The 69,346-nt window shown below is 32.8% G+C and overlaps 9 protein-coding genes and 1 long non-coding RNA gene across 12 annotated transcripts; 4 read left to right on the top strand and 6 right to left on the bottom strand.

Annotated features, from left to right (window-relative positions):
• Positions 1 to 549: 549 nt before the first annotated feature.
• Positions 550 to 1,961, bottom strand: LOC112695212 (RING-H2 finger protein ATL3). Its single transcript, XM_025747467.3, has one exon. It carries the CDS (start codon positions 1,677 to 1,679, stop codon positions 855 to 857), a length of 825 nt encoding a protein of 274 aa, XP_025603252.1. The 5' UTR covers positions 1,680 to 1,961; the 3' UTR covers positions 550 to 854.
• Positions 1,962 to 17,818: 15,857 nt separating this feature from the next.
• Positions 17,819 to 21,841, top strand: LOC112695211 (pre-mRNA-splicing factor SLU7). The gene is made up of 10 exons (XM_025747466.3): positions 17,819 to 18,104; positions 18,501 to 18,664; positions 18,785 to 18,897; positions 19,093 to 19,503; positions 19,613 to 19,748; positions 19,846 to 20,145; positions 20,330 to 20,546; positions 20,706 to 20,809; positions 21,095 to 21,163; positions 21,258 to 21,841. The coding sequence occupies exons 1-10, from the start codon at positions 18,089 to 18,091 to the stop codon at positions 21,333 to 21,335; spliced, it is 1,608 nt and encodes a 535-aa protein (XP_025603251.1). The 5' UTR covers positions 17,819 to 18,088; the 3' UTR covers positions 21,336 to 21,841.
• Positions 21,842 to 22,055: 214 nt separating this feature from the next.
• On the bottom strand, positions 22,056 to 25,029 carry LOC112695210 (pentatricopeptide repeat-containing protein At4g01570). The gene has a single exon (XM_025747464.3). It carries the CDS (start codon positions 24,840 to 24,842, stop codon positions 22,455 to 22,457), a length of 2,388 nt encoding a protein of 795 aa, XP_025603249.1. The 5' UTR covers positions 24,843 to 25,029; the 3' UTR covers positions 22,056 to 22,454.
• A 1,330-nt stretch (positions 25,030 to 26,359) lies between these two features.
• Positions 26,360 to 32,139, bottom strand: LOC112695209 (mitochondrial import inner membrane translocase subunit TIM44-2). Its single transcript, XM_025747463.3, has 14 exons — positions 31,871 to 32,139; positions 31,609 to 31,715; positions 31,046 to 31,129; positions 30,831 to 30,906; positions 30,438 to 30,482; positions 29,955 to 30,356; positions 29,795 to 29,863; positions 29,491 to 29,555; positions 29,282 to 29,350; positions 29,111 to 29,183; positions 28,214 to 28,318; positions 27,354 to 27,425; positions 27,174 to 27,236; positions 26,360 to 26,680 (listed from the first exon to the last, which is right to left on the bottom strand). The coding sequence occupies exons 1-14, from the start codon at positions 31,943 to 31,945 to the stop codon at positions 26,549 to 26,551; spliced, it is 1,437 nt and encodes a 478-aa protein (XP_025603248.1). The 5' UTR covers positions 31,946 to 32,139; the 3' UTR covers positions 26,360 to 26,548.
• A 1,605-nt stretch (positions 32,140 to 33,744) lies between these two features.
• On the bottom strand, positions 33,745 to 34,691 carry LOC112695207 (uncharacterized). The gene is made up of 2 exons (XM_025747462.3): positions 34,411 to 34,691; positions 33,745 to 34,339 (listed from the first exon to the last, which is right to left on the bottom strand). The coding sequence occupies exons 1-2, from the start codon at positions 34,533 to 34,535 to the stop codon at positions 34,015 to 34,017; spliced, it is 450 nt and encodes a 149-aa protein (XP_025603247.1). The 5' UTR covers positions 34,536 to 34,691; the 3' UTR covers positions 33,745 to 34,014.
• A 2,927-nt stretch (positions 34,692 to 37,618) lies between these two features.
• LOC112695203 (11S globulin) lies at positions 37,619 to 40,435 on the top strand. The gene is made up of 4 exons (XM_025747459.2): positions 37,619 to 37,986; positions 38,457 to 38,698; positions 38,773 to 39,180; positions 39,790 to 40,435. The coding sequence occupies exons 1-4, from the start codon at positions 37,659 to 37,661 to the stop codon at positions 40,192 to 40,194; spliced, it is 1,383 nt and encodes a 460-aa protein (XP_025603244.1). The 5' UTR covers positions 37,619 to 37,658; the 3' UTR covers positions 40,195 to 40,435.
• A 1,826-nt stretch (positions 40,436 to 42,261) lies between these two features.
• On the top strand, positions 42,262 to 45,459 carry LOC112695206 (uncharacterized). Of its 3 annotated transcripts, XR_003150355.3 has the most exons (5): positions 42,262 to 42,816; positions 43,019 to 43,113; positions 43,262 to 43,327; positions 44,071 to 44,234; positions 45,098 to 45,459. It is a non-coding gene; the product is annotated as an uncharacterized lncRNA (long non-coding RNA). The 3 variants fall into 3 exon arrangements; XR_003150354.3 differs by lacking the exon at positions 42,262 to 42,816 and having other exon boundaries at positions 42,945 to 43,113; XR_003150356.2 differs by lacking the exon at positions 42,262 to 42,816 and having other exon boundaries at positions 42,945 to 43,113; positions 43,262 to 43,331.
• Positions 45,460 to 46,551: 1,092 nt separating this feature from the next.
• Positions 46,552 to 49,100, bottom strand: LOC112695202 (arachin Ahy-3-like). The gene is made up of 3 exons (XM_025747458.2): positions 48,771 to 49,100; positions 47,727 to 48,019; positions 46,552 to 47,642 (listed from the first exon to the last, which is right to left on the bottom strand). Exons 1-3 carry the CDS (start codon positions 49,057 to 49,059, stop codon positions 46,692 to 46,694), a joined length of 1,533 nt encoding a protein of 510 aa, XP_025603243.1. The 5' UTR covers positions 49,060 to 49,100; the 3' UTR covers positions 46,552 to 46,691.
• Positions 49,101 to 51,090: 1,990 nt separating this feature from the next.
• LOC112698009 (arachin Ahy-3-like) lies at positions 51,091 to 55,214 on the top strand. Its single transcript, XM_025751437.2, has 4 exons — positions 51,091 to 51,250; positions 52,045 to 52,298; positions 53,072 to 53,503; positions 54,398 to 55,214. Exons 1-4 carry the CDS (start codon positions 51,106 to 51,108, stop codon positions 54,788 to 54,790), a joined length of 1,224 nt encoding a protein of 407 aa, XP_025607222.1. The 5' UTR covers positions 51,091 to 51,105; the 3' UTR covers positions 54,791 to 55,214.
• A 1,674-nt stretch (positions 55,215 to 56,888) lies between these two features.
• LOC112695200 (arachin Ahy-3-like) lies at positions 56,889 to 59,692 on the bottom strand. Its single transcript, XM_025747455.2, has 4 exons — positions 59,363 to 59,692; positions 58,327 to 58,622; positions 57,608 to 58,219; positions 56,889 to 57,523 (listed from the first exon to the last, which is right to left on the bottom strand). Exons 1-4 carry the CDS (start codon positions 59,649 to 59,651, stop codon positions 57,134 to 57,136), a joined length of 1,587 nt encoding a protein of 528 aa, XP_025603240.1. The 5' UTR covers positions 59,652 to 59,692; the 3' UTR covers positions 56,889 to 57,133.
• Positions 59,693 to 69,346: the final 9,654 nt, after the last annotated feature.

Raw genomic sequence — 69,346 nt, 5'->3', positions numbered from 1 at the left:
TTCACATATCTAGTCTTTTTGTCGCCCAAAATAGTAGAATATAAAGAAGCCACTTTTTAATTTGAATATAAAAACAAAAGTAGTGTTGGACTCGATATGGAGAATACACGTGCTTCACAGCTATATAGTATCAGTAGAACAGAACTCGGATCATGCGAGTTCTCCATCAGTAAAAAAATTAAAAACAACAAACAACTCAGAGGGTCCGTTTTCTAGCTTCCGAATTTTATATTTGTCCAACTACAAATCGGACCATATGATTTCTTAAGCAAAATTTTAAAATCAAACAATTGGCATGGTCCGATTTGTGTACTTTGAGTTTTTTCAATTTTTTTAACACAAATCGGATCTTTCTATTTATGTACTCTGAATTATTTTAACTTTTTAAACACAAATTGGAGGATACTCCCACAATTTTAAAAAACACAAAATTACTATATTAAAGTATATCACTTATTTTGCTTCCATATCAAAACTTTTTAGCCTAAAGAAGCCGCCCTTTTGTAGCTTCCGTTTTTTCTTTTGATGCCACGAAGAATGAAATGTCTATTTTGTCATTAATTTGAATTTGTATTCGTATTCGTAGAAACATGTCATCAATCCAAATAACAGTCTTGCTCTGCAAAGAAGCTGTAAATGCTTCAGACAATTTTGATGGCTGAAAGGGGTTTCCTAAAGGCTAAAGAAATTGAAGATAGAAAAGAAATACAATTGAGTTCATGAAAGTAGGTCATTTATGAGCCTACTAATCTACTCTAATGTTACCTATAGTTTTTACAATATAAAAACAAATTTTTCCACCATGTACATAAAAATGAAAGAAAGAACGAACGAACATCCCTGAAAATTCCTAGCTAACTAGAGCTCTGCCCTGATCCCGTTGCATGTTCAAGGTCTATAGAACGTGGACTAGAAGGATTCATCCTCCTGTCCCTGCTTAACAGCCTCTTCAATGATTTCAGTCTCCCTGTAATGGGAGATTTCATCTCATCTTCTTCTGCAAACCTGCTTGCAGAAGATGAAGTGATCTCGCTTGGTATATCAATCACCAACGATCCACCGCCATGATGATGAACTCTGTCACTGCTGCTAGCTGAAGATGACGAGGAGGAAGAAGTAGTAGTTTCCTCCAAAGAAGAACTCACTTGGGTCTGGTTCCCCCAAACGAAGACATTTGTGGGGAAAGCTGCATCAGAAGAAGATTCGGTGGCAGAGGTCACAGGGTTTCTGCAGAGGGGGCAAGTGGAATGGGATTGGAACCACATATCAATGCAATCCACGTGGAAGCCATGATTGCACTTTGGTAACAGCCTCGCCTTTTCTCCCTCTTCAACCTCCGAAAGGCAAACCGCACATTCCATACCTTCCTTGAAATCTTGCGGCTGGAAAACCAACACCGGCAGGGATCTCAGCACAGAAGGCTCAAGGCCTCTTCGGACACCGCCGGAGCTGGCCGGGTCTTGACCAGGAGCAAACACAAAGCGCCGCCGCCGCCTTCTGGGTTGGGGAATGTTGCTCTCTCCAATGCTCCACCAGAACCATTTGGCGTAGAGATGGAGGAACAGCACGAACACAACCACCATGAACAACACTATTACGGCCACCACCATGATCTTGCCCGTTAACTCAACCGCCGGAGACTCACCCAACTTGTCACTTGGCACCGACGAGTCACCCATCGCGACTTGCTGAAAGAGAACACGGAAAGTAGAGGTTTAAATTTAGCAGCTAGTTGCAGAGTCGATGGGAATGAGGGAAGGTTAGTTTGTTTATAACTTTTAATTTATATATATATATGCAGAGAGTGCAAAGAGAAGAGGAAGTTGGGTTTGGTTTTTGAATGAGAAGGTTTAGAAGGTTGAAAATGAAGTTTAAGGAAGAAGCGTACACGAGAGCGATCAACGCAAGTTGGAGGAAGAAGAAACAACCCTCCACAATGGACTTTGGACTTTGGACTTTTAAAACTAACGAATTACGCCATTCAAAGCTTAATTAATAAAAAACTAAACATCCAACATAAACCTTGAAAGAATTTCACTTGGTATTTTGGTTAAGTTAAAAACTTAAGAGCCAATTATCTTAATTATAGACCAATATTTTTAGTTAACAATTCAACATTTTTAATTTAATAGTTTAATAATATATTTTTAAATATTATTAACTAATTATTTATTAAAAACAGTAAATTATGCTCATCTTATAATGTTGTTGGTTTGTTATTTTAAAAGAATGTCTTTAATAAAATTTATTAAAAAATTATTAATCTAAAATACATACTAAAAATTGGTTAAAAACTACAAAAGTCTAATGTATTTGACAAATATAATTCTCAAAAACTTTAAAGTAATAAAAATAAAGTGAAAATTTATATGTATCTTTATATAAAGTTATTTGTTGAAAATTGTTAGATAATTTAATATGTTTGACTAAATTATTATTTAACATCTCTTAATTATTAACTTAGCCGTAAGTATTCATTTAAAAATAATGATCAAATTATATAATTTAGGGGTGTGCATGGGTCGGGTGAAACCGGGTTTGATGTTATCCAAACCCGACCCGAAATATATATCGGGCCTATTTATTAGACCCGAACCCGGCCCTAAGACCCAATGAAACCTATACATTTTTTGCCACGATTATATCGGATAAAAACCGGGTTATCATTACATTATCTTGATACCTTCTTATAAGCTAGTATGTGAAAATATTCAAATTTCCAAGGCTCCAACTATTATTTGACATGATAAAATTCACTTAGAAAAATAAGAACCGACTCTTCTCGAAAATTAAAGCATAATCATAATCTATACTAATATTGTATAATAACACCAAATATTTAAATCAATACAAATAACACAATATTATGCATTAGTCTAAAATCTTATGCATTTGAAACATAAAACATGAACTTATAGTCTTATAATAACTAATAACACAAAATATTAAGGTTTACAATACTTAAATTCCACATAAGAATAATTATCATCCGTCACTAATAACACAAAATATTAATTGTTTATGATGACCGGACAACCGGGCCGACTTCGGGTGACCCGAGTCATGGCCCGGACCCGACCCAAAATAATGATCGGGTCTATTTTTTAGACCCTTATCCTACCCTAAATCCGATGAAATCACACCAAATTAGATCCTAATGTGCAGATCCTAAAGTGCTTGGAGTCGGACCGAATCGGACCATGCACACTCCTAATATAATCTCAAAATTAGGGATTAATTTGAATGGTTGTTCTAACAGTAAATAGTGCTAAACTGCTAGTTGTTATAATCCTTAATTACTTATGCTATGTGATGCTGACCAAAATACCATAATATTAGAAGACGCCTTTAAAAGTTGAAAGTGAAGCCACCACTCAAGTCCCTTTTCCTGCCATCCATGCCTCCAGGAACTTTCATCTACTTCCATCCAATTGCGGTGCTTTGTCTTGTGTCGTGTTGACCGTGAATGTGAAATTATATAATATTATATGACTCGCATATTTCTTTCTTCTAACGATTTTTCCCTAAAACGCTCCAATTCAGATCATTCAACGTATCAACCACGTAGAAAACGAAATACAGACTAAAATATCATCTCTGTTTCTTTCCAGAAAAGAAGAACCATATCTTGGCACTGCAAGTGTAACTGTAACACAACACTAATAAATTCGATTATATGCACGCCAAGTTGGATTAGGCTCATGATTAATTAAGAGTTATTAGAGAATTATTTACTGTACTTGATATATAAATAGGTCTTCTACATTGTCGATTAAATCTAAAATAATCCATTTGTGAATTTAAAATAATTTCTCTCTCATGCCAAATGCTATTATAATAAAATAAATTAATCCAAATCCACGCTCCTGCCACAAAAAGGTTGTTAGCCTGACAGTGAAGTGAGGCGCAAAAGGGTTAAAACATTAGAAAAAATTGTGGGATAACAATTTTTAGTATTTTTTATTAATATTTGATTAATATAAATATTAAATTAATTTTAAAAAATATAAATATTAATTATATTAATTTATATGTATAAAATTGTAGTAAATATATGTGTAAATTATATATTTTTATATATAAAATATTTATAAATATAAGTATAAATTATTATTGATAATAAAAAATAATAATATTTATTAATTATATAACTTTATTTTTATACGAAATTAATTTAGGCGTGTTTATGAATCGGATAAAATCGGATTTGTCCTAATCTAAATTTGATCCTAAATATACATCGGATCTATTTTTTAGATCTTAATCCGGTCTTAAACCTGATGAAACTTAAATATTTTTGGACTATAACTATATCGGGTTCAAACCAGGTCTTTAAAAAGCTTTAACAATAATTTATAAAAAGACTTATTTATAATACACTTATTTATAAAAAAGAAACTTGTTACCGAAAAGTTGATATCCATACTTAAACTTGAATTTGTTCATAAATTCTAATTTAATACTTCTTTGATCTATTTTATAATTCAACGAATGTGATTAAAAATAAAATAATAAACTTATAATTAATATAATATAATATTAAAATTAAATTAAAAAATATATTTTTTTTTAATTTTTTTAAAATACACATAAATCGAATAAAATTAAGTTCACCTTAATATGATAACCAATTTTATTTTTAAAAGTTAAAATCTTTATCTAATTTTAAATTCGATAAAATCATATCAAATTAACCTCTAAAATATTTAAAACCAAATCAAATCTTTAAATTTGTCCGAACCATATGCACGTCTATATTAATCTACCAGAACTTTCATATGAAAAAGCACCGAAAAAGCAGTAGTTTTTAATTGGCTAATTAATTTGGTTATAGAAGTAGTGGGTGTGTTGTCCTGGATTATGGGATGAGGAGGAACTAGACCAATATGTGGGACAGCTTTTTTGGTCAGAGTTGTTGATGAGAAATCGGACCCAACGATTTCCTCTTTCAGTTTTTTCTGAGCAAATCGGAGGGTCCGTTTTGCATGGAGAGGAAACAAGGAAATCGGACCCTGCGACTTGTACATGCGGATAGTTTATTTTTATAATCCTTGAAGGTAATCGCATGGTCCGTTTTGTTTGTGAAGGAAAATTTGGTCCGCATGGTTACTACAAGTCCCTCGGTCTGATTTGCTTCTGACAAGTCCCTCGGTCCGATTTACTTATGACAAGTTCCTGAGTCTGATTTGTTTGTGAACTGACACCATACGTATGTAAAGCTCTCCTCCCCTCTATAATGCCGTCCAGCACCAACAATCCCTCCATAACTAAATTAATTTCTGTTTTTAATTTGTTTGGTTTTTTTTTTTCTCAAGCTAAAAAGAAAAGACGCCGAAAGAGAATCCTTTCACAATGAGCCATCATTTTCCCCACTACAGGTCAAAGCCTAAAAGGTAACCACAAACTTACTTGCCTAATTACCTTCATTCGGCTCCCCTATCCAAACTTTTTATTTTTAATATTGGAGTGGTAGTGATATTTTTTTAAAATATAGATTGTTAGGGTGTTATTTTAAATATGAAATTGTTTAATTAGAAAAGTAAAAATTGGACCGTTCGATTTATTAGAGGTACATAAATCAAATTGTCCGATTTATAAAGATATAAAAATTGAACCGTTCGATTTGTGAGAGGTACACAAATCGAACCGTTCAATTTATGTTAAAAAAATAAAAATTTTGAAATACAGAAATCAGACTCTCTAATTTATATACTTTTCACAATTTTAAAAAATAAAAAAATTACAATATTAAAATATATCACCACTTTTACATCTATAACAAAAAAAAGTTAGTCCCACTATTCTCTCCCTTCCCCAACCAAAAGCTTGGAGTAAATTTTCTGTTTCGTTTTTAAAAATTTTCAACCAAACCCCAAAAAAACTAAAAATTTTCAGCTTCATTTTATAATTAAGTGATACCAAGGCGGGACGTGGGTTACAAGGAGAGAAAGAAAAAAAGCAGTGGCGGAGTTTAAAAAAAAAACTAATACAAAATATATAATAATAAAATTAAATTAAAATTTGGTTACAAATATTTGTTAATCTTTTCATTTAATGAATGAGCTATTTTTTATTAACAACGGGGCTAGACGCACAAAAAGGAGAAAACTAACCAGAAATTATTTTTGGAGTGAACCGTTCCTACAGTATCAGTAAAGAAATGCAAGGAAATACAAGGTGGCAATGGAAAAAAGAAATGACAATCATAGCTTAAACTATGACCAAAAGATGCCAATTTATCGGCACAAGAGTTTGCTTCCCTGAATTCATGGTGAAGAGTCCAGCTGCTGAGTCTGTTGCATCTGATCTTTATTGCTGATACAAGAGTTCCTATCGAATGTAGGTTACCCAAATCCTGAGAACATAGTTGCACTGCTACCGCTGAATTAACTTCAATTTCAACATGGGAATGTCCCAAGTTAATGATTAGTTCAAGACCGAAGAGTATGCCCCAAAGCTCAGCTGCAGTCACAGTGCATGCACCCAAATTCGCACTATAGCAAGCTAAGAACTGACCATTGCTGTCTCTAAGGATACCACCACAAGCTGCTCTGCCATCCTTACGAACTGAGTCATCCGAATTCAGCTTGATAAAAGGAGGAGGAGGTGGCTGCCACTTAATGAGCTTCTCTACAAAAGTCCCCACTCTTCTCCTAGAGCGCATAGACTCAGAATGCGCCCTGTGATAGTCCTGAGCCATATACCAGGCTATTTCATGAATCTTGCTTTCATCTGGGACTCTATCATTGTCAAAGACAAAAGTGTTCCTTCGAAATCACAGAAAGTTTAAGGTACTAGTAAAGAGGAGGGGCCACGGAACCCCTTTGAAAGGAGATTGGAAAGATAAGTTCTCCATCAACCAAGGGATAAGAGGTTTGGTGAAGAAATTCTCCGCATCCAACCTGTCATCAATGCTCTTCCATGTTCTATATGCGACTGGACAGTCCCGCAAGACATGGAGCAAAGATTCTGAGTTGCTGCCACAAACATCGCACAAAGCAGTCTGAGCTATATTTCTTCGAACACGCTCCTCATTCGTAAGAAGTGCATTATTGGCTACCAACCAGCAGAAACTGCGAAGCCTTTGAGGGGCTTCGAACTTCCATATCCGAGTAAAAAGGCTCGCATTCTCAGAACTAGCAGGGGAGGCAAGGGCAGAACAAGCTGATTTTATGGAGAACATCCCATTCGGTGTTAGCATCCAAGCAATCGAATCCTCACCTAACTCCGCTTCTAGTGGCTTAATAGAGGCAAAGATGGAGAGCCAATCATCCCCCAAATTGTAACTGATACGGTCATAATTCCAATTATTATTCACCACATAGTCACAGACTTTTTCATCTCTCATGTTCGATGTTACCTCTGTTTGGGCAAAGTCCACCAAGCAATGAACACCTGGGATCCAATGATGCTTTCAAAAATCCACGGTCTGACCTGAACCAATCCTCCAGATAAGGTTCCTCTCAAATTGTTTCCAAATGTGAGAGATACATTTTCAAGCGTTAGACATACATTGAAGAGGCTTCATCAAATGAATGGTATTATCACCACACCTATATTTACTGCGGAGGACCTGTACCCAGGAGAATCCCTATTATAAATTAACTTTCAGGCCAGTTTCATCAGATTTGCTTTGTTCATCACTCTGGCGAATCTAAACTCCAGGCTTCCAGATTTCTTCGAAGAGCATAGCTTTTTCCAGCTAAGTAAGTAGATTTTCTTACCAGAGTTATTACCTCCTCAAACGAAGCTCCTGCATATACTGGTTACTTAGTTCTTACTTCTTAACAAATTTTATTTATTAAATCAGTCTTTAAACTTTTGTTTCGCTATACAAATCCCTTTTTAAATTAAATTATTCGTCTATATGAAAGAATTAATATAAAAATGTTAAAAAAATTTAGAAATAATTATATTTTTATTAAATAATAACATAATTTAATTTATTTTTTACTAAAATTTAATGTGAGAATTGATGATATGTCCAACAAAATAAAAATTTATAGATTGATTTGGCAACTAAAATTTGTTATGAATTAAATTATCCAATTAAAAATTCTTTAAGACGATATTATTCTTTAATATATACGTTAACACTTATTTTCTAGTTATTTAATAAAAAGTTTTTATTCTTTAAAGATTTTTATAAATATGACACTTATTAGTCAAATTATCAAATTAGCTACATATTACAAGATAAAATTTAGAAAATAAACAATTATAAAAATTGTTGAGGATGAGATTTGATCCTACAAACTCATAAGAAAAAAAATACAATTCTAGTATGTTAACCAAGTCAACTATAAAAATTTATTCTATTAAACTTAATATATGCAACAATAATTATCTTATTAAATTTAATTTATAATCATAACTAAAAATAAGAAAATCAATTCAATAAATAAATCAACAATTGGTGATGATGATATACTTTGTGAAATTATTAGTATTTTTAAAAAAATTAGTTGAAATAAAAAGTTATTATCTATTTATTAATTAATATTTTTTATTTTAAATCCTAAATAGTTTTATCTACCGTCATTTTATTGATTAAAAAAGCTATTTTATGCAATAAATATCACAAGAAATGAACAGTCTAATTAACTGGGAGTTAATGAAGTTGGATAGTTGTAATAAATATATGAGATTTGCTATACATATATAAGTTTTTTTGGCGTACAAGTCTATATAAGTTAGCTCAAACTTAACAAAAACAACTCTTAATTTAGAGAGCGTATAAATACATGTTTTCTTAATTTTGAATAGTACGAAAAGAGAAATGGTTCTTTTTCAATACTTGTATTCCACATTCTTTCTTCTCTTTCTTCTCCTTCTTCTTTACATTTATCCTTCTTTTTTTTCACATTCATTCTTCTTCTTAACGTGTTTCATCCTTTTTGTGGTTCTTTTTATTATTGTTATTGTTATTATTTTTTTCTCCTCCTTTTTTTATTGATTTTGTAACATTATGTATTTTTTTTTCTTTATTTGATTTTTTCTCCCAAGAAGAATTATAAGAAAATAAAATAAGATGATGAGGAAGAAGAAGCAGTAGAAGATGCGGAGGAAGAGTTTTGAATTATGTAAAACTTATCAGAATAAAAATACACCCAAAATTCTTAAAATACATCCAAATATTTTTGTGTTACACCCAAATTTATTGCTAATACAGAAAAATATTTCTTCTAATGCTGCATTTTTTTCCTTCTTATTTTTTCTCTTATTTCTTTCTTTCTTTTACTTAAATGAATGTAAGTTCATCTTCTTTCAAGTAATTTTATAGCATTATGTATTTCTTCTTCTTCTTTGTTTGATTTTTTTGTTTTTATTCTTGTTAAGAGAGTAAAACAAGAAAAAACTTGAGAAGGTAAAACAAAAAAAAGATAAATAACAAAAGAAGAAGAAGAAGATGGTGATAAAAAAAAATAGTAGAAGATGAGGAAGAGGAAAAGGAAGAGTTTTGAATTATTCAAAACTTATCAGAATAAAAATACACCCAAAATTCTTAAAATACACCCAAATATCTTTGTGTTACACCCAAATTTGCTACAAATACAGAAAAATATTCCCTCTAATGCTCATTTTTTCTTCTGAATTGAACCGCACATCAGCCACTTGATTAGATTCAAAACAATAATCAATTTTTTTCTAGTTCACTTGACAATCTAAACCTGAATTATTCATTATCTTTAACAACGAGATAACTGATGATCGAGGAGAAAAAGAAAAAGAAAGAAGAAAAAAATTTCACTGAAAAAAGAAGGAGGAAGAGGTGATGTTGATAATGACGATAACGAAAAAAAAAGAAGAATGTGCAAGAAGAAGAAGAAAAAGAAGAAGAACGTGCAGTAACGATACAAAGTGCGTGAATATAGATGACTTGTAAAGATTTGTATGAAAATCCAACTTGGATTGGTCGAGTGGTCAGCTCACTCGTCCGCTTAAGCAAGTGTCGGTTCGAATCCCGCCTTGTGCTTGCAGCCAGCGGCAGACCCTTAAATGGAGCTCAGATTCGCAACGGATTAGTTCTTGACCTATCGAGTTGGAGGATACCGTGGACAACCAAAAAAAATTGTATGAAAAAAACGCTTGTATGTAGAGAATAATTCTAAATATATAATAGAATAATTATTAAGATATGTAGTTTAATTTTGATTTGTTAATAATATAAATTTTATATATTATTTAATTATATTTATTATTTTAGATGATTATTCACAGATAATTTTTTTATATGATAATATGTAATTAGAATGTAAAGAAGTTCTTTAAACTTTTATAATACCAAAATTAAATTAAAAAACATATAAAGAAAAACTTAATTATATTAAAAGTAAGGAAGAAAAAAACATTATAAACTAATCTTTGTTAGATTAATATACGTTTTACATATCAGTGTAGTTTTTTTTCTAATACTTATATGTATATAATTCTAATTTCTAACTATAAATATATTGATGCCCAAAATAATTTATTCTAATATATTTTTGTATCCGTACTAAAATTGTTGGTACGTCGCTATATAAGACATGAATGCGTACATATTGTACCATTTCAAACGCGTTTTCTGCCATATAATTTCCATCTTCAATTGGTGACTGAAATATTACCTATGTTATTTTTTATTTTTTTCCTTTCTTTTTCAATGAGAAAAAAGAATACTAAGTGAAAATATATCATTATTAAAGCTAACTATGCCCATGATGGCATCATTTTTAACTTCTTTTAGGTGGTGGCCTGGTGGGGGTAAGAGGGTTTTAAAAAGATGCTGTTAAGATATTTTTGCTTTAAATAAAATGTTAATGAAACCGAAAATTGCACATTTGATATTTAAGCTTTAACAATTAACTGAATTAAGTAGAGTATACTCACCATATATATAATTACTACAACAATATTTACAAGTCAAATTCCTCATCTATAATATCATTAGAAGATAAGGTTTGGAAAGAAAAAGAAACTGAAGATCCTACACACACACTTGGTTATTACGACGATTATTGATGGGATCGGATTAGAAGCTTGAAGAAACAAGGAAACTAAGGTGTGATTTAGTAAACTTTTCTGGAGAGTAAAAGCACAAATATTAAGTGAGTTCAATCAGTTTGAATACTTAAATACTCAATTGAAAATTAAATTTAAAAAAATTGAAAAGAAATAAGAATAATGAATTTTTTGTAAATTTAATTTGTAATAATAAAAAAAATAAAAAAGAGAGAATAGATAAATTTCAAACTACAAAATATTATCAATTTCATACTTAAACAAACATCATCTAATATCCATAATTTGACAGGCCTAAATGTATATTATATGTTATATTTTTTAATGTATTATATAAACTAATTTAGTAATTGAATTGGTTTAGCTTTCATAACTATGAATTCAATATTCAAACTAATTAATATTAGAGTCTAATAAGGTTTTATCTAATTATTTAACATGTACTTAAACCAATTAACTCGTGTCGGATAAGTTTGGGTTATCTTTTTCCATATGTACACTTCTACCAATTCTTAAAAAATATATTTTTTAAATTGATTTGTATTTATCAAAATTAAAAAATATAATATAATTTTATATTTTAATAAATATTCATATTTATTTTTAATTAAATTGTTAATGACTAAATATAATCTCATATTTGTACTTATTAAAATAATTTTAAATTATTTATTTTGAATTAATTTTTATTATCTTCTAAATATTTATATTTTTGTTAAAGATGCATTATTATTTTATTTAGAGACTTTTTTTAAAGTATTATTTGTACATCACAATCAATTATCATAAAATAAATATATGTGTTATTTTATTTACTTTTAATATATATTTTATATTTTAATATATATTTTATATTAGTATTGATTTTGATATATATTTAACATAATTAATTTTTTTTTAATAGCAGAACAAGGTTGATCATAACCGGTCGCAAATTATGGTTTATGTACTTATCTCTGTTGGTTATATATATTTTCAACAGAGGCGGAACATGGGGGCTAAGGGTAATACAGCTATATACATGGTCCCCATAAGATTTTTAATAAGTTTTTAGTAGTTATTAACTTATTATAATATTAGTGTTTTACTCAAATTTTTATTCTATGTTTATCAGAAAATGTATGTATTTTAATGTCTTAATTGTGGTGTCAACAAAATTAAATAGACGAAATTAGAAGATAAAAGAAAAAAAAATATAAAAAGTCAGAGATAAAACTAAACTACAAAAATTGAAAGAAATAGGAAATTAAAGAAAGGATAAAGAAAAAAAGACAAATATAAAAAAATTTCATATAAAAACAAAAGAATTTTATTAAAAAAATTAAAAAAATAGATTATAAGTGTTTGAATTCAAAAAAATATTTAAGTTTTTTAATTTTTATTCTATAATGCTAAAGAGATTGAAAGTGCTTTAAATTTTTAAGTATTTTCTAAAAAAGCTAGACTTCTTATATTATTTGCATAAACTCTTATTTATAGATCATCCTATACCAATTGATAATTACTTATTAATATTTCACTTTTGATAACCGTTCTCGCATGCTTTATTATTTATTGTTAATTAAAAATTTTAAAAATAATTAGACTGTCAAATGATTTAAATTAAACACTACAAGAAAAATATTAGATACTATCAAATTTATCGTTAGATTTAATGTCAGATGTTAGTGGTGATATTTCTATCGGATTTATCATCGGAATTAAATGGTCCCCTGGATACCCGGTAGCTCTGCCCTCCTCACATACTTCATCCGTACAAAAGATAAGCTCCATACTCACGTCAGATTTTCACAGACAACATCAATGTTCGATTGCTCACTGGAATGCGATGTCAGTCGGGTGTAAAGTATCTGGACCTGGACGCGAGCTTTGTGATGGGAAGTGCAGCCACGGTCGTCGGTGGGTCGACGGATAGGCCCACCTACAAGGACACTCTGATGCTAAAGTAAGTGTTCGTACGATGAGACAGTTAATTAGGGTAAAGAATGACATACCTTGAGGGAGGAGTAAGTTTCTCCCCTTTTATATTTTGTACTCAGGTGGACCTCTTGTCTGGGTCCATCTGCTTGAAAATTTTTGCTAACTATCCAAGTCGTTTCCAGGAATTGATGTGACCCGTGGGTCACTTTAGCTCGTATGGGTTAAGGACCCGTCGGATCAGTAGTCCACATAATAGATCTCCGACTTTTATTGGGTTGGGCCAGAACATAATTTAACATATAATTATTTAATAGATGAGATTTTGTTTTTATTTAGTTCACTCGAATGAAATTTCTAATTGTGTAACTTATATTCACACATCTTTAATTATATATATTTTTGAGGAATGTTATTTTCACCAATTTTATATAATTTTTTTGTATAACTTTTGTTGTTAGTATTAATTAAAGTGAATGACAAAAAAATTGAAAAAAAAAAGATAAAAATGATTTTTGTGTCATAAAAATGTATAAAATGCAAAAGAAAAATTGATGTAATAATTATTACGGTTTTGCTACGTTGTTACCAACAGCATATCTGCCAACTTCTGCCAACTCTTATTTATAATTGTGTTTCATGGGAGTGTATTTGTGGATGTGTCTAATAAAAATGTCTTTTTTATAACTGTGTTTAATAGAAGTGTCTTTATAAATATATTTTATGGATGTGTCTCTTTATATATGTATTTAAAATATATTAATTATTAGACACATCTACGAACACACTTCCATGAAACACAAATATAAATAAGAGTTGGCAGAAGTTGGCAGATAATATGTTGGTACCTATACTTTTCCTAATTATTATTTTTTATATGTTTAGGGTCAAGTTGTGTCAAAGTTTGTTAATTCTCTTTTCATTTAATTTTCTTAAACGTTCTCTCTTTGATAATTGATATTTTTATTATTAGTCAAAATAAACAATGAGTCAACGAGTTCTTAAATTCTTGAAAACGATAATTTGATTGACAATTAGGACTTCATATGAAGACTTGGTTTGAGGGTATAGGATGGGCATACCATTCAAATATCAAAGCATAGACTCTTCACATGCTTCATGTTGGGTTCGTTCCCTTGAGCCTCGAGCACAAGGCATCCAATTATTCCACACTTGCACCGTATCAATTCAATTCCACTAACACTACAAGAAACTTCAAAGAAATCAATCGTATTGCCTCACGTCAAATAAACCAGCAACGACATGTCGTGTTTTTTTTTTTTTTTAAGTAAAAAATATTTTTGTACTTATTACGTCTAACTGTAAGGTGTTTTATTTAGGGGTGAACACGCGTCGGTTTGATTTGGGATCAAGGTAAAATTAGAATAGAATCAATCAAAACGTAATTAGTTCGGTTTGGTTTGAATTTATATTTTTTTGTGTATGTATTCGAACCAAATCAAACCGATTAAGAACGGATTGATTCGGTTCGGATAATTGGGTATTCGATAACTTTAAAAGTCATTAAAAAAAACAAATTTTTTTTCTTAAAAATTCAACAAATACAATAAACATGTAACATTAATATAAATAATCTAAACATGTTAAATACTAAATACATTAAAAATTAAACTCATTAAAATTTAAACATATTAATACTGAATAATCTCACTAAAAGTCATATATATTTTTATTTTTTTATTTAATTAATATATGATCGGATTTTCGGGTTAGTTTGAATTCCGTACTCCCAGAATTGATGTCCGAACCAATCACTAATAAAGACCATTGGTTTGATTCGAGTTGGATCCAATTACTTGTTGATTCTAGAACCAATATAATTGATCGATTCGAGTTCATCCCTAGTTTTATCTCCTTGGTAATTATACTTGAGCAAAGCTAATATTAACCCAGAAAAAGAGAACATAATAAAGTAGCATTTGTGCTACATTGAATTAATTATTTTTGTTATTATATAATTAGCGTTAAATAAGAGATCTACGATGTAGTAATATAGGAATACAAACTAATATAACTGGACCCAATGTTTCTCAACTAGGCCTAACCCATTAGATATTTAATCATCCCTTTCAAGATATTTAATGTGGTTTCTGATTGTGATTAAAGTTGCTTTATTACTCATAGTATTATGAATAATAAGACTTTTGCCAAGAAAGAGTTATGGGAGTGAGAAAAGTGAGTCACGCGAATAGGCGTTAACTATCGAGAGTGGGAGGGAGGGTTATGGCTAAGGGTTCTATTGCCGAGGGAGAAGGGTTTATGTGTGTCTGTGCGTTTAATTTGTTTTTTCAAAATGTACGAGGTAAAAATTAGGGAGCACTATGTCACGGTAAATTTAAAAAGTTAGATTTAATAGTATTTGTATAATTTTTCGGAGTATTTTAGATGGTTCCGAAACGTTTTAGAATATCTTAGAAAATTCTAGAATACTCTAAAAAATTTTAGAAGACTCTGAAAAGTCATAGAATATTCTAAAAAAGTGTGGATGTATATAGAAATATGAAGAATAGTATGGAAGAATCTAGAAGCATTTAAAAAGTTGTTGAATGATGAATATTTATAATGAAAGTTCTAGATGATTAATATAGATCGTTGATTAGATTTAATCCTAACTATTTATTGAGGAGGTGGATGATTATAAATAGGAGGTGAGAGTTAATATGAGGGTATGTAAATTATTTGTAACAAACATTTGAGCAATAAAGTGTTCTTCCACCAAAACTTTATTTCTCTTGTGTTTTCCCGTATTCTTAGGTTTCTTGTTAAGTATTGAGGATTAGGCTAACTTGGTCTTAACTCAAGAGGTTGAGTAAGTTCGAGTGTCGGCACAATAGTGTTAAAGTGTGTCAAAAACCGTGACAATTTGACATCAGAATAAAGTTCGAGAAGGAGCACAAGTGATTTGTGGGTATGGCTTCTAGTGTAACCACAAACGAATCGTCAATTGGAGCTATGGTTTAAAAGTTATGAGCAAATGAATGTGATGATGAATAGTGACACTTAGGACATTGACTCTCTTCCTCTCTTCTCTCTTCTCTCTTCTCTCTTTCAGCTGCTTCCTCACTCTCATTAATACAAAAGAGCTGAAATATGCTAAGGATGAGGGATTTTTTTTTTTGTTTCCCATGGTATTCTCCAACTCAGCAGGCTAAGGATTAATCCGCCGCGGTACTGAGTTCCATTTAAGGATTTGCCGTTGGCCAATGGGTAACTGCATGCACAAGGCGGGATTCGAACCGGCACTTGCTTAAGCGGACTAGTGAGCTAACCACTAGACCAACCCAACTTGGTTAAGGATGAGGAATTTTGTGCCTTAAGTTTAGGTTTTGGGCCCAACATGTGCCGTTTTTGTAATTTTTGGTTCGTTGGCCCTATCTTGTACCAAAACCTTTAAGATAAGTGTTCGAATTTTCGTTTTAAATATTTTTATTGTCATTCATAAACAAAGTTCAAAGTCTCAAATAATTCATAGTTTAATTTAAAAAAAAAATCCGAAATATTACAACATCTATCCAAAGTGTCAGCAAAAACATCACCTCGCATCTCATTAAAAGTCTTTCCTCTGACTTCCCCGGGATGGAGTATTTCATTGAAACCTCCCACTACTATACACGGTAGAATAATGTTTGCAGCTAATCCAGTAAGGTGATGCTGCAATTCCTGACGGTGCGCCACATTAAGGTGTTTGATAGATTAATCTCAATTGTCACACACTAATTCATGACCTCTATGACCCTTCAATGGCTAGCAGATGGAGAAGAAAGAAATCAAAAACCACCGCTATGACCTTGGGCTTTAGTAATACTAATAGTAGAATAACCCAAATCATTTCAGAAAGTTTTAAGCCTATCAAACATCACATGAGTATCTAAGAGAATAAAAAAAGTAGGATGATTTTTTTGACAAACTCTTTACAATAAACATGAGCCATTTTATTAGAGACTCCTCGAATATTCCGAGCCAATAAATTAAATTTGCTATCATCCATAAAATAAATAGTAGAAAGAAAAGTTACCCCACGGCTTGGAGAGAGTCTAACCAAGTTAGTTTCCATTAGAATCTACCTCTTTGTGAGAAGGAGCTTCTTCCGCAATATCAACATCGCTAGCTTGAACATCACTAACTAGAGAATTCTGAAGAGAATTGGGTCTAAGCCTTTTACGATTAGATGTTCTAACTAGGGTCTTTTCATAATCACCGACATCTTGTTTTTTGAGAGGAGCATAGACCCACTTCATGCCATGATTCTTGTTTGACTTATTAGTTGCTTTCACCGTGACAGAAACAACACTAGGCTATTTTTGTTTTGATTTTTAAACACAAACCCAACTTTGACATTGAATTTCACTTGTTTAGTTCCTGATGGACTTACCTCATCGTTGCTTGGACCTACTTTCTTTTTTCCTTTCTTCCTTGAAGACACATTAATCCATCCTTTCTCTAATTGATTCACCACCGTATCATGCATATCTTTAATTGTTTTATTTCTGACTATTTCATCTATGAGTGGACTATTTTTCAAATTTAATTTTAATATATATAATTTATGTAGATCTAATAATTTATTATTAGTTGCATCCTATGGTGACTATGGTTATGAGGATTACGATGGTTATAAAACTTTAATAATATTTAAAAAAATTAAGGTAAATTTATTTGACAATTTTTAATATGAAATAATTAAAAATAAAAGTGTGATTAAATTAAAAAGTTTCGAAAATAAAAAATATTACCTAAATTTTATCTATACCTTTTAACTCTTTAACAAAGTTTTAAAACTACTATAACCACTGTAGAATTTACCTTATAAATTTTAGATAAAATTAAAAAAATAGATATGAAAAAATTAAACAAAAAAGGAAAACGGGCCGAAGTTGGGCCTGTTCTTTTATTAACATTTTTTCTAGCCCAAAAATCACGGGTTTTTATATTTTTAACCGCCATCAATACCAAAATCACAACAAACAGAACACCACCGCCATTATCTAAAAAATTGCAGGTTTTCACAATTATTATAATAAATCGAGATAAAGCTTGGAACACGTAAATCACACAACACCAAATCACAATCAGCGTCTCTCTTCTGCTTCTTTGTTCGTTTCGTTTCTCTCTCGTTCTTCCGACTGATTCTTCAGTTGTTCACAACATGGCCACCGCTTCAGGTACCTTTTTTCCTTTCGTTCAATTTCGATCCCTTTTCTCGTGAATTCTCGTACCCTAGGGTTTATGCTATCGGCTCTTAATAGTTTGAGCGTTTGCAGTATTTGTTTACTTTTCTGTAGCTAATTGTTTCGGAAAAAATAAAATTTCTTCAGTCCTATTGGGATTTTCCATTCGGTTTTTTTTTTTTGGGGGGGGGGGGGGGGGGAGATTGATTTTCTGTGGGGGTTTGAGAAGAGAGGGGGGAGGTGGCGTTGTAATGTTCTTTCATATCTGGGCAAGTATTGAGATTGAAAAATCAGAGATCCTCCAATTCAAAGCTTAATTTTTTGGCCGTTAGTGAATTTTCTTGCAATACTTATATAATTTATTTCTTTTTTGCGTGGGGCGGATTGCAGTGGCATTCAAGTCCAGGGAGGACCATCGCAAACAGATTGAGTTAGAGGAAGCACGTAAAGCTGGGCTTGCACCAGCTGAGGTGGATGAAGATGGTAAAGAAATTAACCCTCACATTCCCCAGTATATGTCATCTGCACCTTGGTATCTTAACGCTGAGAGACCTGTAAGTATTATTTTTTATTTATTTATTTTATTTTAAATCTGCAGGAAATTTTGGTATTTGAGACATTATTCATGTATAATGGACTTGTTATTCTGAATTGTACTTTTTTTGCCTTTGTAGAGTTTAAAACATCAAAGGAAGTGGAAATCCGATCCCAATTACACCAAATCATGGTATGATAGAGGTGCTAAAATTTTCCAGGCTGACAAGTACAGGAAAGGTGCATGTGAAAAGTAAGTAATCTATCTATCACTCTAGTGTGTTTTTGTTGTGTGTCTTGATGTAAATGTTCTCATTGACTATCTTCTCGGTGGGATCGTGAATTTTAGTACCCTTTGCATAAGCATTGGCTCTTCTTTTATTTACTTTTTCTGGTCATTTTCTTATAGTGGATTGACTTGGTGCTTTATATTGATTTTATTGTTTAGCTGTGGAGCTATGACACATGATGCTAAGTCATGCATGGAAAGACCAAGGAGAGTGGGAGCAAAATGGACAAACATGCACATAGCCCCTGATGAAAAGATAGAAACTTTTGAGCTTGACTATGATGGCAAACGGGACAGGTGGAATGGGTATGATGCTTCAACTTATGCTCGAGTCATTGAGAGGTATGAAGCTAGAGATGAAGCTCGAAAGAAGTACTTAAAGGAACAACAGCTTAAGAAGTTGGAGAAGAGCAACCAAAATGGGGAGGAGGATGCTGCAAGTGATGAGGATGAAGAGGAAGATGACCTAAGGGTAGATGAAGCAAAGGTTGATGAAAGCAAACAAATGGACTTTGCAAAGGTTGAGAAGCGTGTGCGTACAACAGGTGGTGGAAGTACAGGAACTGTGAGGTAATTTCTAGGGTTCCATCCTTTTCGATAATCTAGGGCCACAATAATTGGTCCTGCATTACTTTCATTGTTTATCCTAGATGAATTGGGGCTGAAATATATTTTTTAGGAACCTGCGTATTCGAGAGGATACTGCCAAATACCTTCTCAATCTTGAAGTCAATTCTGCACACTACGATCCCAAGACCAGGTCTATGCGTGAAGATCCTCTTCCGGATGCAGATCCAAATGAGAAGTTTTATGGGGTAAGAATCTAGAATCTGAATTTATAGAAACCTCTCTTGTTTTTATGTTGTATGTATGCTAATCTTGTATATGATTAAATCTACTATTTTTCTGTAGGGTGATAATCAATATAGAAATAGTGGTCAAGCTCTAGAATTTAAGGAATTAAACATCCATGCTTGGGAAGCATTTGACAAGGGGCAAGATGTTCACATGCAAGCAGCTCCATCCCAAGCTGAATTGCTCTATAAGAATTTTAAGGTCATGAAGGAGAAACTGAAATCTCAAACAAAGGACACCATTGTAGAGAAGTATGGCAATGCAGCTGATGAGGACAAACTTCCAAGAGAACTCCTCCTTGGTCAAAGTGAGAGGCAAGTCGAGTATGATCGAGCTGGTAGAATTATCAAGGGACAGGTAAATTTTGCATTATAAAGCATAAATTTTATTGCCAAACTTTAAAATTCTACTTCTAAACCTTTAAAAATAATGCTTGCTTTTGTATTGTTTTAAAATACACTCTCACGTATATATCGCTTCTTGTTTAGTGACGTCATGTCTTTTGATTATGTATTTATTTTATAATTGACGCTGTCAACAGGAGGCTGCACTTCCTAGAAGCAAGTATGAGGAGGATGTTTACATTAACAACCACACTACTGTTTGGGGCTCATGGTGGAGGGATCACCAATGGGGCTATAAGTGCTGCAAGCAGACCATACGTAATAGCTATTGCACTGGTGCTGCCGGTATAGAGGCTGCTGAGGCTGCAAGTGATCTTATGAAGGCTAATATTGCCCGTAAGGAGGCTGCTGCAGGTTTGTACACTGACTTACACCAGACCTAGATTTAATTTTGCATCTATCCTCCTCATTTTTCCTTTATTATTGCTATCTTTTTGTCTTTGTTTGATGCGTTTGTTCATATTTGACATTCTCTTAATTGAATTTGATCTTTTTTTTTGTATAACTGTGCAGAGGATCCTACACCTACAGAGGAGAAAAAGCTTGCTACATGGGGAACTGATGTTCCTGATGATCTAGTCCTGGATGACAAGTTGCTAGCTGAGGCCCTCAAAAAGGTAAATGCAAGTCTCTTGTTCATATTTCTAATTCTTCAATGTTTATGTTTTCTTCCTTCTGTAGAATGAGTTATTTGCGTTGTCCTGATAAGGTTATTGACCTAAACCATGAATGGAGTCACCCACTAGTTTAGACTCCTAATTTTCTTGCATCAAAGAAGGGGATCTGTTTGGCGTTTTTATTCTTCCCCTATTTGGGGATTTGGGTCTGTCCAGGTGAAAATTTTCAAAAATGTAGATTAGTGTTTTATCTTGGTGCCTGATTTGTTAAGTTTGGTTTTACAGGAGGATCAAAGGAAGAGAGAAGAGAAAGATGAGAGGAAGCGTAAATATAATGTCAGATGGAATGATGAGGTATGATTATTTTAAGATTCCATTGGATAAGAATTGTGTTTATAAAAGTACATTGCCCCCTTTTGCATATATATAAATATTCTTAATGTTATAGGTTACGGCTGAGGATATGGAGGCATACAGGATGAAGAGAGTACACCATGATGATCCAATGAAAGACTTCCTGAACTGAACTTGCAGAGGGAAAAAGAAATCTGTGCCTCCTTGCGATAAGTCTGCACAGGTCCTCACTGCATCATGGATTTGGCAGATGGGATTATCAAACGCTTTATAGACATCTTTCCGCCATCACTGGCTACTGGGAAAGAGGGGGCAAGAGAAGATATTTGGGTTCTGGGCATGCATATATTGAATTGGGTACTAGACTGTAATATTGTATTATGCTTGAATGTATATGTTTGTTGCTTTCCGAATCCCAAGCTCAATAAGTTTGGTTCAGAACTTGACATCTTTGACAACCAATTTTGCTATGATCGCCCTGACTTCATATGTTAGCAATCTTAGCATCGTCTTCATACCTTGATAGGCGCTGCAAAACTGTATATGTTCCCCCGGCCACTTGACAAAGGTTTTGTAAAGTGATGGAAACAGTTGTACTGTCCTGAATGTTTCATGTTTCAGAGAGATTTCCCAAACTTATTCTCAGATATTATAAAAATTGATATCCTTATGTTTCCAGTGAGTATAGGTTAGTTTCTATGCTCGTGTTCTTTTGTTATATTTTTCAGTGACCCAAAAGAAAAGAAGTTGCTTGAGTAATAACTGATATAGAATGAAGAGAAGTTATAATATTTGAGGTTACAGTTTACCAGGATCAAACAGATTCTTATTGATACAACGCAAATTTTTTTTCATAATATCAAATGACTATCCAATAATATGATGATGAAAGTTCGTAAAATGGTGGAAAGATTGAACACTGCTGCCCCGTTGATTCTTATAAAGAAAAATTCAATTGGAACAATATATTTAATTGTTTACCACTGATCCTAAGGTTTGAGAGGGCGTTCCAACTTCCTCTGTTACAAAAGGTCGGAGTTACTCCAGTGCTGAGCAATAGTTATTTACAACGAGAGTTGGAAAGTGAAGCGAACTAGTATTGGTGATATTCGAACTGAATGAAACAGGTGGTAAAATTACACCTTTCAAAGTTGTATTGAATCTGTAAGTCGATCGGATACCTGAATTTTTGTCTTCTGAGCTTCAATTATGATTGCTGTGATTTCACATCAACAAAGTCACTGCCTGTGATTCAAGAACGGGTGAAAAACACCAAAAACTAGAACTACGTTCAAGAAGTATCATCTCTTTCACTCAGAATTGATGCCCTTTGGTATCTCAGTTTATCGATTTCCTTGCCCAGATAATCCAATGTCGTGTCCGTAACATGGTTAGGAGGACATCCAGCATCCAACATCATTTTCAAGAACTTATATGCATCCTTCAACCGTCCTGCCTTGCTGTGAATTTCAATTAATGTATTATATGTGACAACATCGGGATTTATCCCACTACTCTTCATTTGCTCAAAGAACTTGTTCGCCTCATCAATCCGGCCTGCTTTTCCCAGAGCATTGATAAATGTGTTATACATAACAACGTCGAGATAGCCACCTTGCTTCAGCAGCCTATCAAGAACAGCACTGGCCAGATCTGCTCTTCCCATCTTTCCTAAGCTTTGAATTATCATATTATATGTTGCTATGTCAGTTGGGCAAAGATTTTCTCCCATTTGGTTCAGGATAGCCCAAGCTTCAGTGAAATAACCTCTTTTGACAAATGAGCTCATCATAGAATTAAAAGTGTAACTCACAGGATCCACACCTGCATCAGTGAAAATTTCAAATAACTTGCAAGCCAAGCTCAACTTTCCCTTGGCCAGGAATATAGACAAGAAAGTATTCACCATATCAATATCAAAAGAATCTAGCCCCTTTTCTTGAACTCTTTGTGCACGACAAGGAGTAAAAAACTGCGAAGTGCTGAGCGAGGACTCGGCCAATTTATCCATGTGTGGAGACGACGACCACTCATCAATTTTGTTACCGGAACTCTCCTTGTCTTGAAAACTCGAACCGTGCTGTGAATCAAGGGTGACGTCCTGAGCATTAGTTATGAAGCTCATGACATCAGTAAAGTCTCCTTTGGAAGGGAACATCGGTGAATAATCATCTCTCTTGCTCTTTGGGTTCTTCAAAGAAGCCTCCATTCCAGCTTTCCACTTGAGAACACTAAGCACCAGATCACTCTCCCTCACATGCCTCATAAGCCTGTCCGTCCAGTCCCAGCAACCATGTCTATGAATGCTAATCAAGAGCGATGTTATCGTAACCAGATCAACAACAAAACCTCTGCTTTCCATCTCTTCCACCAATTGTAGTGCCTCCTCAAGTTGACCCTCTCGACAAAATTGCAGCACAATGATACTGTAAGTAACACCATCAACGAACTGGCCTTTCTTCTTGAGGTCGCAGAAGAGAGTATACGCGGCTTCAGGTCTCCCATTTTTAAGCAATCCATCAACCAGAATATTATACGTCCAGCAAGATGCCTTCACGCCTTCTTCAATCATTTTCTCGAACAGTTGGCAGGCTTCTGTAAGCTTCCTGGCCTTGAAGAGTCCATCAAGCATAGAATTATAAACAACCGTATCGGGGCGAAATCCATTATTCTGCATCTCATTGAAAATCACGGTGGCATTATGTACTCTGTAAGTCTTGGAACAACCTTGAACAAGGATCCTATAAGTGAACTCATCAGGTTCATGGCCAGATCCTTCTTTGAGCTCTTGAAACACTTTAAGTGCATCATTGACTCTGCCAACCTTGCAAAGCACACTGATGAGACTGTTATAGGTGCACAAATCAGGTCCAATAGAAGAACAAGCATGGCCGCCGGAACCATAATTCAACGACTCCTTCTCCTTCTCCTTCAACTTCATCTCCTTGAAGAGGGTCAAAGAAGCACCAAGATCACCCCAACAACCAAATGCATAGATGCAAATGTTGTAGCCCCAAGTATCAAAAGCAAAACCTTTCTTCTCTCTAAGCCTATCAAAAACTTGTTTGAACTCCACCTTCATTCCTGCTTTCCTAAGAGAAACCAACAACTCATTGGCTGTATTGGAATCAAAACCATCATCAGTGGAATCAAGAAGCTTGAAGAAGATGGACAAAGCCAGCGGCACTTGGTTCTTCCTAACGAGAGCAACGAGAACAGAGTTGTAGATTTGAGGCTGGAGGTTGCCGCCAAGATCTTGCAAGTAATCCAAGAGTTGCAGAGCCAAATCGAATTTGGCGGAGAGGATGGAGGCGTCGAGGAGAAGCTTGAAGGAGCGGGAATCGAGAAGGAGGGAGTCTTGTTTGAGGGAGTGGAGGAGGGCGGGGACATGGTGGAGGTGGGCGGGGTGGGAGAGAGTGCGGAAGAGGGAGGAGTAGGCGGCGGCGGAGGGGGGAGGGGCGGAGGAATGGGAACGAGACCAGAGGAAGAAATGGAGCTTGTTGGAAGGGTGGAGGGAGGGGTTGGAGAGGACGTTGAGGACAATGGAATGAGTGAGTTTGAGAGAGGGAGGAAGGTTGCGTGTTCCTCCTGATTCCGAGAGAGCTTTGGTGATGGAGGCCACAATCAGAATGTCTCCCAGTTTTTTTGATGCACTGTTTCTTTGCCACAAATCCACCATGGTTGGTTTCTACTTTTTAATTTCTGCTCTAATAAAGGATTAAAGTCGTTTTTATTTTATTTGCATATATTATTTTTGGAGTGTTGAAGGATGAGCAAATATATGCTCAGAGATTCTCGTTTCATTTGAGTGTAAATTTGATATTATATAAAAGGGAGTGAATAATAAGTGATATTATTATTTTTAAATTTGATATGATGACTTTTTTTTGTGTGCTTTAAAAAAAAAAATCTTCATTCTCTTTTTTTGTTTTTCATGGTGATAAAATTAAATTTTTTTAATGGGAATAATTTGAGAATAACATACAATAAACGAATATTATTATCATGATTAAAATTGAATTGATTAATTTAAATGGATTAACTTGTCCAATTTAGACTAAAAATTGGTTATAAAACATCAGTTAGAAGTTAGAACTTAGAACAAGTAAAATTGATAAAAGGAAAATTAATAAACCTAACTAATTAAAAATTATTTTTGGAATATATATTATATAAGAATTTATTATTTTATATTCAGTTTAACTCTAATTAAACTTTTAAAACTTTTATTAATTGAGAGTGATAATATTTTTTCATATGTTCAATTCTGGACCTTTTTAAAAAAGAAAATTAAGATGTGGATAAGCTGACTTAACATAAACAGTGACTTTTTTTAATCACTTTACTACGTATTTTAACGTAGCAATTTAAAAATATAAGTAAAAAAATAATATTACTTAATTTACTAAGTAGACATTTATTTGTAAAAAAAAAAAAAATTGTTAACGAAAAATGTACTATATAAATATTATGACTTCTAAAATTTGTTATTTATGCTTATTTTCTTCTTAGGGTAAAATCTACTTGTTTCTAATATTTAAAAAAAAAAATACAACAATGTTTAATTTATTACAATTTTGACTCTAATATATTTCATAAATTTAAGAGAAAATTCATGTTAATTTTTTATAATCAATAGTTAATTTTTTATTTTGGACTTTAATTATCTCTAGTCCCAAAATTATAATCCTAGCAACTCCAAAACTCCTATTTGGATTCCAACCACTCTAACCCATCATCCTCCATCCCCTCAAGTTAAACACACAAACTCTTACACCATCACCACTACCTTTGCCTCGCCTTCACCTCCGCCTCGCCTTCCTCTCTCGACACCTCTACAGCTGTTATTGCTCCCTGCTCTTCAATCGGCTCTCCATGTCTCACATCTCATTTCTTTCTCTCCATCTCGAGATTTGTTGACATTTTATTAATTATAAAAGTTCTTTGCTGGTGAAGGCAAGTGGTGGTAGTGGAGTGGGGCAAAAGATGTGGTGTTGAGGGGCACGGCCGGACGGGGACATGATGGGTTAGGATAATCACTGGGGTTGGATTTTGAGATTGGAAATTTGAGTCTGAAATTAAGAGTTTTGAAACATTTGAGTGTATAAGATATTTTGAAAACTTATTAAATATATTAGAAATAAAATTGAAAGAAATTGAACATCAAAACTATTTTTTAGATTTTTAGAATGCATGAAGACAAAAAATAGACTTTACCTTTTTTTTTTCTTATTTTGTGAAAAGAATATATAATACTTGTTAACAATAGTAACATTTCAACGGATACAACCCGTGCGCACATGGGGTACTTTGCAAGTTGGCTCAACGCCTCAACCATACAAAAACTTTAAAAGGCAGCAAAAATGTGAAAAGCTACAGCTACCACTAAATGAGGGTTTGCATGCCTTGCTGTTGCATCTCTCTTAGTCTCCACATTAGGTAGATACCATCTTCTCCACCTTCATCTTGCTCCATTTGTTGCAAAGCCCAAGCATTTATTACAGTGTGGATCGTGTCCTATTAAACAGATGTAAAACATAGTTAACCACCTGACAAGCAATGTTTCATTCACTAGCAAAAGAGGAAAACTGTTATACATAAATGTCGCACATAATGTTAGCCTCATCAGGAAAACCAACAGAAAAGACCCTCAAAAATACCCTTGAAGTTTAATTGTATTCAATGTTGTCCCTAACATTTTCGATTTGTATCCAAATTACCCTTGGATGTTAGCTCCATTTGAAATGTTGGGGATAAAATTGAAAATGTTTAGGGATATTTTTGAAACAAATCGAAAATGTAAGGACAAAATTGAATAAAATTAAACGTTAAGAGTATTTTTTAAAAAAAATACAAACCTTAGGAACAAAAAGTATACTATCCTATTTCTTTTTACTGATTTTGATATCATCAGTGTTGATATATTTAAGAAGACCAGCAGCATCTCCACATTGTAGCTACTGAAATATAATTAATTTTTGTTTATAAAAGGAAAAAAGAACACATTCACCTTGCCTCCCTCTGTAATTGCTCCATTCCTGTCTCGTACACAATAGATTTGCTGTGTTTGAAACTGAAAAACATTGAACAAATAATCAGAATAACATCATCTCTGCAGAATAAGAATAAATTGACAAAAAAAAACTTATAAGATATGATGATTACATGCAGAAAAGGATCAGTTACATACCGTCACAATGATTACTGGAGATGATCCCATCATCTTTGTCTCTCTATACTCTACATCAGATACATGCAGGATCTGCAGGGAGAGTTAAATTTAAAATAAAATACCACACCCTAATAGCGACAAGCACCTTAAACAAGCCCAGGCTGTGGAATAACTATCAAAAGATCACACAAAATAAAATACATAACTATAATCTTAATGTGATTTGTAAAGATGCGTCGCCGGAAAATTTTGAGATAACAGGAGTGTTGTAAATGCTTAACTTAGACAACCTAATCAATGAGAAATATTTAACACAATTGCACCATTTGAGTAATACTATAATGTGACCAGAGATAACCCAGTAATCACATTTCATTTTTATCATTGAAGTGAAGATGTGATAAAATAGAAATAACTAAGAACTTATTAAGGGATGGAAAAATAGAAACTGTCCGATAAGACAAGACGGACACAACTTTACATAGATCTAAGGAAAGTCCTGCTTCTTTAAACTTTACTCCCAACACATTCAGCTGTACCTATTAGTTACTCATATATGAAGGAAGCAACGCAACCTATGTCAAAGACACATAATTTACCTAGTTCATCAGAATCGTTGCTCAAGCAAATTTTGTTTAAAGTAATTTCAACAGAGGAACTTTATTATTCACTTAACCTTACAAAATAATTTGTAAGACTTTAACCCTACCAAATTTAACACAACATTGAAGAAAAAAAATGAAAGGCAAAGACCTTTCTTATTAGGAAAAAAGAGACAAACACTTTAGCAAACCCCAACATGGTACAATTTCATATTGAATAAGAAATGCAATTGAAAAGAAAACAATAAGAAATTTTCAAGAAATCTGCAAACTTACCTTGTTATCAAAGAAGATACCATGGCTTTGGTAGGCAGTGTGCTCTGCTTTGCAACGTTCAATTAGCTCAGGGCTACAGTACTTCTTCAGGGTTTCAACATCTCCCTATACCATAGCATATATAATTAAAATCTGACTTGGAAACCATTAATGCTTCCACCTTCTTCCCCTTCTTTAGCCAAATTCTCCAGCATAAATAATTGCTTAGAACTTTACTTTCTAAATCAGTGAGATTCAAATCCTCAAATTGGATACAACAATTGTTTTTTCTTTTTCAAGATATTCTTTGAACATATCAAGATTTAACAAAGGTTTACGTTCTTGAAACCCACTACATAAAAGACCATCAATAAACCACATGTCACACCACAGGAAACATTTTTCTTTTCAGAAAATTACTAATAGAGAGGGCTCGTAACGAATGGTTGAAGATTACTACTAAGGTAACACAAAAAATAATTAAGAAATTTATACACTGTCCAATTATCTATAACCTACGACTCAAATCTCGAACTCCAACGCAGAATTGTTTCTCTGACCATCATGTCCAATACAATGAATTCTCATCTTCATCATGTATTCCCTTTCTTACGATTGATGCGAAGGAAGCAATTGAGCACATGGCTTGGAACAAAGAATATTCATTTAAGTTACAAAGAGGATACTGAAGATTGGTTTTAAAAGAAAATTGCATGATAAGTGATGAGCTGAAAAAGTGACAGCTGTTGCTTATTAGAATGTGATAGCAAATAGGCAAAGCACCATTCCAAGTCTTAAGCATAGAATCTTAAACATAGATTTATCTTGTGCAAAATAAGGAACCATTGACATGTGCATTACACATAAAATATAATACATTTCCAACATTCTGGCTCAACCTTAGCAGTTAGCACTAACCTTGATATAAGCATTGAGAACCGGTTTTATTGCTTCCTGCACTTCCTCCATAAATTCGGGTAAGGAAAAATACCTAACTCAGGTAATCAAAATAAAAGAAAGAGATGTCAAGGAATATAAAAATCAAATTTAAGCCTAAGAGAAAAAAAAACAAATGGCATGAGGGCCTACGGATCCCGTTGACGTATTTCCTTGTTTGAAAGCGCAACATCTGACTCTTGAAACAAACCATCATTGATACTGTAAAATGAGAGTGGAAAATTATGGCAATATACTAAAACTAGATACTTACTATAACCAGACAAATGCACAATGCATTACTATTTACAGAAAAATGTCACTTGGTAATAAAAAGAAAATGTAGAGGAACTAAGATATACTCCTGTATTTTATGAATAATGCGGCTGTCGCTGGTTTCATATCGTTCCCGCAAGTCCTCTACTATCTGTCAATTAGACATGTGAAATATGAACCCTATATAAGATGAGTTTTAAGTCAAATGAAAGAATAATGCATTATTTTGCAGGACACCAGCAATTATGGGTGCAATCATAGCCAAATGCATAACTCATTATAAAACAAAGTGACAGGTTAAAAAATTAGCTGGTAGAATAAAGAAACTTACTTCTTGAGAGAGAGAGAGAGAGAGAGAGAGAGAGAGAGAGAGAGAGAAACAAAACATACCTCTTGGCCTTTTGTCTTCACTGGGTCACTATATTTAATGAATCGCTTGGATACAGGATGGGCTTTAACCTAAAGGAATATGTAGAAAAAATAACTTAATAATGGAGAAGTTTCGAAGACTATCCAAATATCAAATCACAAGAATTTTTAACTGAGTTACCTTGTCCTTGAACTCATCAAACTTCTTACTCCACCAAGATTGCTTAGAAGGCACAACAACAAGTTCTGTTCTTTCACTTCTTTCCCCAGGCGATGCAAAAGGAACACGCCTTCTCTTGGTTGAATTACTACTCAGCTCTTCTCTTACAACGTCATAACCTTTCTTGGCTATGTCTACGAACTTTGCTTCCTTTAATTTTTGGAAAGCAGCAGAAACATTTGGGGGGATGGTTGACTTAAATTTGCCAAAAGTAGAATCTGAAGAATTACTTGACTCAAAGGTTTTGCTTTGCTCTTCCTTAGGTGATGCTTTTGAACCTTGATTTGCATTATCATTTTGCTCCGCTGAAGAACTAGTTGATCCAGAAGAATCCTGCTTTCCAATCCCAAAAGTCTCTTTCACCTAATGTACACATAAATAAGATCAATAATCCCTCAATTGTAAATCACATGTACGAGTGTATTTGTAAATCATGAAACAAACCTCCTCAGTTGCCACTGAAATCTTCTCTTTTACATTGGAAGAAACCTGAACAAGTATAATTATTAATCAAATTCCAGGTAATATATCAGGTTATTCAGAGCACATCAAGGGGATCATCAGTTCCCAACCAGATGTGTAAAATAATTGATTTGGAAGAATCAAAAGTTTTTGCAGCACAAGATACCAGCAAAGAATTTGGGCAACGACAGCAGTACTATGCCCAATAACAGCACCATTTTGAACCATTAAATACTTCAATTTGCATCCAGATCAGTGTAGGGTCATTTAAAAGCTTTTCTATATTACACGCTACAGTGCATTTTTGTTCTATAGTAGGGTTAGCCTGGCATTTTTCCAATATTTCCAATAATGAAAGACGACCATAAACTGTACCTTCTTTGCAGCAGCTTCAGCTTCAGTCCACACTCCATCCACCTTTTTGTACAGCTGCTCAGTTTTCTGCTTTGTTCTGCGTTCACCATTTCATCATCTCAGGCCCTCCATTGAAGTTCCGAGCAAGCCTTGACATACAAGGGTATGTCTCAACCTATTAATAACTAAATTCGAAGCTTATTATTACATTATGGCGACCACAATGCTAAACTTACCTTTCTTTCAACTCTTCTTTTACCCCTTTCAGCTCGCCCGCTTTTTGCTTCAACTCCTTAACAGACTGCTGGAATTCTGGGTTTCTAGAATTGTCAAGCAAACAAAACATATGCAGCAGGTAGTAAGACTCATGAGTGCAATGAAAGGCAATCTCAGAAAAATCAAGAGAACATGATATACAAGCACGGCAATGAGCCCATGAAATGCAGAAACAGGCATTTCAAACTCAACCTATGTTGTCTCCAACTATGAACAATCTTGCTATTCTTTCCGTTTGTTTCAGGAAGATTATTTATATGCCTAATCTAATAGTCTTCATATTCACACCATATGCATATCAGCAGCAGCAACTAGTAAAAGTAATAACACTCAAGAGTTAACTTAATCATAAACTCAACTTGTTAAACTCGCTTTAAGAACCTAAACTCGCAAGGAATTGATAACCTAGAATAGATTTTCATTTCGGGAACTATCAAGAATCAATCTCCCAAGGTTCCAATTTGATTACAAGAGGAAAATGCAGAAAGCAAGTAGATGGAGTGTGGTGGGAAAAGAGCAATACCTCTCAGCTTCACCTTTAATTTTCTTAGAGAACTCATCGAAGACACTGTACCTACGAACATTCTCACCCCTCTCCGCCAGAAGCAGACGCAACCTCGCACTCGAACCCTGTCGTGCCCCCAAAAAATAAATAAATAAATACACAAATAAATAAAAATAAACAAATTACAGCTAAAACCCTCAGTAACAAAAAGAAAAAGAAGAAACGAAACGAATTTTGGATTAAAAAGAAGGAAAAAGAAGAATGAAAGGGAATAAAGAACCTGGTTTGGTGTGAATGGAAGAAAAAGTGATCGCTTGGAGAGTAACAAATCACGTAGCAGCTTTCTGCTTGCCATTGGACTTGGTAATTTTATTTAGATTTCTGGTTGTTTGGAGTGTTGTTCGGAGCTGCAGTTGCGTATTGTAGAATGAATGAAGGAATGAAGTTCTTGGGGAAAAAGAAAAGAAAATTGGGGAGATTGGAGGCGAAAGAAACACGTAAGATTCTCTCTCTTCTTGTTATGGGCTTAGGGTTAGAGCGTTTAATTTCATCCTAGTTTGGACAGGCCCAATTGTCCTTAGTATACCAAAAAAAAATTATCTTGTCCTAATTATTAATGAATTAGACCATGAATTATGCCCATGGAGATTGTAAAATGTTCGGTTGGAATGGGATGGTACATATTTCTTTATCTTCTTCAATGGTTTCCAATTTAATCTTTCATATTAAATAACTGATAATTAGATTCATATCTTTAAAAAATTCTAGAATAAATAAACAAAAATATAAAAAATACAAAAAAGACAAAAATATATTCAAAATATTAGAAAATAATATGATAAATTCTATAGATTATTTTCACAAGTTAAAATTGCTCTAATTGTAGACGCAATAAAAGATTAAGAGACAAAAATAAATTGGAAATAATCTTTTGAATTGTTGTATAGCAAACTATTTTATAATAATTTGATGAATTGTATTGCATAAATTCACACAGTATGAATCATACATATCTTGCATAATTTTACAAGTCGTAATAGATACAAAAAGATTTTAATAAAAACTCAGAAGTTAACAATATATGTGTATACCGTGGTATTTAGTATTTAACTGATTATTTTAGTTAAAGACAAGTTAAAAGAGAATCCGCCCCAGCATTCAAGAAAATACTTTATTTTCAAAGCCATAACTCATTAAGAAAATAACACACTTTACAGAATTGCTTTCGTAGCAGATAAATTTGTTATCTATAAAATGAGAAAATAAATTAGGAGTTTATGAAAATAAGAAAATAAGTTATCTATAAATTTGTAAGAGCAACGTTTATGAGCAACCTATCTAGTACCTTTGCTAAATGAAATTAGGAGTTAGAACAAAGCCAATGAACAAAAAGTTTGATGCTAAACAGTTTGTAAGAGTATATAAAACCAATCATTTCTCATCGAAGCCACTTTCAAGAACATCCGTTCAATCTCAGACGATTTGGTTACGGTATCCAAATCTTTTCGACATGATGATCAATTAGCGCTATGGCAGTGGCTGACTACGAGAGCATCCCAATCGTTGCGACAGAAACAGGGTGGAGGAATTATAAATAATTCTTAAGAATTTTAAACTGAAAATATCATATTTTTATATTTAGTTCAAAATTTAAAATTTAATTTTAAAAAATTAAAATACCATATTTTAATTTCCAGCTTTCTTTGAGTATATTTAATTTTCATGAGAATAGAATCTAAATAATAAAATAATATTTAAACTACGCACATCCTAAAAAGTTTAGAGAAGCATTTGAGATTGGAAATTGGGACGCTATTGTTGAAGGATGGTGTGAAGGAAGTTTATGTCTACAAGATATTTGATAAAAAGGAGGGAACCACTGAACACCACAACTTCTTCACGTTCTTGGGGTGATCTCTGTCAATTAAACGTGCCATAGCTATCGGGCAATGAAAATTGATAAAAGGACCAATTAGAGTCACCCCTTAAAATTTCAAGATACAATTTAGATCATATAAAAATTAAAGGGCTAAATTAAATTGAAGATCCAATTTCAAAGTCATCTTGAGTATTAACTCTTAACTCTAATTTGTATGGTAGGCAAGTAAAAATGGTCTACTTAATGCGTTGCAAGCCAATTACTATTGAGCAAAATAAAGGAAGCCACATTCAAATCCAAATAAAGATCAGTCCAAGAGTGCAGTAAATATAATACAATCAGCACTAAGTGCAGTCACATATATAGCATATCAATATCAATTACATACATGTTTCCCCCCATTTTATCTTCCAAAATCACACGAGACAGAAGTGATTTCAGGTCAATTAACGGAATCCAAGCAAAACGAGTAAGGTAAATTGGTAGTGTAATAATCAGGCATTACACCTAATATAAGTCAAATTAATAAGGCTATGTATAATTAATTAGGAGCAAGCGTGGTTAGCGAGGGAGAATTGGTTGGCTTGGGAAGAAGCTGCGGCTTCAGATACCAAAGCTTGAATGAGAAGAGTCTTGACCTGCCAAGGACGGTAAGGAAAACCTTCCCTGGCGTAAGAGTTCAAAAGTGCCGCAGTACCTTCCTTCAATAACCCTCCGAAGGGGTTATCCTCCTCGTCGTTCCTCATCGTCGCTTCCACCAGCGTCAGATCCGATCTGTACCGTTCGTACACCCTCGACCCGAACACCTTTCTCACCGTTGATGTCTCCGGGACCATCCGAGGCCACGCCTCTCTCTTCCCACTCCAATACCTACAACACGCGGTACAAAAACATCTAACTATTCATATAACTCATTCAAGTCCAATTGTTAATTATCTTACCGTGCAGTGCATCTTCCGGTGGTGCGGGTGTACAGAAAGCCAGGGACGCGGGAAGAAGTAGTAGGCAATGAAAGGAGACAAATGAGAAGAGGGACTGTGAGGAAGGCCATTATTCTTGTCTTCATCTTCGTTGCACTTGCAAGTGCTGATTTTGAGTGCAGAGTTGAGTGCTAGAGATTTCTTGTTGATTTGGTTTTTACTGGTTTGAACTTTGAACGTTGCTCCTGCACTGCACTCTTCTGTTGTCTCTTGTCTGTCTCTTCTTTATGTGGGACTCACGTGATTTTATTTTATTTTTCTTTCATTTTTGGACTAATAATTGGAGAATCTTTGGACCAAGGCCCAATTTTGTGTAACTCATGATCCAAAGAAGTAGCCCAATTTAGGGGTTTTGGACTTCTATTCGATTGGATCTGTATTTCTTTTCTTAATAGTCAAATTGGTAACCAACTTGGGTTGGTCGAGTGGTCAGCTCACTCTTCCGCTTAAGCAAGTGTTGGGTTTTGAATCCCGCTTTGTGCATGCAGCAACTCATTAGCCAGCGGTAGCAGACTCTTAAAATTAAAAAAATCAAATTAGTGTCCCAAAGATTAGTCTATTGTCATTTTTAACAATTTCTAGATTAAGAATTTCTATTAATGATTATCTACATGAACATCAACGGACACATTAATTGACAGTTATATGTCCAAATGAAAATTAATAAGATATGTTTATTATCTAAGGTTAAAATAGTTTCTCTCTCCATTTGTATAAATCCTAGCTCCAAAAATACACAGATATTTATCCATCTTGTTGAGTGTTGTTGTAGTGATGCACTGTCATTACCAGGTTTAGGGGCCATGAGGCCTAGTAGAAATCGAAGTGGTCGGTTATCGTCGCAATCGCTGGGTAGCTTTGGATTTAGTTCATTCAAGCGAGGAAGGAGAATGAGCATAGATAGACCTATTTTGTTGGCTGAAAACTATAATTAAGAAATTTGATACCTAAAAAATATGACCAGGTTGTTTCATATTTGTCAAAGATACCGAATGAGTTTAAATTGATATGAACAATTATTTCTTCAACTCCTTCACCATTCATATGGAATTCACTTTTGTTGTTTAACATATGCAGAAAAGCAGCCACTACAACTACTTTAACGGGATTGATAATGAATATAAAGTAGTTGAAGTTGTAAATAATGGGACAGAAACATATCTTAAAGTTGAAAGTGACTATGAAAATTAAAAAGTAAACTTAAGATGGAGAATAGGTACTTTGGATGCTGAAGTCAAAATACTTAAAATGTTGATTATTTTTATATTTGCTGGAGTAATAGTGGTCATTTTAGTAGTTGAGATACTTTGTACTTCATGTTTGGTAAACTAGGAAATTTATTTGTATGAGAAGTGTTAGGTAAATAATGATTATCTTAAATAACATAAACAATCATCAATTAAATACAAGCACACTACACCCTAATTTAATGCTACTCATTAAATATTTTTTTAACTCTATTAATTCACATTGTTCACACATTGTTCAAAAATATTATTGGTTATCTATACTTTTCCTATTTGTATTGATGGTTTAAAATTGTGAGGTTCTTATTTTGAGTGATCCAGCTTAAAGTATTATTAACATTTAATAAATGTGTTTAGAAATCTTTTCTTGTTTATTATCAGACTAATTTATCAATCATGACAACCTAGTTTTTGACCCTTTAAGCAAATGATGCACAACCTGTAGCTATTGGCATGATAAATAAATGTAGACAAGTAAATGAAATTGGACACTTAAATATTTTAAGAATAAATTTAATTAAAAAATTATTTGAAAAAAAATGACAATTGGCTAATTTTTTATAGATGAATTTGACCATTAATTTATATATGTTTTTTAATATATTGTCAAAAACTGAAATCGACGGAAAGAGATTATAAATTTCTTTAACAAGCACAATTGTTAGGTAGATTAGGTGATCAGCATTCTTTTTTATATTTATCTTGAAATGGAGTTATTATAACTATTTTTTTATTTTGTTTTTACTATATTATTGATTTCTTTGCATTTTCTATGAGTTAGTATAAATTACTATACTAAATTTAAGATAAGAAAATGTCGTGTGATCTAGTGTTGCTGCTGGGCGGTGGCATCTGCCACAAATAATGGACTGCATTTTAAATCAAGATGCCGATCAATTTTTTTTAAAATGTTAAAACGTTATTAAAATTTATTATTTTTAATTATTATTAACTCAATTTTTTAGTTTAGTAATTTAATCATATATTGTTAGTTTATATTTTTAAATATTAATAATTAATTAATAATAATAAATAATAAATTTTAATGATCATTTAATATTTTTTTTTTTCAAAAAGAAGGATTTTACTAATTAAAATTTCTAAAGTAAAAGAATTAATAAAATAATAAACTAAAAAATTAATTATTTTTAAATTAAAATAATAAAACTTAAATATAATAAAAATTATAAAATAAATAATGATTAATATATTATTTTATTAATTTCCTCATTTTAAAAGAACTAAATTCGAATACTCTTTATTACTGTGAAAAAAATTTTCTACAACGTGTAGTCGACTTCACGTGAAGTTGATACCTGAAAATCGTTAAATGATTTAACTGATTTGACTAAATTTTTATCTAATGGCTTTCAGATATCAACTTCATGTAAAGCTTCACTGTACGTGCAATTCAACAATTGCATTATTACTGTTGTTTCGTCTTCAAGTGCTGCGTTTGATTCCCAGGATGGAATAATCTTTTCACGCTTTCTTATACCACTTTCACTCATACTGGACACTACTTTACTTAATTCAATATCACATTATTCCACCAATTCATATGCTTATTTATATTATTATTATTATTATTATTCATCATTTTAATAGAGTCTAAGCTATAAATTAATTAGATTCATTTACTATATATCTAACAAACTACTCATTAATTATTTATTCCTTACAGTGTGATAACAAACACAAAGGTGTGGTGTATGGAGTTAATGGTCTCAGAGATGACACAGGAATCTGAAACAATTATTACTGATCCCTTCCTTCATCATATCATTCTCTCAAACCATCTTAAATCACAATATGAGGTGTTGTTCTTCCGCCATGCAATTCCTGCACATGTCTTCCAATTCCTCATCCAGAATTTCTACGTGTCTCATTCCCAAATCTCTATAAATTAAACCCCTTCGTAATGCGAATTCTCTACAACTACACATCACCTACACCTTCAAAATGGGCAAGCCAGTTATTAAGCCTTTGGTGGTGCTCTTGCTTTCACTTATCTTGGTGAGCGAGTGCGCGGCGATTCGTAGTCAGAAAAGGCGAATGGGGCAACGAGTGCAGTTAAGTTTGGAAGAATGTGGTTACCTGGAAAAGCTGGAAGCCATTGAACCGGATTATTACCGCATTGAAGCAGAAGGTGGTGTGACAGAGTCGTGGAACCACACCAACAAGATGCTCCGCTGCGCCGGCGTCGCACTCGTTCGCCGTACCGTTAAACCCGGTGGCCTCGTCTTGCCATCCTACACTAATGCTCCACAGCTTATGTACTATGTCCAAGGTAATTAATACTTACTCGGAGGAAAAAGTTTAAGTACGACCACAACAGTTAAAAGTATATTTTTTGTTCTTAAAGTTTTATACAAATTTTAAAAATATCTCTAAGTTTTATTTTGTTTTAATTTTATTCTAAAAATTTTTAATTTGTATCAAATATATTTTTGGAGGCTAAATTTTTAAAAAATTTAAAACCAATATAACAATAATATCTGAAAATTATACTTGATTTATTTGTATTGAGGGGTTGTTCTTAAAAATTTGTTGTTAATCTTAAATTTTTTAAAAAATTTAATAAAAAATTAGCCAAATATATTTAATGCAAATCAAAAATTTTTAGAACAAAATTGAAACAAAATAAAACTTAAGGATATTTTTAAAATTTTTGTCAAACTTTAAAAAAAAAATATACTTTACCTTGTTCTTATTTGTATATCAATTGTTTATATAATGACAAAAATTTGATGCATGAAGGAAGTGGCATTCAGGGGATGACGATATTTCCTTCATGTCCCGAGTCATTTGAAGAACCCGAAGAAGAGGGTCAAGAATACAGAGAGCAGCATCAGAAGGTGCATGAAATCAGAGGAGGCGATATCATAGCCATACCTCCAGGAATAGGTTACTGGTTCTACAACAACGGTGATGTTCCCCTTGTTGTCGTTATCCTCCTTCACACTAATAACGTCGCTAATCAGCTAGGCACACTCCCAAGAGTACAACTCAATTACTATATCATTTTCCCTTTCTGCTAAATTAATTATGATAATACTAATGAAGAATACTGTAGAGATTTTACATTGCTGGGAATACGGAAGATGAACATGGAGAGGGCGGAAGAGAGAAAAGCATTAGCGGAAGGAACGTGTTCAGCGGAATCAACGTGAACTTGTTGGCCCAGGTGTTTGGTGTGAGGGTAGAGACGGCGAGGAAGATACAAGGCCCTGATGATAAGAGAAAGAACATAGTCATGGTGGAGGGAGGTCTTGATGTTGTTAGGCCCGAGCCAGGCTCACGGGCCAACGCTAACGGCCTTGAGGAGACTATATGTACCCTCAGGGTCCGAGAGGCTGTCGGCAGTGCTGCACGTGCAGATATCTATGTGCCGCATGCCGGTCGGATCGCCACTCTTAACAGCATCAAGCTCCCTATTCTCGCTGATCTCCAACTCAGTGCTGAGAGAGGCGTTCTTTACAAGGTAAGAAATTCAATTCGACGGATGAATTTCATATTGGTTGACAATGGAGGGGTGATTTTTTAAGAAACTATATTGTTATCGAGATTATTTTTCTGTTAGTTTAATTTTGATGATAATTAATTATAATAGAAATATACAAAAGGGCATATAAAGTATCCATAATTTTTTTTTATTTTATGTACTTTTTATGTATTTTATTATAATTAACAAAAATATTTGATAAAAAAAATTAACAAAAAATAATCATAATTTGTTTTATTTAGTATTTATTAATTGTTTCGATAATTAATAAATGTTAAATTAAATAATGACTTTTTTTTGTTTCTCTAACATTGTCAATTAATTAATTACTATTAATATTAAACTAATAAAAAAATAATTTAAATAATATATATTATATTTTGAGTAACGCTAATAACTAATATTAAAACAATAAATTTCAGTTAATATTATATTAAGTTATCATATAAATTCTGTATAAAATTTACTAAATATGACTTCTTATTAAGTTTGAACTTCAAATGTATCTTCTAATTGAATTTTAATTTATTTTGTTTTCAAGAGTTTTGAGATTTTTTTTTCTTATGTTTTGTATATGTATGCATGCAGTATGGTGTTTATGTTCCACATTGGAACCTGAACGCGCACAGCGTAATGTACGTGACGGGAGGGCGTGGTCGAGTTCAGGTGGGGGATAACAAAGGGAAGAATGTTTTCGACAACGTGATGGAAGAGGGTCAAGTTGTAGTCATCCCCCAGAACTTTGTGGCGGTGATGCATGCTGGGGAAGAAGGGTTCGAGTGGATAGCATTCAAAACAGGTGAGAACGCCATGATCAATACCTTGATCGGAGAATCATCGGCCATCAGGGTGCTGCCAGTCGACGTGGTTGCAAACATGTATCAAGTGAGCAGAGAAGACGCTCAGAGGATCAAAGAGGCAAGAGATCAGGCAATCTTGTTTACCTTGCCTCCTCTTGAGGAGGAGGAGACAGATGGAATGGCTAAGGCTTAGTTATGTTTTGAAGGAGAAAAGAATGGTGCTTGCATGGTATGAATTATAATAAAGTAATTTCTCTTTCTCTAATGATGTATCAAGAGGTTTAACATGCCTTAAGTAGTTTTTAGTTTGGTATATGCATGTATGCAGGGAAGAATAAGAAAATGCCTTATGGCTATATGTTATATATGATGTGATGTGGCCATCATCACTATGTTTACTAATAATAACTTTTTACCTACTGTTTTTTCTTTAACTTAGTATTTTTATTTTTTTTATACCCATAATAATAAAACATGGATTCTAATATTTATACTAAAATGATTATACATGTGTTGTTAAAATTAAAGTAATACATTTTTTTCACATTTTTCTAATTTTTTTACAATGTTATTTTCTAGATTTAGCAAATTTGTTGAGGGATTAATAAATACGCTATCTTCTAATCGATTTTTTTTGTCAATAATTAGTCAACAATATTTAAAAATATAGATTAAAAATATATTATTAAATTATTAAATTAAAAAATTGAACTGATGATTAAAAGTATTAAATTGTTGCATTGGCTAAAAATAATAATTTTTGCTAATTCTTAAATTTATTTTCATATTTAAATTTCAGTTAGAAAATTCATATAATATGAAATCTTTTTATTTTATTTATTAGGTAAAAAAATCTAATAATATTTCACTTTAAAAAAGAAAACTAAAAGGTTATATAGCCCTTATAATGAAAAGGTAAAAATGCCTTCATTTTAAACTACACTAAACAAATATGTAAATCTAAAGGAACCAAAATACTATTCAAAAAGCTATAACAAAACTAAAAAAGTATTTGATAGCCATGACGAGTAAAAGTATAAATTGCAAAAATGTGATATAAGTCTCGTAATATTGAAATTGATACTTTAGTCTACCATAATAAATTTATTGATCGATATTATAAAAATATAGATAAAATAAAAATATGATATACGAATTATATTATCCAACAAATTATATAATATTATTTTATTATACCAAAATATTTTTATAATTAATTTTAAAAAGACAAAAATATTTACTTATTTATTTAAAAAGTTTAAACATCTCTATTTTTATTTTTGACGCACACTGTTCTTTTAGATTCATCAAATATAAAAATTCAATTATTTTTTAGTTTCAAATAATCATATATGAGAAAGTAGAAACTCAAGTGCAATCTACTTCACGTGAAGTTGATAGTTAATGGCTGTTAGAGAGCCGTTAAATAAAAATTTAGTCAAATCAGTCAAATTATTTAACAATTCTCAGTTATTAATTTTATGTGAAGTAGACTGCACTTGAATTTTTACCCTATTAGAACAAAAATCTTTCCCTTTCCCACCGGGCACAGGGCACCGGGGATGCAATGCAACCACGAATTTTCACCCTATTAGAACAAAAATCTTTCCCTTTCCCACCGGGCACCGGGGATGCAATGCAACCACGACGGTGTTGGCGATGGCAAGAGGACAATAGATACAACATTGCTTACCCTAACTCCCACTCGTGCTTCTGCTTGGCCTTTCTTCTTTTTCTTTCTGTCATTTATTAACAAACAAAACCATCTCTACTCGTGCTTCTGCTTGGCCTTTCTTCTTTTTCTTTCCATCATTTATTAACAAACAAAACCATGCAGCGACAGAGGCATTCACCTGATGACCGCCCACCTTTAGAAGTTCATGGTTTAGGTTTAGTGCCATCAAAATGCCGCAGAAGAAGAACCTCAAGCCAACTAGCATTTCCACCGAAAAGGTCTAAATCTCGATGCTTTTCCTCTCGCCACCGCCATTACCTCGTGTTTGCGTCCTTCGGGTGAGAAAGGGGAAGAAGATAAAGAATAGGTTCCTTTTTTCCCAGGTCTAGTTTCTATTTCTTTTTAATTATTTAAAATTTAAAATAAATAAAAGGATATTTTTATTTTTAATTAATTATAAAATAATTTGGTATAAACAATAATATAATATATTTTTAAAAACATAAATACTAATTTAAATAATATAATTCACATATTATATTTTTATTCACTACAACAGAAGCGGGAGTTAGCGGCCATAAATTTGGGGCAATTTGAAAAAATGCCGCTATCTGATAATTTTAGGGCAGTTACTGCAGCGGTTTAATTTCCTAGCCACCATATCGTTCGATTTATGGCAGATTTAGCACAAACCGCCGAACTTATCATCTATTCTATTCTATTATCTATTATATTAGATAAAGAGAAAAAAAAGCCCCAATCTTCGTTTTCATTTTTCTTGTTACATCTAGCGAAAAATTCCATTCTTCTTCTTCTCCATCTCAGTTGAGAGATACCGTCTTCGCGAGTGCCACCCACCCCATCTTTGCAAGAGCCACCCACCCCATCAAGCTTCGCGTTGCAGATGCAGCGGATATCTCCACTCGATTCGTGTTCTCTCTCTATTCGACATCAGTTCTCAACTACTCCGCCTCCTCGTTGAGATTCGCTGTCGATTCCTCTCCAACGACGCCGACACTAATCTCAGGGAAGTTTAAACTTCTTTTAATATTATTATTTAATTGATTTATCATTTATTACATCTTTGTTTTTTTCTATGTAGTTTAATCTTGGAAGATATTTCCAGTAAACTATTAAGAGGTGCATTTGTTTTCTTGATATTCAGATATGGTTGCAAAATTTGAGTAGATTCTCTGTAAAATTCATGTGTGTTAGGACTTAGGGTTATCTATTAGGAATTAGGTTGAATTTTTGGATCTGTTTTAATTGATGAGTTTTCAAATTATCAAATTGTCTTTCACTTGCTTCTTGACCTAAATTTCCAAATTGTGTTTCTCTGCAGCATTGTGATTGGCTATGATGAAGGGACTATTATGGTTAAACGTGGTCGAGAAGTACCTGTTGCTAACATGGACAACAGTGGAAAAATTTTTTAGGGTAAGCATAATGAAATTCAAACTATCAATATAAAAAATGTAGCAGCAGATGTGGAGGTATGGGATCAATTTTTACCCGTATTTCTGTAGAATGCAATAATCTGTAAGTATTTGATTTTATTAACACATGCAAATACTATGCTTCTTAGGTTGCTAATGGAGAAGGGTTACCCTTGGCTGTTAAGGAGTTGGGCATTTGTGATCTCTACCCACAAGTTAGTTAATATTCTTCTTTCTCACATGATGTTCCATTTTATTGTTCTGTTTCTTCTGATTTTAAAGAGTTTCTACTGTTAAGGAGTTGATGGAGAGTGTAAGAATTGTGGAAAAATGTGGTAGAGTTTTATTTTGTGCAGGATCTGCACATATGTTCTGGTTATTTTAATCTATTTGGGAGACTAGTATTATGATTGGTTCAAAATAAATTTGACTCTAGTACTAAGGCAATTACTGTGATAAATATTACATAGCACAATTATAAACTCATGAATTCAGAACTTTGAAAATAAATTTGATTCTAGTACTAAGGCAATTATTATGATAAATATTACATAGCATTATTATAAACACATGAATTCAGAACTTTGAAGTCCTCATAAGTTATATCATATACCCCATTACAGAGGAAAGAATAAAATTATGATGCTTCAGTTTGAGTATTCTACTATAGGAAAATTATCCATGAGCCATTGTGGCAATAACTTTTGTCATTGATCTAATTCTCTTTGGCTTTTCCACTTACTTGTATCCCAAAAAAATAGAATATGAGTTCATTCTTTGATGAACAGCACCATGTTATGGAACTCATTATTATTATTATTATTATTATTATTATTATTATTATTATTATTATTATTATTATTATAAGGGCTTGATTGGGTGAGCTATGTGAAGTTGTTTCTGTAAATTATAAATGTGGTTTTTTTCAAATCCTAGCTATGTTAAGTTGTTTATGTAGGATCTGTTGGGAGAAATTAAGGATTTTGTTGTATGTTTTGATGGTTTCGGAGAGATTTTATAGAAGATGAGGGTCCTATACTTGTAAAAGGAGGGAAAGAAATTATCCCAAATGTGATCAAAACTGTGCAAGTTGCCAGGCAACGTGGAATTCTCATAGTTTGGGTAATAATTTATTTCATGAGTTTATTGTCATTGCCTTTTTCAGTATCTGATCTATTTGTGTGAGAGATGTATGTGATGGATAGTTTTAACTTAATTTTGAAATAATTGGATATTAGAAAAATCTTTTGAAAGTCCCTAATAACATTATTGTATTAATATTATTTTTTTAGTCACCATATTTTTATTTATAATCACAAACCCGTGCCTTTTTTATTTGGCTTGAGGAGTTATGATACAACTCTCCTTTAGCATTTCTATTAGAGTTATTGAGATTAGGAAATGAGATAAGAAAGATGTGTGTGTGTGAAAACTTATCATCAAATGTTGTTTTTTTTTTGAGTTATATCCCCTATATTATTATGCCGTTCAACAATTTAGGATACTAATTAATTTTGTTTGTAGGGGTTCAAATTCCAAGTTGTATTAGGCAAACTCTATGATACCGTAGCATTAGATTATCAACCTATAATTTGACCATATACTTTTGTTGCTTAGTTATCTAACTCTGCAGATGCTTAATTTAGTTAGCAGCACCTTTGTTAGAGTATGTGTTTATCTGATATGAAATCTATAACTTTAGAAATTCTTCATGCTAGTTTCAGACATAAATTATTTTTTGGGATATATATATATATATCCTTGACATCGAGGGACATTGGAGCATACAATTTGTTGTGCCTTGATGTTATTCAATTTAAGGCTCAAAAAAGTTGCTTATGTCTCTGTCAAGGTAAAATGTAAAGTGAAAAAATGTTGCAGTAACCTGGTATATCATTTGTAACACAATAATATTATTTATCTTGTATTGAGTCTCATTAAATCAGTTTCAAATGTCCAAAATTAATGTACTTATATACTTGTAGTGGTTGAATATTATTAGAGAAGACCAAGAGGAAGCTGCTTGAACTACAGGAAGAGTTGGAAGCTGAGAAATTGAAAAGGAAGGTGATCGAGGATGAAGCAATAGCAGAGAAAAAAAAGAGACAAAAAAGAGACAGACAATGGAAAGTGCTCTGAGATATCTATTTCAACGGGAGGGTGAGGAGCTACCACCAGTCATTGCTGCAGGGATGAGTTCCGTGGAATAATAGAGTGACAAATAGTATATTAGGATAGGAATTATTTTGGTTTGAAGTCAACATTTAGTTGAATTTGACTATGCAACTCTTTACAAGAGATTTGTTTTATTGATATTTTTATAAATATATTATTGTCTTGCATATAATTTTTTTCGTTTTTGCCACAGGTTTAGATTCTAGGCCTGAAAATAGAGACTTAAAATATTAAAAAATCTAAAAAGCACAAAAAATATGTGTATAATATTTTTAAAAAAACTGCGATTTTTATAGAAAAACGAAATTTTTTTTAAAACTATTTTAACATTAGCGGCGGTTAAAGCGGCGGTTTTAACCGCCGCAAAACAGTCGCAAACTTAATGGTAACCGTGTTAAATAGCGGCGGTTCGTGACCGCTGGTAAACATGCGCGAAATCGTGGCACTCGTATTTAGCGGCGGTTTTTTCACTGGATGCCACAAAATACTAATTTAGCGTCGGTTATGCCAGCGGTTGCTGGAAACCGCCGCCAAACCTAATCCCGGCGCCCATAACTAGGGCGGTTTGGTGAGCCGCCGGCTTTTGATTTTGCGGCGGTTTAAAACCGCCGCTAATCATAAAAAAAACCGCGGGTAAGTAGCGCCTTTCTTGTAGTGATTTATTTGTTTGTTTATATTTTTATCGTTCTAGTATATATAAGTTGACAACTTACCAACACAAACACTTTTGGTCTTTCATGGCAAAGAGATTGATGTTTTGATTGGGTTTTCTTTTTTTTTTCCCTGGTACTTCTGATCCATATGTGCTCTTACTTTTTAATGAGAAATATTTGGCCAATATTTTTTTTATAGTATTAAAATTTTCTAGAATAATGCTGTGGTAGGTACCTATGACTTAATTAGCTCATCAATTTTAGTCCTAGCTAAGCTAGCTCATCATCAAGTTTTAAGCTTCTTGTGATCATGTATATCTAGATTCGAAGTTCAATTCGATTGAAAGTTAGGTTGAATATATTAAGAAAACTATAGTACACAATAAAAAATATTAAATAATATAAATAATAAATATATCAAATACAAATGGTTATTTTAATATTAAGATTTAAGTGAATAATTTGAGGTATAATATATTTTATTTTATTAGACCAATTTTAAAGTTAATTTTTCATATTGTTTATAAAAGTTGTTCTCAATATTCTTTTCACTTAGTATAGCAGAAGAGGCCAAAACAAAAGCAAAATAAAGACAGAAAGAGAAGTAGAAGTTACGGTGTAATGAAATTGGCCTTTCTTATTCAAGGTTTTCCCGCGCAAAAGGTATTCAAACCCTTTGTTCTCTTATTCATTAAGTACACCATTATTGTTATTGATTATTGACTACATAGTGTGTCTAAAAGTAGCGGTCTTAAGCCACCTCCCTCATAGACTGATGATCGAAAGGTGGAACGAAGAACTTGAAGGGGTTGTTGTTCTTAAGTTGCCTCGCCTGCTCCCTTGGGAGGCGGTAAGAATTTGCAACCACCTCCTCCGGCAAGTTATCTATGATGGAGTTTTCGCCGGCCAGGTTGGCTATGCTGGGCCTTGAGTCTGTCTTGAAGGCCAAGTATTCGTAGTTCTCGCTCTGGGCCTTTGCTGCGACGGCGAAGTTCTGTGGCACAACAAGCACGTGACCCTCTTGAAGCTCCTCGTCGTACACTCTGTTACCGTCGCTGTCAACCACTTGCACATGTGCCCGTCCGTTCAATGCCACAACGATGGTGTGTGCGTTGAGGGTGTAGTGAGGCACAAACATTGCATTCCTATAGAGTGTTCCATGTTGAGCACTGAGACCGAGCCAGCCGAGAATTGGGAGGTCGAGTTCGTTGACGCTTCTGAGGCTGCCAGCTTGAGGGTTGTAGATGTCAGGGTTTGAGGATCTGCCAAGGTTCTTCTTAACACTGGCAGAGCAGATGGTTTCCTCAATACCATTTTTGTAGCGTCTGCGGTTCTCATCGTATTTACCACGTTGTTGTCTCTCATATCGATCCTCATCGAATTCCTCTCGTCTGCTGGGAGGCGACCTCGAGCTCTCATCTTCTTCATCTGGGTTTAAGATTCTGAGGCCTCCCCTGACTGTAACAATGGCTCCTTCTTCCTCGCGCTCGTTCTCTCCTCTTAGATTTTGTACGGTTTCTCTATCAACCTGGAAGGCGTGTTGAAGGAACTCCTGTGCAAAGCCGCTGAAGATATTATTACCTTCGTTTTCTTGTTCCTCACCTCGTACCCTTGGGCTAATTTGTCGATAATGTGGACGACTGCCTTGCTGCTGCTGGTACCTTAAGAACTCTTGCTCTTGGTTTCCAGCCAGATGGAATCTCTGTTAATTAAATAATAACAAATGAGGTTTCGACTTTGGAGTGTAATTAATATTTCAATTTGGGAATAACAATAATAATGTTACCCTGGGAAATTGGTCGAGCTGGTTGTGGATACTGCTAGTGTCACTAAGAGTAACGGTAACAACATCAGTGTCTTGGTCGTTGTACATCCAGAAAGCAACACCGGTGGGAACTGCAATGAGATCACCCTCATCGAAGCGGTGCACCTTCTGGTGACTATCCTGTTGCTGTTGGCTTGGGTCCTGCTCTTGAAAACGTCTTGATGGCTTTTGGGACTGATATCGCCGTCCTTCTTGTGCAGGCTCTTCATATGTACTAGGACAACCAGGGAATATCAACCCAAAGTATCCGCTTCCTGTGTTCATTATTATCAACACAAAAGTAGAGATTCTTAAAGTAAAGGAATAAGTAAACAATGATAATATTAAACAATAAATATATGGAGAATGTTAAGAGAACAATAATTATTTTGAATAATATAAATAACTACTAATTAAATATAAGTACACTATACTCTAATTTAATGTTACTTATTAAATTTACTCTTTTAACTCTATTAATTTAGATTGTTTACACATTATTCAAAAATGTTATTAGTTACCTATACTTTTTTTAAATATATTCCATGTTAATTTCACTAGGGTAGAGACCTAACACTCCTCTTTTTAAAACAAGGGGACATAAGTGGCACTTGAACTTTACAGCTCATTGCCCAAAATGCACGTTTTATATGCATAATACAGTCAGTGGTGCATAAACAGGGCCAATTAAATTGAGAAAGTTAAAGCGGCCAAATATTTTTTTTTTAAATTAACATGTAGTTAATAAATTTATTTTAGTCAATATTTAGAATATTTTTTATTATGTATATTTATACAAAATATATTTTGTTATTTATAAAATTTGAATTCAAAATCTCATAATTATAATATAAGGTGTTTATTATCTTAATTAATTTACATATTTACTAAACAAATAGGTGGATTAAATAAATAATGTGAAGTGGTTTGAATATCATGTCTAATTTAGTAAACAGAGAGAAAAATAAATAATAATATTTTAATATAAAAAATAAATTTAACAAGATATATAGAGAGAGTATTGACCTTGCTGAACGTAGATCTCGAGGGGAGCATTGGAGTAGAAAGGCCTGCGAAGGGCATTGCGGCGGAGGACGGTGCGAGAGAGGGCGACGCCGGCGCACTGGAACTCCTGGTTGTTGGGGTTCCAAGTCTCAATGTAACCGCCTTCAGACTCAATGCGGTTGTCGGGTCTCTGGGCATTGAGGCGCTGGAACTGGCACTCATTCTCCTCTCCCCCCTGCCTGAAGGTGACGCTACTGGCACCCAGAACCAGTACGCAAAAGCAAAGCGAAAGCGCAAGAAGCTTAGCCATGTTTATTAATTATTATTGTTATTGTTGTGGTTGTGAAGTGGAGAATGGCAAGCGCGGTGATTTATAGGGGCGAGAGGAGGGTGAAGGAGGACACACGTAAGTGCGTGCTGAGTATTTGGGACACTCTTCAGCGTGCATGGCTATGGAAGGGTTTGTGCGTTACACCTAATGGAGTATCATACTGCAAGGTGGCTTCAGCCGTCAGCATCTCCATAACCATACAAAAAATAAAAAAAAAAGATTGTCTTCATCTAAAGAAGGCAAGAACGCATGCATTTGCCGTTTCTGCAGATATTGAAAAGGCAGAAAACGGTGGTGCACAGGGTGGGGACCACGCATGCACTCACATAGTCACATGTACAGTAATTCTCGTTCTTTTCTTGCTCATGGCTTCTTTACCGGTTAAATGCCTTGATACTATCGACTTCACTGAATGTAAATTTGCTTAAGCATATTCATATTCCGAAATATCTGATAAATAAAAAAAATTAATATTTAATCCGTAAAAAAAATAATGATATATTATTAGATGTAATCTCACACTATTAAAAATACTAATAATAATTAATTGATAGTTACAAATCACAAAATTTATTAGTTTTTAATATTTTTTATAAAAGAATATTAATAAAAAATATCAAAATTTATTATTTTTAATTTTATTTAATATATATTATAATAAATAAATATTAAATAAATTAAATTTAAGTTGTTTTGATGGATTGTTTTTGTTTTTCTAATGTTGTTACTCACTTAAATAATTACATAGTTGAATTTGAGAAGCAATTATTGCTAAATCTATTTTTATACGGAAACTTCACCATTAAATACGTGATTTTTTTTATAAATTTTTTAGTTTGTTCCAAAAATTAAAGACTTAATTACGGAAAATAAAAATTAGAATCAGAATTTAATTTAAGAATTATTTTTTAAGATGTTGGAGACAAGATTTTGTCATTTAAAATTCATTAGAATAGAGACAAATTACAATGGAATTTAAACAAATTCAAGTACTATAATTCAGTTTCAAATTACAGAATTGACTATTTATTTTACTATCTGTCTTTAAAACTTTGTCCTAATTATATGCAGCAGAAAATGTCGTGAATTGATTTATAAAAGTTGAATTTGCCTCACAAAATTAAGCTATTTATCTGAAAAGTTCTTCATGGCCGACTTCTGGTGCTGGCATCCCATCTATATTACCAATATGCTTTTGCTGTCATGAAGCAACAGAAACAATTACTTATTGTTTGATCGATTATTGCTCTAAAATTAAAGAAGTATATATGGTCTCATATAGTTATCTTTGTGACTGTCTTCCCCCTCATAATCCTAACAATTTTTGGACATAGTGGACCACATTAACAGAGATGTTTAACCCGTTGAAGAATGTTGACCGTAATCCTCAATTGTTGGAACTGTTAGAAAGTTCGTAACCAGTTAATTTTTGAAAGTTCTACTTCAATGTTAGCAAGTTCTATCAAGTTGTTCCATGAAATCCAAATAACTCCCAGTTTAGATCGTCATCTCCACGAAGCAAATTCTTAATTTTATTCCATTTGACGTATTATTCTTTCTTTTCTAAGATTTTTCTTCATTTTTTAACCATGCACTATTGGATAAACACCTTAAATGTACTATTTTAAAAAATTTCCACATTTTTTTATTCTCTCCTATTTTTAGACATTTTTTTATAATTAACGAAATATAATTTACTATCTTTTATTTTTTTTTTAAGTTTTCTTTTACATATGTGTAGCCGTATAGGACCACAAACGAATTCTCAAGGCTTGATTATGGAACTTTATGCCGCTAAATTGAATCATTTTCTTCTTTTATATTCTTTCCTATCCTTTGCCCAATTTTGTAAATTTCCTTGAGTTTTAAATGTGCTAAAATTTGAGATGATTAAAAGTTTAGTGCCCACCAAAATAATTAATTTAAAACTCTAAAAAATTGTAATTCTAAAGAAATTTGGAATGAGTATTAATACTATAGAATCAAATAAAAGTATATTTGACTTTAAAATTTTATGTTTTTGCTATGATAAAGTACATTGAGACTTGGAACCCCAACAACCAGGAGTTCCAGTGCGCCGGCGTCGCCCTCTCTCGCTTCGTCCTCCGCCGCAACGCCCTTCGAAGGCCTTTCTACTCCAATGCTCCCCAGGAGATCTTCATCTACCAAGGTCCTTACTCTGTCATTTAAATTTAAACTATTTTCTTAAAAGTAATAACAAAAAAAAGTTATAGGTTCACTTTAAAATTACACGTAAACAATGACTATCTTTAACAACATGAATAACCACCAACTAAATAAAAATATATTATACTCTAATTTAATATTACTAATTTAAATTTACTATTTTAATCATATTAATTCACATTGTCCACACATTGTTAAAAAAATGTTATTGATTATCTATACTTTTCCAATAACTTTTTAGTCTAATCTATATTAAACTCTAGAGTTTAAACTTGATATCTTAGATTATAAAAGGTTTAGAGAATCAAGCAAGGCCTAGTCAATTAGAGCTAATTAATTAAAAAAATAGATTTATTATAAAATAATAATAATAATAATAATAATAATAATAATAATAATAATAATAATTTTTTATTATCTAATTTTTTGAATTTTAAAATTAAAAATAAAAAAAATTGATTAAGTTGGCTTATATTCTAGTTGGTTTCTATACTTTTTTATGTAGAATTTAAAAAATATACATTTTATTTGTAACAAATAAATGATTTGTTGGATTAGGATAATATATAAAGAAAATATTTAGAAGATAATAAAAATCAGCTAAAATAGCTCAATTTTTTTATTCTGCACTTGTTAATTATTGTTAAAGTAAATAAGTAATTCTAGATGTATATATAACAGATGTTACATTATGAATAAAATAATTTGAGGTTATTTTTTTCTAGTATTATTCAATGCATATCTGTAAATTTTGTGTTGGTGTATTATGAAAAACAGGGAGTGGTTATTTTGGGTTGATATTCCCTGGTTGTCCTGGCACATTTGAAGAGCCAATTCAGGGATCTGAACAATTCCAAAGCCAAAGGCCACTGGACACTCACCAAAAGGTTCACAGCTTCAGAGAGGGTGATCTCATCGCTGTTCCCCACGGCGTTGCTTTCTGGATCTACAACGACCAAGACAGTGATGTTGTTGCCATTTCTGTTTTACACACCAACAGCCTCCACAACCAACTTGACCAATTCCCCAGGGTATGTATTCAGATAAACAAATGGTATCACATTTTTTTAGTGCTTGTTTGCACGTTATTATTTTGATGAAAAAAAAAAATTATTTTTTAGCGTATTTGGTAAATTTCTAATAGTAAAAGTAAAAGTACTAGAAAAATTAGAAAAACATCTTTTTTGAGAAGTTATAATTTACATCTTTTTAAAAAAAATATTTTTTTAAAAAAAAAAGATATTTTTCATGTAATAAATAAATAAAAAATACTTTTATATTGTTATATCCAAACATAATTATAAATAAAAAAATCTTTTTGCACGAGATACCAAATATAAAATTACTTTTACTTTTTTCATAAAATCTTTTAAAAAAAGATAACTAAAAACAATCTTTTCTTATAAACTCACAAAACAAGCCCTTAATATGTTTTACATCAATGGTATTTAAAAAGACAAAGATGCATTAACCATTTTACGAAGTATGTGTCCAGATAACCCAAAATTCCGATAATTTGCTCTTGGTCTTCCGGTCAAAAAACAACGTCGATGAAGACGTGTAGGTGCACTATTACGCGGTAGTGATTCTAACTTTCCATGAATTTCCCATTTTTGACTTAACCACGTAACTTTGCTTATTTCTTTTAAACTTATGACCACAAGTATACAGCGTTCAAGTTTGCTTTAATCACGTTCTGCAAATGTTGTGAATCCTGTTATCACTCTTTTTCTGTGATAAATCATACAATGATAATATTTATAAATAGATATACTAATTCACAACAACTAACAATAAATAACAGAGGTTCAATTTAGCTGGAAAGCAAGAGCAAGAATTCCTAAGATACCAGCAAGAACAAGAAAACGAAGGCGGCAACGTCTTTAGCGGCTTCTCAACAGAATTCCTCTTACATGGCTTCCAAGTGAACGAGGACATAGTGAAGAACCTAAGAGGAGAAAACGAAAGCGAGGAGCAAGGAGCCATTGTGACAGTAAAGAGAGGCCTTAGCATCTTAGTTCCAGCAGAGAGGAGGCAGAGCTACCAACAACCTGGAAACTTCAACAACGGCATTGAAGAAACCATTTGCACTGCAAGTGTTAAGATGAACATTGGCAAATCCACATCTGCTGATATCTACAACCCTCAAGCTGGTAGCGTCAGAACTGTAAACGAACTCGACCTCCCAATCCTCAATCGACTCGGACTCAGCGCCGAGTATGGATCCATTCATCGGGTACGTACTATGTACTGCTCTCTTTCTTCTAACTTCTGCATTTTAGACAGAGACAAAAATGTTATTTATACGTTAAAATTAATTATTATATATTTTATATTTTAATATATATTTTATATTAATGACTAATTTTAATAATTAATTTTTGATATATATCTATTATGATTGAAATATATAAGAAGAGATCTATTTTCATTTTTGAAGATTAGAGTATAGAAAAACTACAAATATTTATTCAATATATAGTTTACAAAAAACAAAGTTAATTTGATCCTCAAAATAATTATGTTAGTTGTATACTAAAATCAACAATTAAAATAAATTATTATGTTAGAATACACATTCAAATACAAAATAAAAAAAATAAATTATATATAATTTATAGGATTATGTTAAGTGCATACTAAAATCAGCCACCAGTAGTATAAAATATATATTGAAATATAAATACACATTAAAAATAAATTAAATTACACATATATCTATATACAAATAATACATTGGTGAATAATTTTTATAGCTGATTTTAATATTTATATATAAATATACAATTAATTTTAGTGTACAACAAATATTTTTGTAATTTAATTAAATAATATTATTTAAATTTTAAAGGCTGGTCAAAAACTGAATTTTGTTATACAATTAGTATTTTCCATCCCTTAAATTGAGTTATGAATTATATAATCGTGAGTGAGATGAATCCTTTTGTAACAGAGTCATCATTTAACAACTACCAATTGATTCAATTTATTGTTATATTTTGCACATGTATTTTTTTTAGACCATTTTGATTATTAACCATACAAATATTTGTTTATCATATGCATTTTTAATTATATAAACATTCATAAGATTAAAATGGTGTAAAATTGGAATGTGTGGTGAACGCAGGATGCAATGTTTGTTCCTCACTACAACATGAACGCAAACAGCATAATATATGCATTGCAGGGAGGAGCTCATGTCCAAGTGGTGGACTGCAATGGCAATAGAGTGTTCGACGAGGAGCTTCAAGAGGGTCAATCGCTGGTGGTGCCACAGAACTTCGCCGTGGCTGCAAAGTCACAGAGCGAGCACTTCTTGTACGTCGCATTCAAGACAAACTCAAGGGCCAGCATATCCAACCTTGCCGGCAAAAATTCCTACATGTGGAACTTGCCGGAAGATGTGGTTGCAAATTCATATGGCCTACAATATGAGCAAGCAAGGCAACTCAAGAACAATAACCCCTTCACGTTCTTGGTTCCACCTCAAGACTCTCAGATGATCAGGACTGTGGCTTAGGGTTGCACTTCATGCATGCATCACATGCATGTATGTATGTATGTATGTATGTGTGTGTTATATGTCCACCCACTTTTTGCCACAACTGAATAAATAACGTAGTTTTGTAATAATGAATAAGATATGAGAGAATATATATATATATATATATATATACACACAAAGGGGCTTGGATGGCCTTTTTGTTGGTGAAAACTCATATGTAGTCGACTTCACGTGAAGTTGATAGCTGGGAGCCGTTAACAAAAAATGTAGTCAAATCAGTCATCAACTTCACATGAAGTCAACTACACATGAGTTTCCATCCTTTTTGTTTAACATGTGAAATTGAGATGTAACATAAAATGAGTAGTGCACCTTTTTTAATCCTGAGTTAACCTTGTGCAGCAAGTGCTTGAATAATAGAGAAGTTTTGGTGCAGTAATTTAAGATTCTCTTTCCAAATTTCAGTGTTGAATTTCTTTTACAGATAATTGTGTATATATATGTGGAAAATCATATTCTGGGAAATTTGTGAATAGGAATTGGAGAAATAGATTGAAAAGAAGAGAAGAGAAGAGTTGAGAGTTTTTCTTATTAAATAACAGAGTGGTGAAATCTTACTAGTGAATAGTGTGGTTGAACTTTACATACTACCCTCTTAATTTATCTCAATCACCTGCTTAAATAACAAACTGCAACTAACTATCGCTCACTTCATGACATCTAACAACTTTCTCTAACCAACTCTCGGCTAACTTAATTGACTTTTGGTTTAAGTTAGCTATACTAAGTTGACGACTTATTAATCAACTAAATTACAAAGCCTGTTAATATTACACAGCTAGAATCCAAGTTTAGCCGCAACATATATACTAGAAGAATAAACACATAATCATTGGTCTCTAAAAGATTTTAAATTGAACACTTTAATAATAAATTTTTATCGATTTAGAAATCCTGTAAAATTTATTTTATGAAACGGATTTGTCTTTTTATTATTTTAAAAAGAATTAATTTATGTTATAAGAATATTTTTTAGGAGTTAATTTTTATCAAACGAGTAATATTAAGAAATGAACACTATAGTAATCAATTTCATCTAATATTATAATAGATTATCAAATATATCCAGGAATTTGATGGAAGACGAATGGGCGATGGGATTCAGGAGACTATTTGCACTGCAATTGTTAAGAAGAACCTTCGAGGATTGACAACCGAATTCAGCTACAACCCTCAAGCTGGTATCCTTAGAAATGTGAACGATCTCAGACGAGGAGCTTCAAGAGGGTCACGTGCTGGTGCGAGAATTTCGAATACGTGGCATTCAAGACATACACTTCTTGCCACAATTGAATAATTTAGTTTCCTAATAATTAATAGGGAATAATAATACAAAACGGCTTTCCTTTTAAAATAAAAAGGAAAAAGGTTTGGTGCCGTTTTGTTTACAATTTAGATGGAATGTGCAACGAGCAACAATACACATTTCTTTCTACCTGGGTTTTTAACCAACAACATTGCACAACGTGAATAATAGGATTAAAAGAATAAATTTAATCTTAAATTTAATTAATAGTATTAAATTAGAGTATAGCATTTTTTAGTTAAAATGGATTAATTTCAAAGCTTATTATTTATGTTGTTCAAATAAATTATTGGTTACCTAACATTATCCTTTTATGCACCGTTTCATTATTTCAAATTAGTTGTAGGGTTATGAAAAATTGAATTTATTTTGTCTATTTTGCCAAAAAAAAATCAAAAGTTTTAAAAATAAGAATATTTAAAATTTAATTAAAAGAATCTTTCAAAATTTTCATAAAAATTTATTTTAGGCAATGCGAGAGAATTGGTCTCTACACCAAAAACTTGGCATCTAAAATGTAAAAATTGGATTTATGTAGTTAAGTCATCAATGATCATAAGCAAGGGTATATGTACCATATATGCATGCATTTTAAAACTGAATTGTCACGATTTTATAGTGCTTGACTAGAAATCCTAGCAAATGGACTTTCGGAGTTAAATCAAACAAAATGTGGCATATTGTGTTGTTGATATTCTTTTCAAGTTTGTTTTATCAAAAAAAGGAAAAAAGAAAGACGAATCTGGCTGCGTTAAATCATCCGTTCTTTTATTCATGTTTTTCCCGCAAAAGGTTTTCTCCAGATCGATGCACATACATTACATTCCGATCTTATAGCTTAAACAAAAAGGCATGAATGCCCTTTTGTATTCTTATTGACACTACAAAATTAAAACTACATTATTCTCGGTCGTTATTAATATGTATTATTCAGTAGTTGTGGCAAAAAGTATGTATGTAGTGGATAACACACATACATGTCACGCTTGTTTTCAAGCCACAGCCCTGAGAGACTGTTGAGACGGTGGAACGAAGAACTTGAAGGGGTTGTTGTTCTTAAGCTGCCTTGCCTGCTCCCTTGGGAGGCCATATGAATTTGCAACCACCTCCTCCGGCAAGTTATCTATGATGGAGTTTTCACCGGCGAGGTTGGCTATGCTGGGCCTTGAGTCTGTCTTGAATGCCACGTATTCAAAGTTGTCGCTCTGGGACTTTCCAGCGACGGCGAAGTTCTGTGGCACCACAAGCACGTGACCCTCTTGAAGCTCCTCGTCGTACACTCTGTTGCCGTTGCTGTCCACGACTTGCACGTGAGCCCGTCCCCTCAATGCATATATGATGCTGTGTGCGTTGGTGTTGTAGTGAGGGACAAACAATGCATTCTGCAATCACATTTCAATATGTAAATAAATGTCTAGTATATATTGGTAAAAAAAGAGATCGATAGAAAAAGAGAAAGTACAAACCCTGTAGAGATTTCCATATTCAGCACTAAGTCCAAGCCACCTAAGGATTAGAAGGTTGAGATCGTTGGCAGTTTTGAGTGAACCAGCTTGAGGATTGTAGATGTCAGGGGATCTGTTTCTACCAATGTTCTTTTTAACACTTGCTGTGCAGATCGTCTCTTCAATACCATTCCCCCTGCCTCTGCTTCCCCTGCCACGCCTTCTATCCTCTTCATCGTATTCATATTCATCTTCATCGTATTCCTCTTCTTCGTCGGCACCTCTCTTTCTATCTGGGCTCAAGATTCTGAGGCCTCCCTTCACTGTCACAATGGCTCCCTCTTCCTCACTCTCGTTCTCGCCTCTTAGATTTTGCACTATCTGTCTGTCGTCAACCTGGAAGGCTTGTGCCAGGAACTCCGGCGTGAAGCCGCTGAAGATGTTTCCACCTTCATTTTCTTCTTCTTGTCCTGCTCGTTCTCTGCGGCTGTGCTGTCCTCGAGGGCTAAATTCACGCTCTTCTTGTCTAGGCTGACTTTGCGGGCTGTATGGGCTATATGGTAAGCTTCTTCGTCTGCTTTGTTGCTGGTATCTTAAGAACTCTTGCTCGTGGTTTCCAGCCAAATTGAATCTCTGTTATGTATTATTAAATGTTGCATGCTTTAGTGATGACAAGTTCTAAGAAATGACTCAATATTCATGATATATATGCAGATGCCAAAAATAAGGAATATATATACCCTGGGGAACTGATCAAGCTGGTTGTCGTTGTTGTTGGTGTCAGTAAGAGAAACAGCAACAACATCAGTGTCATGGTCGTTGTACATCCAGAGAGCAACACCGGTGGGAACTGCAATGAGATCACCCTCATCGAAACGGCGCACTTTCTGGTGACTATCCTGTTGTTGCTGTTGGCTTTGGTCTTCTCCTTCAAAACGTCTTGGTGCTCTTTGCGACTGATGCCGGCGACCTTGTTGTGCAGGCTCTTCATATGTGCTAGGACAACCAGGGAATATCAACCCAAAGTATCCCCTTCCTGTATGTCATCATTCAAAATGAAATTTAACCAGGAAAAATATAGGTAGAAAATAAAAATATTTCACAATGTGAATAATAGATATATTTGATGTTCATTTCACTACGTGTATAAATGATTATTTTAATATTAAAATTTAAATAGTTAATTTGAAAATAATGTGTGTTTTTATTTGATTAATAGTTGTTCAAGATGGTCATTGCTTACCTAGCACTTCCCATTTAACAAAGATCATGGGAAAAAAAGAGGAGTATTAAAAAGTCAATAAATTTTATAATTTATAATTATTAATTAACTATTATTAATATTTTTAATGGTATAAAATTTCATAAAATGATATGAAATTACTCATTCTTTTTTTTTAGTTAAATACTGATCAAATTTTAATAAAAGAGTGGGTCTCTAATAAACTTTTTTTTTTAAATTTATCTACCAAAATCCTTTCATATATTAAATTCAGATACATTAATTTTTTATATATATTTTATATTTTACATGTATAAACTAAATCTACCATATTAACTATTATATTTATATAAAAATAAATGTATTATTTAACACATTTTCAATATATATTTTATGTTTTACATGTCTAAAAATACATGACTTAACATAGTTGCTTTTTTCATGTCAAACGAAAATTCTTATAATATCTTAGTAACTTGAATGAGTGTACAAAATTATTTTTTCGGTCAAATAAAGAATAATTGACAATAATAATATGAGAAAGGAGTAATAACCTTGCTGGATGAAGATCTCCTGGGGAGCATTGGAGTAGAAAGGCCTCCGAAGGGCGTTGCGGCGGAGGACTAAGCGCGAGAGGGCGACGCCGGCGCATTCGAACTCCTGGTTGTTTGGGTTCCAAGTCTCAATGTAACCGCCCTCCGATTCAAGGCGGTTGTCAGGCCTCTGCGCATTGAGGCGCTGGAACTGGCACGCATTCTCCTCCGGCTGCTGCCTGAAGGAGATGCTGCTAGCTCCCAGAACTAGAAAGCAAAAGCAAACAGAAAGCGCCAGAAGCTTCGCCATGGCTGCTATTATTGTTATTGCTGCGGTTGTGATGAAGAGAAGAATGAGAAGCAAGTAATTTATAGGGACGAGAGGAGGTGAAGGAAGGGACACGTAGTAGAGTATTTGTGACACTCTTCAGCATGCATGGCTATGGCACCCTTTCTGCGTTACACCTCACAAAGCATCTCTATAAGATCATCATAAGCATGCATCTCAGGATTTCTGCACAAAGGGGACCACGCATGCACGGCTTCAGTTATTTTCTTTTCTTGCTGATGCCTAATTTTCCGCTTAGATGCATTGTTTAATGCAATGGAATACTCTGTTTTTCTGCAGCACCTGATGGGGCGCGTTACTAATAGTTTGAGTAGAAAGAATCGAATGCAAATTGAATTTAGGAACACCACACAACGATATGGGTTTAGGCTTGCCCATTGCCACAATTGAATCATTAGAGTACTAGAATAATTGAGTAATTTTTTTTTTTTTTGGTGACTAAATAATTGAGTAATTTAAATAAGAATAATGTTAGATAATTATTTTTTTAATTAATATTAATTAATTTTTTAAAATTTTTTTATTTATTTTAGATTTTATAAATTTTTAATCTCATATCTTAAGTTATAAATATTAAATCTTAAAATTAATTAATGCTAGTTAATCAAAAAGCTAATTATTTATACTTTTTCTCAGTAGAACCACATAATTATTGTGCCTATCTATTTAGCTACCAATTCCACTATTATTAATTAGGTCTAGTGTTAAATAATGCTTCTGATTTTTCATTTATCTATTTTCTCTTATTTTCTCTTATTTTATCATGTTTACTTGAATAAATAAACTATACACAAAACATGAGATATTTGGTATAAAAAAATAAAAAATATTAAGTATACATTAAAATTAGTTATTAAAATTAATTATTATATATATTATTTAATTTATTTTTAATATATATTTATGTTAATAATTTATTTTCATGCACACCTAATATGATTAAAAAAAATTATCCTAAATTTAGTTAAAAGTGTTTATTATTGTAAATTTACAAATCTTGTTAGTTGATACAACTATTGAAAGATTAAATTTTGACTAAAACAGTAAACTTGAAATTTTGTTTGAATTAATGAAGTTTATTATTCTACTTTTAGTATTATTCATATCAAAAATATTATTTGTATATAAAAATCAGTCATCATATAATTTATATAAATATATATGTTGTTTAATTTATTTTTAATGTGTATTTTATATATATATATATATATATATATATATATATATATTACACTAATTACTACAAGAAAGTTTTAGAATAGCAACCAATTGTAATAACCGAAAAAATTGGTTACTAATAGCAACTGATTTAGCGATCAATATAGGATTTCAAGGAGCAGAAAAAATGTTGGTCGTTAAATTATAATTAGCGACCAATTTTAGTGACCAAAAAAATTGGTTACTAATAGTGACAAATTTAGCAACCGATAAGATTTTTATACGAGTCACATAAAGTTGGTCAAAAAAATCGGTCGCTGTTTTTTAACTTAGCGACCGAATTAGCAACCGAAATGAGGAAGTAACGCTTGTGATTGTTTGGCACAAAATCAGTCACTATTTTTTATTTTAGCAACCGATTTTGCAACGAATAGAGAAATAAGCTAAAAAAGATTGGTTGCTAACTCGGTCGCTAAGCTGGTGGTTGCTAAATCGGTTGCTAATGATTAAGATAGCGACTGCGATATAATAACATTATAACTAATCAGTCGCTAAATCGGTTGCTAATTTAAAATATTTACTGAATTACTCAACTCACTCTCACCAGTCACCATTCTCATCTTCTCAAACAGTTACAGAGCTACACTTCTCCTCCTCAAACAGTTGTCGTCTTTTCCAATCTCGATGCCGTCACCATCGTCTTCTGGAATCGCAGCCGTCATCGTCATCTTCTCCATCCTCGGCGCCGTCGCCGTTGTCTTCTGGACTCAACATCTCGCGGTGCTTTCTCTTGCTTCTACAGCGACAAAGGTAGGGTTCTCATCGAAGAGGAGCAGGCGAAAGAAAACGTCTACATCAAGGTATCTTTCCCTTTTCCTTTCTCCTTCTCCTTCTTCAAAGCCCTATTTCGATGATTTTTTTGGTGCAGAGAGAGAGAGAGAGAGAGAGAGAGAGAGAGAGAGAGAGAGAGAGAGAGAGAGAGAGAGAGAGAGAGAGAGAGAGAGAAGCTGAGAAGGAAAAGGCAGAGATGGATAAAAACGCTTCTGACAAAGTCTTTGATTTTTATTCTTGTCATCAGTGTTTTAGAGTTTCGATTTCACTATTCTAATGTCTAAACATCAACCCTGTGTTTTCACGATTAGATAAATTTCTTTTCACTTAATTCATAATTTAGGTTTTAAATCTATTCATTAAGACATTGGCTTCTGAAAAATGTTTTAGATCTTGGAATTAAATCAAGCATTGTATGGTTTGCATTCCAATTCGTGAATCTTCGGTCGAAAAGTTCAACGATTGTTGATATATTTAAACTAAGCTTATTGTAACACTCTGTTACCCTAAACCTTACCTCTAGCCGTAACGCGAAGGATAACAAGGCGTCACGATAGTTCTAAGGCTCATACATTAATAAATATAGGAAGAAATAATAATACTAGGAGCCTGATGAAGGAATAAAGTTCAAAATCGCATAAAGCGGATTTACAAAATGTGAAGCATTTACACACGATAACCAGAAGCGTAAGATACAAGATACAACATGAGACTTACTAATAATAGTCAAGATAGATATATATAAGTAAGATGAAGAAGGAATTCCAGTCGTAGCTCGCGGAATTTAGGCCGACTAGTTACATACAGAATGTATAGAGTTTTCAAATTAAAATAGCTTATACAACTTATCTCTCAAAGTAAGCCTCTAAGACAATAGAGTATAATAACCAAAAGTGAGAGAACTACAACATATGAACCAAAATACAAAGATAACAAAAGATCCTCCGCTTTGTCACCATCCGCAAACTCACCGAGGTGGGTTGCGACTTGCATCTGAAAACAACAACATATGGTATGAGAATCGGAGGTTTTCAGTATGGTAACAATGCCCAATATATAATATAAGGTTCCGAGACGCCAAAGGCAAACCTAGAACTTCGCATCACAGATATTGAAGCTTAACAAAAATAAATAACATAAACCAAGTACCACAAACAGGGTTATCTAAACTTAGGGGGATTTCTAACTAATACTAATCGCACTGCTATATCTCACAGCTTTCACCAACCTAACCTCCGTGCAATCCCATCACCACCACCTACCTAACTTCCTCAGCAGCAGACAAAATAGATAATGCAAGCAAGTAAAACACAAGTAATATACATGTATAGCAAGTAAAACAACTAGCAAGTAAGCATATTATACATTTAGGCAAAAGATGCAATTAGGCAAAGCAAAACAAAACACATAGAAGATGCACGTGATTAATGCTTGTCCTATTGGCTCGTGATATCACTTGTTGGTCCATAAATGCCAACCCGACACATTCTTTCAGATGTTTCCTTTCTTCCACATTCGATGATATAGCGCCTGGCACGCTTTTGTTCCGAGAATATAGTGCCTAGCACACTTGCATCCTCATTCCGAGGATATAGTGTCTGGTACACTCTTGCGGCAGAGAAGGAAAACAACAACAACATCGATTTCATCATAAATCATTCTAGGGATATAGTACCCGGCAGACCATCATTACTCAACAAGATCACCATTCCTTTCCGAGTTCTCAACTCATCATAACCATCATTAGCTCACAATTTTATCAGATTATTATCAACTATCATCACCTTTTAAGTTCTCTGAGTCATCACTAATATAATACTCCACCAGCTCAACTACAACTACAGAAACCTAAGTCTCCGTCTTCTAATCTCATACAGAAATTCACCTATTCAAGTAGTCTCTAACTCATCTTTAGTAGTATTAGGACCTAAGCACTAGATAGTATTCTTAAACGGAACTTAAAGAATGTTTGGAAAGCTCGATAACCTTTGAAAAGGAAAATAATTTTTCAGCAAAACAGAGGTCTCGCGTACGCAAGCCCCTGTCTCGCATACGCAACCACTTGCTCGTGTACGCGAGTGTCCCAACCCGAATGGGTTGCTCAGTTCGCGTATGCATGCAGTGCCCGCATATGCGAGATGCCCAATCCGGATGGAATAGCCGCGTCGCGTGCACTGTGTCACATACGCAACTCTCACTAGACTTAGAAAATTTTCAAATTTAAAGAATTTCAATTTTAGACACGAAAATTTAAACATTCATAACTTACTCTGCAAAAATCCATTTTCGTCAAACTTTATATCAATTTAAAACTCTTTGAATTATCTTTAATTTAAAATAAAACCTAATCAATTTTGAAAACCTAGACTCAAGTTATGATCCGCCAAAGTTTACCAAAAATAGATTTTTACCAAATTTTACAAGGTTCTCTATTTTTTCAAAACTCAAAACCAAACCAAAACATTTACAACCAGAATTCATTATCAAAATACTACCACACATTTACGATTATTCCTCAATCATATCCCAAATATTTTCACGCCTAATCACTCAATTCATTCTCAATCTCCATCTGAAATTTCTTAATATGTTACCAAATCTCATGGTCCTCGTCATTCAACAACACCACTGCTACACACTACAATTTCTCATCCACATCACTAATCATGACCACTAATCATATTCATCAACATTCATCAAAACTTACAACCACCATAATCAGCCAGAATAATCAATGCCCCTTCTCATCATCAACATTCAACACCAAACATCAACAATCACCATAATAATTCATCAAAATCATCATAAGCATAAACAACACTAATACTCATCATATTATTATCATAATGCATATATCACATATTACAACACTCTATATTATCCTCTTCATCGTCAAACATAAATTCATATATAATTAATCATACACCAACATCATTCAATCTTATCTTATGGTCAATTAGCCTAAGGTTCACGAAACATTATATACTACATAAAAGAAACCAAAACCATACGTTGGCTAATTTTCAATATGCACAAACACCCAAGGCTTGATTCCAACAAGATCAACAAGCCTCAAGCACCAACACCACTTCCAAAACTCACCAACTATCAAACTATACACATATAACATACCAAGAATCAATACTATGGGTAACCAAAATATCAAACCACAAGAATTTGAAGGACTTACCTTACCCAATGAGATTAGGGGCAAAATCCAACAATATTCCAAAGCTAGATCACTCCTAAACAACCAAAACGCAAAGAAACTAAAAAATCCAAAGCCATTTCGAATTTTGGGATAGGGCAGAAAACTGGAGCTAGAAAAAAGATTTCTTACCAACAAAACTTTATTAAAAATCACGGGCTCAGCAAGAATGACGTGTGGCCGCAAACGGCTCGTCAATCGAAACACCATAGCTCAAGTTATGTCTCAAAGAAGGAGATAATGAATAGTATCAATGGTGGACACTCTTCTCTCTCGATTTAACGATCCTCTATCCCTCTTGTGCTGAAAATGAGCTTTCTTGGCTCATTATGACTTTATATAAGTTGGGCTTGGACTTAATTTGGATCCGGTCCAACCGCGTAGCATTTTTGGTTCATTTGGCCCAACTTTGGGCCAAAACTTTTAGAATAAGTGTTTGATTTGCTATTTTAAAATCTCTTCTAAGGTTTTCTACTATTTTAATCTCTCTCACGCAGTACTAGACAGACTTAAGCTGGTTCTACTGGCTAATCTATCAGTACGCATTTTTTACGCAAAAATTTTTAAAAGAGAACTTTTTCCTACTCAGAAAAATTCACTGAATCCAAATCTCACAGTTACATTTATAAAAAATATTTTTATATTTTTGAACCTATTATAAGCAATTAAATTATTCTATTCTACTTAAGCGATTTTTCGTAAAAACTCCGATTCTTACACTTATCAATAAACAATAAGCCGGATTACAGTTACTATAGATTTGTTCACAAGGAGTTCAATTTGTTGCGTTATTACTATCAAATAACCTCCATTTATTCAATTTGTTCAAGCAGGTACTCTATTTCCTATTCCAAGTTACAATTCATTCTGTTAAGGCTTTTTTATCATATATATTTTGAAATCTTCTCCAACCACAGAAATCTGCTAATTAGATTTTTTCACTAGAATAACACATGAGCCTACAAAAATGACTTATGGTAATTTTTCTGGTTCTTTTTTCTTCTGCAAAAAAAAAATATTGAATATACTGAGTTATTATGAAGCTTAAATTTGCAATAGGGTTAACCACAAAAAATGCCTCCGAATGATTCAAACACTGAAAAAAATGTGCCCGAATTTTACTTTCGACAAAAATATTTTTAAATAATTTAAAAATGTGACAAAAATGTCCAACAGTAAATATATATTTTCAAAAAACACCTTAGAGATTGAATTTTGATGTAATTTTTTGCAATCATAATTTAAAAAATGAGATATTATTATACTTAAAATTTGGTAATTTTTTTCTAGGTATATATATTTTGTAATTTTTAAAAGTATTATTAGTTATTAACAAAAAAATTACTAAAAAATACATTAGAAATTGAATTTTGATGTAATTTTTTGCAAACATGATTAAAAAAATGAGAGATTATTATTCTTAAAATTTGGTTATTTTTTGTTAAGTATATATTTTTTTGTGATTTTTTAAAAGTATTATTGGTTGTTAACAAAAAAAATTATAAAAAAATATATACTTAACAAAAAATCACCCAATTTTAAGTATAATAATATTTTATTTTTATAATCATGCTTGCAAAAAATTGTATCAAAATTCAATCTCTAAGATATTTTTTGAAAATATATATTTACTGTTGGATATTTTTATTTTTAAATTATTTGAAGACATTTTTGTCGATAGTAAAATTCGAGTGTATTTTTGTCGGTGTTTAAATAATTCAGGGCATTTTTTATGGTTAACCCTTTGTAATATATCTCTTTGTTATTTAGCTCCATATTTATCTAAAAGTTAGTTAGTTAGTGGCAAGAATAAGATTGAGATCTCTCTCTATGTCTCTGCACATTGTAAAATCTTAAAGCTTTTTCTCTGCCTTTCTATTCTTTTCTCACATCAGGTCTATTCTAATTTAGTAATTAATGTATTTGGTATTTAATAATTTTGTGTTTTACATATCATTTTTTAATAACAGAAATTGCTAACTGTAATAAATGAGTTTGAAGCATTATGACCTGAATTTAAACTCCTTGAAAACAAATTAAACAATTAGAGATAAATCCTAGTTATAATAGTTATAATATTATTCTACTCTCTTGCTTTTTGGGGTCGATGCTTCTTTGTTATGTTCTCTCTTGTTTGTAGTTTTGTTAGGAGAAACCTTGAAGGCATGCTTACAATTTCATCATCTTAGTGCAACTTTTTATTAGGACTCTTCTGATTTTTAATTCTACCCTTTTTAAAAGCTTTAATTTCAGAATCTTAAATGCTTCTTTACTTCATCAGGGGTTTAGTACCTTTCTGAAAAAATTAACTACGGTATAATTATTATTAATGCATATATTAGTATGTGACTTCATAATTTGTCCCTTGTTAGATCTTTTTATTTTGTTATCATGATAATTATATTAAGAGAATTAAGGCATTTCTAGATAAATAAATAGAAAGAAAAAGAAAAGGTATTACTATTACAACTTTCATTATATCAATGGAGTTCAGACTCTAATTAATTAGGGTACTGCATCATTTCTTTTTGGCCTCTTTTTCATTTTTGTTCATCACTTTCATTTCTATCTATATATGAATGAATTAACACTTCATTCAACTCTCATTTTATCATTCATGCTTTTGCTTGCAGTCGTTTTTGGTCATTTATCAAAGTGTTCCTCTATCATATCCCATTCCAATTTGCCTCTTCTCTTTGCAATCATGCTAAATTTGGAGTTGAACGATTCTTATGATTATTTTGCAGCTCCGTGATGTGGTTTCCAAAGGCACAATGCGGTTCAATACAATGGCTCATCATTGTCGATGCTCGTGTTCGTTGCTTGATTTATGTATAGGATGTATGTGTTTCTTAACCGGCTTCTCAAAGAGTTATGTTTCTTCTTCGGTTCTAATTGTTAAATTTACTTTGCTTTATGAAGATCAGAATTGCACTCATCATTTGTTTTTGCAACAAGTATCCGTTAAGCAAGCCATGTTTAAGCATAACTGACACTCTTAGTTTGCTAAAGAATATTATTCAAGTTCCCAATAAAAACAAATGCATATAAATTTTAACTTACTATAAATAAAATCTTAATTACCTGTATTCCAGTGATTCCATTAACTTGAAGGAGTTCACCACCTTTGAGCAATTTGGTGGGCCAGTTTACAGGGTTCACACGTAGATTTTCAATTTCTTGGACCGGCCATTGAATCAACTGTTTTCCTGAAGAAATACAGAGAGCCAGTAGAGTATCTGTACAATGTATATAATAGGAATTTAGGAATGTTCAATTCATTAGGATATCAGATGGTTATTATTCTTGGTATTTGAATAGTTATTCTGGATAATACGAGTGTATTGTGTTTGAGGAATTAGTAGTATTTTTACCTTGAATGTTCATTTTTTAACTCATATTAAGCCAAATAAGTAGTCCATTAGGTAGCGTTTGTTTGGAGGTATTGGGACAGAGACTGAGAGACTGAGACTCAGTATTATATTTGTTGGTTCAGAGACTGGTACTTAAATTTCTGTCTCTGTCCCTAAAATTTCAGTATTTCAGTACCTCCAAAAAGTGAGGACACAAGAGACTGAAATTTTTAGAAATAGAGACTGAAACTTTGATAATATTTTATACCTAAAATACCCTCATTTCAATTAATTAATTTTAATTTTACTTCTTGTACAAATTAAATTAGAATTTCATTCTTATTTTAATTTCTGTCTTCCATTTTGCACCAAATGAAATACTAAGATTTATTTCTGTCTCTATTTTTTAGTCTCCATTTAGAAATAGAGACTGAAACTTTGATAATATTTTATACCTAAAATACCCTCATTTCAATTAATTAATTTTAATTTTACTTCTTGTACAAATTAAATTAGAATTTCATTCTTATTTTAATTTCTGTCTTCCACTTTGCACCAAATGAAATACTAAGATTTATTTCTGTCTCTATTTTTTAGTCTCAATATCTCAGTCTCAGTCTTTCAGTCTTTGTCTCTCCACCAAACACTACTATATACACATTGTACAAATATTTCATTGGCTCCTTAGCGGGATTCTTTCCGAATTTATGAAGCCAGATAGATCTTGGATAGTCTGCAAATTAAATTAAATGCACATGCAGATTAATTCAACCAATTTTACCCCACTACTTTGAATATACTATTTTGGTCAAACTCAATTTATGCAAGATTTATATAAACTTTATCATAAGAAATTGCACTTACATGAATTGTCTTAACTTGTATTTGCTTTAACTATCTGCAAATCCAACTTGGATTGTCTGCATTTATTCGTTGTATAATGCATTTCTGGTTTTACAAACATGGGGGTTTTGAGTTTATGATGTTTTTCCTTTTTCTTTTTTCTTTTTCGTTGCAGTATTGCTTCTTCTATTGCTTCTGCTTCTTTATGCTGTTATCAAATTTGCCCGACAAAGAATCTGCAGCAAAAGGAAGCCCGATTGATC

This window comes from Arachis hypogaea, chromosome 6 (assembly GCF_003086295.3).
Source record: "Arachis hypogaea cultivar Tifrunner chromosome 6, arahy.Tifrunner.gnm2.J5K5, whole genome shotgun sequence".
Lineage (NCBI taxonomy): Eukaryota > Viridiplantae > Streptophyta > Magnoliopsida > Fabales > Fabaceae > Arachis > Arachis hypogaea.
This window is presented reverse-complemented; position numbering and strand designations above follow the sequence as displayed.

Coding starts and splice junctions, on each gene's coding strand:
- LOC112695212 (XM_025747467.3), bottom strand. CDS start 1,679: ATGGGTGACTCGTCGGTGCCAAGTGACAAGTTGGGTGAGTCTCCGGCG.
- LOC112695211 (XM_025747466.3), top strand. Junction 18,898..19,092: donor AGGAAAGGTGCATGTGAAAA/GTAAGTAATCTA, acceptor TTTATTGTTTAG/CTGTGGAGCTATGACACATG. Junction 19,504..19,612: donor GGAAGTACAGGAACTGTGAG/GTAATTTCTAGG, acceptor TATATTTTTTAG/GAACCTGCGTATTCGAGAGG.
- LOC112695210 (XM_025747464.3), bottom strand. CDS start 24,842: ATGGTGGATTTGTGGCAAAGAAACAGTGCATCAAAAAAACTGGGAGAC.
- LOC112695209 (XM_025747463.3), bottom strand. CDS start 31,945: ATGGCAAGCAGAAAGCTGCTACGTGATTTGTTACTCTCCAAGCGATCA. Junction 31,716..31,870: donor TTCCATTCACACCAAACCAG/GTTCTTTATTCC, acceptor GGGGCACGACAG/GGTTCGAGTGCGAGGTTGCG. Junction 30,907..31,045: donor AAAGAAGAGTTGAAAGAAAG/GTAAGTTTAGCA, acceptor TGGTGAACGCAG/AACAAAGCAGAAAACTGAGC.
- LOC112695207 (XM_025747462.3), bottom strand. CDS start 34,535: ATGAAGACAAGAATAATGGCCTTCCTCACAGTCCCTCTTCTCATTTGT. Junction 34,340..34,410: donor ACCGGAAGATGCACTGCACG/GTAAGATAATTA, acceptor CGCGTGTTGTAG/GTATTGGAGTGGGAAGAGAG.
- LOC112695203 (XM_025747459.2), top strand. CDS start 37,659: ATGGGCAAGCCAGTTATTAAGCCTTTGGTGGTGCTCTTGCTTTCACTT. Junction 38,699..38,772: donor AGCTAGGCACACTCCCAAGA/GTACAACTCAAT, acceptor AGAATACTGTAG/AGATTTTACATTGCTGGGAA. Junction 39,181..39,789: donor AGAGAGGCGTTCTTTACAAG/GTAAGAAATTCA, acceptor GTATGCATGCAG/TATGGTGTTTATGTTCCACA.
- LOC112695202 (XM_025747458.2), bottom strand. CDS start 49,059: ATGGCTAAGCTTCTTGCGCTTTCGCTTTGCTTTTGCGTACTGGTTCTG. Junction 48,020..48,770: donor CGAGATCTACGTTCAGCAAG/GTCAATACTCTC, acceptor TAATGAACACAG/GAAGCGGATACTTTGGGTTG. Junction 47,643..47,726: donor AGCTCGACCAATTTCCCAGG/GTAACATTATTA, acceptor TTTAATTAACAG/AGATTCCATCTGGCTGGAAA.
- LOC112698009 (XM_025751437.2), top strand. CDS start 51,106: ATGATAAAGTACATTGAGACTTGGAACCCCAACAACCAGGAGTTCCAG. Junction 52,299..53,071: donor AACTTGACCAATTCCCCAGG/GTATGTATTCAG, acceptor AATAAATAACAG/AGGTTCAATTTAGCTGGAAA. Junction 53,504..54,397: donor AGTATGGATCCATTCATCGG/GTACGTACTATG, acceptor TGGTGAACGCAG/GATGCAATGTTTGTTCCTCA.
- LOC112695200 (XM_025747455.2), bottom strand. CDS start 59,651: ATGGCGAAGCTTCTGGCGCTTTCTGTTTGCTTTTGCTTTCTAGTTCTG. Junction 58,220..58,326: donor AGCTTGATCAGTTCCCCAGG/GTATATATATTC, acceptor AATACATAACAG/AGATTCAATTTGGCTGGAAA. Junction 57,524..57,607: donor AATATGGAAATCTCTACAGG/GTTTGTACTTTC, acceptor ATGTGATTGCAG/AATGCATTGTTTGTCCCTCA.